Source organism: Gorilla gorilla, chromosome 1 (genome assembly GCF_029281585.2).
Source record: "Gorilla gorilla gorilla isolate KB3781 chromosome 1, NHGRI_mGorGor1-v2.1_pri, whole genome shotgun sequence".
Lineage (NCBI taxonomy): Eukaryota > Metazoa > Chordata > Mammalia > Primates > Hominidae > Gorilla > Gorilla gorilla.
Genome location: NC_073224.2, coordinates 85673471 through 85743760, shown reverse-complemented (window position 1 = coordinate 85743760; position 70290 = coordinate 85673471). Strand labels below are relative to the sequence as shown.

The 70290-nt window shown below is 37.8% G+C and overlaps 1 pseudogene; it reads left to right on the top strand.

Annotated features, from left to right (window-relative positions):
• Positions 1-45896: 45896 nt before the first annotated feature.
• Positions 45897-65219, top strand: LOC101128758 (alkylated DNA repair protein alkB homolog 8-like; annotated as a pseudogene).
• The last annotated feature ends 5071 nt before the right edge of the window (positions 65220-70290 follow it).

Sequence of the window (70290 nt, the reverse complement as noted above, 5' to 3'; positions counted from 1 at the left end):
ACAAACTCCTCTGAGCTAAAGGAGCACGTTCTAACCCAATGCAAAGAAGCTAAGAACCTAGATAAAAGGTTAGAGGAGCTGCTAACTAGAATAACCAGTTTACAGAGGAAAATAAATGACCTGGTGGAGTGAAAAACAGCACAAGAACTTTATGAAGCATACACAAGTATCAATAGCTGAATCGATGAAGCAGAAGAAACAATATCAGACTTTGAAGACTATCTTGCTGAAATCAGGCATGCAGACAATATTAGAGAAAAAAAGAATAAAAAGGAATGAGCAAAACCTCTGAGAAATAGGGGGACAGATCAACAAGACAGAAAATTAACAGGATATTGAGGACTTAAACTCAACTATGGATCAAGTGGACCCAATAGACATATACAGAACTCTCCAACCCAAATCAACAGAATATACATTCTTCTCAGTGTCACATGGCACTGATTCTAAAATAGACCACATAATTGGAGGTAAAACACTCCTCAGCAAATTCAAAAGAACTGAAATCATAATACAGTCTCTAAAAACACAGTGCAATCACATTAGAGCTCAGGATTAAGAAACTCACTCAAAAGCACATAATTACATGGAAATTGAACAACCTGCTCCTGAATGACTCCTGGGTAAATAATGAAATTAAGGCAGAAATCAAGAAGTCTTTTGAAACCAATAAGAACAAAGAGACTATGTACCAGAATCTGTGGGACACAGCTACAGCGGTGTTGAGAGGGAAATTTATGGCAGTAAATGCCCATGTCATAAAGCTAGAAACATCGGCCAGGAGCAGTGGCTGATGCCTGTAATCCCAGCACTTTGGAAGGCTGAGGTGGGTGGATCACGAGATCAAGATTTCAAGACCAGCATGGCCAAGATGGCGAAACCCAGTCTCTACTAAAAATACAAAAATTAGCCTGCCGTGGTGGCACATGCCTGTAATCCCAGCTACTCGGAAGGCTGAGGCAGAGAACTGCTTAAACCCAGGAGGCAGAGGTTGCAGTCAGCCGAGATCACACCACTGCACTCCAGCCTAGGCGACAGAACGAGACTCCATCAAAAAAAAAAATGCTAGAAATATCTCAAATCGGCACCCTAACATCACAATTAAAAGAGCTAGAGAAGCAGGAGCAAACAAATTCAAAAGCTAGCAGAAAACAAGAAATAACTAAAATCAGAGCAGAACTGAAGGAAGTAAAGACACAAAAAACTCTTCAAAAAATCAACAAATCCAAGAGCTGGTTTGTTGAAAAAATTAACAAAATAGATAGACCACTAGCTAGACTAATATAGAAAAAAAGAATGAAGAATTAAATAGACACAATAAAAAATGATAAGGGGGAAATCACCACTGACCCCCCAGCACTGCAAACTACCATCAGAGAACACTATTAACATCTATACACAAATAAATGGTAAAATCAAGAATAAATGGGTAAATTCCTGGACACATACACCCTCCAAAGACAAAGCCAGGAAGAAGTTGGATCCCTGAATAGACGAATAACAAGTTCTGAAATTGTGGCAGTAATTAATAGCCTATTGATAAAAAAAAAAAAAGCTCAGGACCAGGATTTCACAGCCAAATTCTACTAGACATACAAAAAGGAGCTGGTACCATTCCTTCTGAAACTATTCCAAACAATTGAAAAGGAGGGACTTCTCCCTAATTCATTTTATGAGTCCAGCATCATTCTGATTCCAAAACCTGGCAGAGACACAACAAAAAAGAAAACTTCAGGGCAATATCCCTGATGAACATTGATGCGAAAATCCTCAACAAAATACTGGCAAAACAAATCCAGCAGCACATTCAAAAACTTATCCACCACGATCAGATCAGCTTCAACCCCGGGATGCAAGCCTGGTTCAACATATACAAATCAACAAATGTAATCCATCACATAAACAGAACCAATGACAAAAACCACATGATCATCTCAATAGATGCCGAAAAGGCCTTCGATAAAATTCAACATTCCTTCATGTTAAAAACTCTCAGTAAACCTGGTATTGTTGGAACATATTTCAAAATAATAAGAGCTATTTATGACAAACACACAGCCAATATCATATCGAATGGGCAAAAGCTGGAAGCATTCCCTTTGAAAACCAGCACAAGACAAGGATGCCCTCTCTCACCACTCCTATGCATCATAGTATTGGAAGTTCTGTTCAGGGCAATCAGGCAAGGGAAAAAAGTAAAGAGTACTCACATAGGAAGAGAGGAAGTCAAATTGTCTCTGTTGGTGGACATGATTCTATATTTAGAAAACCCCATCACCTCAGCCCCAAAACTCCTTAAGCTGATAAGCAACTTCACAAAGTCTCGGGATATAAAATCAATGTGCAAAAATCACAAACATTTTCATGCACCAACAATAGACAAGCAGAGAGCCAAATCATGAATGAACACTCATTCGCAATTGCTACAAAGAGAATAAAATACCTAGGAATACAGCTAACAAGGGATGTCAAGGACCTCTTCAAGGAGAGCTACAAACCACTGCTCAAAGAAATCAGAGAGGACACAAACAAATGGAAAAACATTCAATCCTCATGGGTAAAAAGAATCAATATCATTAAAATGGCCATACTGCCCAAGTAATTTATAGATTCAGTGCTATTCTCATCAAACTACCATTGACATTATTCACAGAATTAGAAAAAACTACTTTAAATTCCATATGGAAGCAAAAAAGAGCCCATATAGCCAAGACAATCCTAAGCACAAAGAACAAAGCTGAAGACATCATGGTACCTGACTTCAAACTATACTACAAGGCTACAGTATCCAAAACAACATGATACTGGTACCAAAACAGGTATATAGACCAACGAAACAGAATGGAGATCTCAGAAATAACACCACACTTCTGCAATCATCTGATCTTCAACAATCCTGCCAAAAGCAAGCAATAGAGAAAAGATTCCCTATTTAATAAATGGTCTGGGAAAACTGGCTAGCCACATGCAGAAAACTGAAACTGGACCCCTCCTTACACATTACACAAAACTTAACTCAACATGGCTTAAAGACTTAAATGTAAGACCCCAAACCATACAAACCCTCGAAGAAAACCTAGGCAATAGCATTCAGGACATATGCATGGGCAAAGACCTCATTACAAAAACACCAAAAGCAATTGCAACAAAAGCAAAATTGACAAATAGGATCTAATTAAATTAAACAGCTTCTGCACAGCAAAAGAAACTATTATCAGGGTGAATAGGCAACCTACAGAATGGGAAAAAATTTTTGCAATCTACCCATCTGACAAAGATCTAATATCCAGAATCTACAAGAAACTTAAATTTACAAGAAAAAAAAAAGACCCCATCAAAAAGTGGGCAAAGCATATGAACAGACACTTCTCAAAAGAAAACATTTACATGGCCAACAAACATATGAAAAAAAGTTCAACATCACTGATCAGAGAAATGCAAATCAAAACCACAATGAGATACCATCTCGCACCAGTCAGAATGGTGATTATTAAAAAGTCAAAAAATAATAGATGCTGGCAAGGCTGTGGAGAAATAGGAAAGCTTTTACACTGTTGGTGGGAATGTAAATTAATTCAACCATTGTGGAATACAGTATGGTGATTCGTCAAGGATCTAGAAACAGAAATACCATCTGACCCAGCAATCCCATTACTGAGTATATACCCAAAGGATTATAAATCATTCTGCTTTAAAGACACCTGCACATGTATGTTTATTGCAGCACTACTTACAGTAGCAAAGTCATGGAACCAACCCAAATGCCCATCAATGTTAGACTGGATAAAGAAAATGTGGTATATATACACCATGGACTACTATGCAGCCATAAAAAGGAATGAAGATTATGTGCTTTGCAGGGACATGGATGAAGCTGGAAGCCATCATTCTCAGCAAACTAACACAGGAACAGAAAATGAAATACCACATGTTCTCACTCATAAATGGGAGTTGAACAATGAAAACACATGGACACAAGGAGGGGAACAACACACACCAGGGCCACTTGGGGGGTGGGTGGCAAGGGGAGGGAGAACATTAGGAGAAATAGCTAATGCATATGGGGCTTAAAACCTAGATGATGGGGTGATAGGTGCAGCAAACCAGCATGGCACACGTAGACCTTTGTAACAAACCTAAACTTTCTGCACTTGTATCCCAGAACTTAAAGTTAAAAAAAAGAAAAAAGTGGCTTAATTTATTGAACACTTAATATATACCAGGGGCTTTTCTAAAGGATTTACTTGAGCTATTTTACATAAATCTCTAAGCAACTGTATTACTATTATCCAATTTTCATGTAAAGAAACTAAGGCAAAGAGAAGGCAATGTTTGGCCAAGGTCATGTATGTGATAAAGTAGTCAGAGTGCTCATATAAAAAAAATCAATATGAGATTATAAACATTTCCTTAAAACCAGAAGGTGATATTATATTTTTAAAATTTGGGCCAAGTGCAGTGGCTCACGCCTGTAATCCCAACACTTTCCAAGACTGACATGGGAGGATTGCTTGAGCCCAAGAATTTCAGACCAGCAGGAGGGTTGTTGGAGCCCAAGAGTTAAAAGCTGCAGTGAGCTATGGTCCTGCCCCTGCACTCTAGCCTGGGCAACAGAGTGAGACCCTGTCTCTAATAAAATATAAATAAATAAAAATTTAAAAATTAACCTCTTCTGACTTGCAATTTTTCCTTTATAGAATCATTTTTATCCAATTACCTTCCTATTTGGCATAAGTAGCCTTTGAAAACCTGGTTGTATGCCAGTATGCAGAGAGCTTCCATTGTTATTTAGTGGCAACTCAGCAAAGTCTTCCAGCCTTTGAACACAGCATGGTTACATTATTATAAGTATCCTTACAAAAATTGTCTTCAAGTTATACATACTATTTCAGTTTATACTTTTAGGATGTTATTAAATACTAATCATCTTCCTAAATTTAAGAAACTCATTTTTCACAGTTTTTTTAATGCAATCTGAATTATGGTAAGTAAATTTTTTTACTAGTTTATATATTTTGTTCAGCTTTATTAAGGCATAATTAATAAATTAAAATTATATATGTTTACAGAATACAATATGTTTTGATATAGGTATACATTGTCAAATGATTAAATCAAACAAAATTAACATAGCCATTACCTCACATATCTTTTTTGTGTGTGTGGTGAGAACATTTGAGATCTAATCTCTTTGCAATTTTTAAGTATACATTACATTATTAACTATACTCTAATGTAACTCTAGACTTACATTAGATCTCTAGAATTTATTCATCCAGTCTAAAAGAAACTTTGTATCCTTTAACCAACATCTCCCCCAGTGCCTCCCACTACCCTTCAGCTGCTGGCAACCTAGGTCCACTCTCCTCTTCTATGAGTTTAACCTTTTAATATTCCACATATAAGTGAGATCATGCAATATTTGTCATTCTGTCCCTGACTGATTTCAAATAGCATGATGTCCTCCAAGTTCATCCATGTCATACATGACAGGATTTTATTCTTTTTTAAGGCTGAAAAGTATTTCAATTATTCCATTGATGGACACTTAGGTTAATTCCATATCTTGGCTATTGTGAATAATAGGTAAGCAATTATTATTTTAAAATTAAAAGATGCCCTAACTACTTGAACCCAAGGTGAATTTTTTCTTAAAATAAATAAAATTTCATATAGCGTATGTATATATACACATATACATATATAGTATATTTATACGGTGTGTGTGTGTGTGTGTGTGTGTGTGTGTGTGTGTGTGTGTGTGTGTAGACTACTGATTGAAGAAAAAAGCCCTAACATTATCCTCAAATAAGGCCTTTGTCTTTTACAGATTAATGGAAGCATTCGAAGTATGGCAATTCGACACTTTGGTCAATTAGTTAGGGATATGAGACAGTACACATGGATGGTGAATGATGTGGTTCTAGAAGGCTTGGTGCCCCTAATCCTATTTTTGGAGGATGATGATAAAAGAGTAGCTGAAGTAAGTCATTTGATCTTCTTTTTCATAAATGTACCAAGGATTATAATGTTTTATCTAACAACAGATGAATAGATCTTCACCAGCCTTTTTCTGTCTCACAGGCATGTAAATATACATTAAAAATCTGTACCTCACAATTAAAGTGGTCAACATCACGTTTGCTCAAAGATGAAAATTACAGTTTTGAGATGGTGGTGCTCAATATCTGTAACAATCTTGTAAGTGGCCCTTCCATTTTTACTACTATAAGAGTTGTAGACAAAACTTACAGGATATCCAAAGTGATAAAAACTGTAATGGGGATAAGAGTGGATCTTGGAGGAAAAAAATGGAAGAAAATATTTTAAATAAGTGATTATAGCTGGAGCTTGAGCCGAGAGGAATTAGAATTTTCCACTTCCTATTTCTCAACACTGATCATCCATCTTATCTTCTTCCTCCAGCCCACCCATTTTGAGCTATGGGTGGGTATTAAGGTAGGAAGAACATCCCAGATCACAAAAAAGAAAACTAGAATTACTTTGCCACTGCCTCTTGAGCTAGTCCTCTGAAACCCAGCATGAACAGCAATGATAGCCAAGTGGGGATGGATGAATGCTAATCAAAGAATGGAAAAAGAGAGTTGAGTTTGGGAACAAGAGTATAGTTCACACAAAAACATCCCCAATTTCTAATTTGGTCCTGATTTTGTATGTTGAAGCCTTTCTGGAGGGAGCAAATGTTCTATTTCAGCAATTGAGTGAGGTGCTTTTTTCCCTTTTTATTCTCAGATTATTTCTCATAGGAACTACATTACAGATTTGACATCTGATACCTTACGATTCCTGTGGAGCCCCAGAGCATATCTTAAGAGGGCATCGGTTATTTTGATAGGTAAATATAATTCAGTTCTCAATTCCTAACTTGTCTTAAATGGTATAGAATGGAGAAGAAGCTAAAAGTCTTTCTTACATTTTTTTTTATGTCTCTGTTTACGAGGGACAGCACCTGTGATGGTGATGAATACAGGTTGATACGTGTGATGAGAATAGAGTTCTATTTTATAATACACAGAGAATATAGCTGTATGGTTAATTATTATGCAAAATGTGTTCAGCAAAATGGATTTCAAAACTTAAGACAGTGACATACCATTGTTCATTATTCCCCTTCACCACTTAAAAATTACTACCCAAAGAATAAGAATAATTTAAAAATATATAAAAACATCATCTTCGACCAAACTTGGACATCTGTAACCACAAACTACAATAGATGAGGAAGAACTACCAAACCCACTAAAGTTTTAAAAAAGTGGAAACAGGCAGGGGCAACCCAGGAAGACTCTAAGACTAGACAAGTTTTTATATCAGACAAACCTGACCAAACAGTTTTTCTGTACTAGCTCTCACTGTGAAAATAAAAATTAATTATTCTTTATTTTGGAATTCCCAGCTTAGTAGTGAGTCTCCAACTTGACAGTAGGATCTTCCCTTGACCCCAATTAGCATCATGGAGTAACAGGAGCAGCAAAGAATGAGGAAATACATGGTCACATCATACATATAGAGAGGAGGCTCTCGGTCAGGGTAGGTGACAAAATGAATTATGAACAGCACTAAAGCCCATGATCTGTGTTAATCAGAGAGGAGGGGCAGAACACACACAGACACAGGCACGTGCGTGCACACACACACACCCTCACAAAGAAAAATCCTGTGTTATCATAACTTTCTGTCATTTTCTTTTCTTTTTTTTTTTTTTTTTTAAGACAGAATCTTGCTCTGTCGCCTAGGCTGGAGTGCAGTGGCACAATCTTGGCTCACTGCAACCTCCACCTCCCAGGTTCAAGCGACTCTCCTGCTTCAGCCACTAGAGTAGCTGGGATTATAGGCATGAGCCACCACGCCTGGCTAATTTTTGTATTTTTAGTACAGATGGAGTTTCACTATGTTTGCCAGGCTGGTCTTGAACTCCTGACCTAAAGTGATCTGCTTGCCTCAGCCTCCCAAAGTGCTAAAATTACAGGCATGAGCCACCATGCTCAGCCAATAGTAACTTTATTTCAAACCAGAAATAATCCCTGCTATCCTGAATTCTACCTTGGAAGTTCCCACAAATAAACCTCTGTATATAACTATTGCGAGATTGGTAAATAAGTAATTTTAAAAAAGAAACAGCATTATCTTTCTACAGAGGTACTTCAAGGGAAAAAAGAGACAAAAGAACGAAGAAAAACAAACCTTAGAAAATATGTCGATAGAGCAGATGAAAGTTATGATAAATATTTCCATGAATCCAAAACATTTTAAAATGAAGATCTAAAGTATAGACACAAGCATACAGGGAATCTGGGATGGGATAATGGGAGCATATGAAAAATAAGCTTTCAAAGTACAAGGGGGAAAAAGTAAGAAAAAACGTATATCACCAAAAATGAAAATTAAATTACAACCAGCAAAAGAGAAAATATTTGTTGAGAACTCAGTAAGGGACAAGGAGTACAGGGTTGAGAAATGTTAGCAAAATCAAACAAAAACCATCAATGAAAAATTCTTTTTAGTCTTTCTTCCAAAAAAAAAATGGAATACATGTGCAGAACATGCAGGTTTGTTACATAGCTATACATGTGCCATGGTGGTTCGCTGCCCCTATTGACTGGCCCTCTAAGTTCCCTCGCCTCAACCCCCACCTCCCAACAGGCTCTGGTGTATGTTGTTCCCCTCCCTTTGTCCATGTGTTCTTGTTGTTCAACTCCCACTTACGAGTGAGAACATGTGGTATTTCATTTTCTGTTCCTGTATTAGTTTGCTGAGAATGATGGCTTCCAGCTTCATCCATGACCCTGCAAAGAACATGATCTCATTCTTCTTTATGGCTGCATAATATTCCGTGGTGTATATATACCACATTTTCTTTATCCAGTCTATCATTGATGGGCATGTGGGTTGGTTCCACGTCTTTGCCATTTTAAATGGTGCTGCAATAAACATACATGTGCACTTGTCTTTATAGTAAAATGATTTGTATTCCTTTGGGTATATACATAGTAAAGGGATTGCTGGGTTAAATGGTATTTCTGGTCCTAGATCCTTGAGGAATTGTCATACTGTATTCCACAATGGTTGAACTAATTTACATTCCCACCAACAGTGTAAAAGTGTTCCTATTTCTCCACAGCCTTGCCACCATCTATTGTTTCTTGACTTTTTAATAATCGCCATTCTGACTGGTGTGAGATGGTATCTCACTGTAGTTTGATTTGCGTTTCTCTAATGATCAGTGACATTGAGCTTTTTTTCATATGCTTCTTGGCCATGTAAATGTCTTCTTTTCAGAAGTGTCTATTCATATCCTTTGCCCAATTTTTGAGGGGGTTGTTTTTTGTTGTTAAGTTACTTGTAGATTCTGGATATTAGACCTTTGTCAGATGGGTAGATTGCAAAATTTTTCTCCCATTCTGTAGGTTGCCTGTTCAGTCTTTGTCTTTTGCTGTGCAGAAGCTGTTTAATTTAATTAGACCCTATTTGTCAATTTTGGCCCTTGTTGCAATTGCTTTTGGTGTTTTTGTCATGAAATCTTTGCCCATGCCTATGTCCTGAATGGTATTGCCTAGGTTTTCTTCTAGGGTTTTTAGGGTTTAGGGTTTTACATTAAGTCTTTAAGCCTTGTTAGTTTTTGTATAAGGTGTAAGGAAAGCGTCTAGTTTCAGTTTCCTGCATATGGCTAGCCAGTTTTCGCAGCACCATTTACTGAATAGGAGATCCTTTCCCCATTGCTTGTTTTTAGCAGGTTTGTCGAAAATCAGATGATTGTAGATGTGTGGTGTTATTTCTGAGGTCTCTGTTCTGTTCCATTTGTCTATGTATCTGCTTTGGTACCAGTACCATGTTGTTTTGATTACTGTAGCCTTGTAGTATAGTTTGAAGCCAGGCACCACAATGCCTCCAGCTTTGTTCTTTCTGCTTAGGATTGTCTTGGCTATATGGGGTCTTCTTTCATTACATGTGAAATCCAAAACAGTTTTTCCTAATTCTGTGAAGAATGTCAATGGTAGTTTGATGGGAATAGTACTGAATCTATAAATTAACTTGGGCATTATGGCCATTTTCACAATATTGATTCTTCCTATCCATGAGGATGGAATGTCTTTCCATTTGTTTGTGTCCTCTCTGATTTCTTTGAGCAGCGGTTTGTAGTTCTCCTTAAAGAGGTCCTTCACATTTCTTGTTAGCTGTATTTCTAGATTTTATTTTCTTCGTAGCGATTATGAATGGGAGTTCACTCATGATTTGGCTCTCTGTGTGTCTATCATTGGTGTAAATGAATGCTCGTAATTTTTGCACATTGATTTTGTATCCTGAGACTTTGCTGAAATTTAAGGAGTTTTTGGGCTGAGGTGATGGAGTTTTCTAAATATAGAATCATGCAGTCTGCAGAGACAATTTGACTTCCTCCCTTCCTGTTTGAATACTCTTTATTTTTTTCTCTTGCCTGATTGCCCTGGCCAGAACTTTCAATACTATGTTGAATATGAGCAGTGTGAGAAGCCATCCTTGTTTTGTACCAGTTTTCAAAGGGAATGTTTCCAGCTTTTGCCCATTCAACATGACATTGATATGATATTGGCTGTGGGTTTGTCTTAAATAGCTTTATTATTGTGAGATATCTTCCTTCAATATCTAGTTTATTAAGAGGGTTTTGTTTTTTTTTTTTTTTGGAGTCTTGCTCGCTGCCCAGGCTGGAGTGCAGTGGTGCAATCTCGGCTCACTGCAACCTCCGCCTCCCAGGTTCCAGCGATTCTCCTGCCTCAGCCTCCTGAGTAGCTAGGGTTACAGCATGTGCCACCATGCCCAGCTAATTTTTGTATTTTTAGTAGAGACGAGGTTTCACCATGTTGGTCAGGCTGGTCTCAAACTCCTGACCCCATGATCCACCTGCCTCAGCCTCCTAAAGTGCTGGGATTGTTAAGAGTTTTTAACTTGAAGGGATGTTGAATTTTATCAAATGCCTTTTCTGCATCTATGGAGATAATCATGTGGTTTTTGTCTTTGGTTCTGTTTAATGTGATGGATTATGTTTATTGATTTGCATATGTTGAATCAGCCTTGCATCGCAGGGATGACGCTGAACCGATCGTGGTGGGTAAGTTTTTTTGATTTGCTGCTAGATTCGATTTGTCAGTATTTTATTGAGGATTTTTGCATCGATGTTCATCAGAAATATTGGCTTGGAGTTTTCCTTTTTTACTGTATCTCTTTCTGGTTTTGGTATCAGAATGATGCTGGCTTCATACAATGAGTCAGGGAGGAGTCCCTCCTTTTCAATTGTTTGGAATACTTTCAGAAGGAATGGTACCAATTCCTCTTTGTGTTTCTGGTAGAATTCAACTGTGAGTCCATCTGTTCCTGGGCTTTTTTTTGGTTGGTAGGCTATTAATTACTGCCTCAATTTCAGAACTTGTTATCGGTCTATTGAGGGATTCAACTTCTTTCTTGTTTAGACTTGGGAGTGTGTATGTGTCCAGGAATTTACCCATTTCTTCTAGATTTTCTAGTTTATTTGCATAGAGGTGTTTATAGTATTCTTTGATGGTAGTTTGTATTTCTGTGGGGCCAGCAGTGATATTTCCTTATCAGTTTTTTATTGTATCTATTTAATTCTTCTTTTTTTTCTATATTAGTTTAGCTAGTAGTCTATTTTGTTAGTCTTTTTGAAAAACCAGCTCCTGGATTTATTGTTTTTTTGGAGGGCTTTTCGTGTCTCTATCTAGTTCAGTTCTTTTCTGGTCTTAGTTACTTATTGTCGTATGCTAGCTTTTGGATTAGTTTGTTCTTGATGCTCTAGCTCTTTTAACTGTGATACTAGAGCGTCAGTTTGAGATCTTCCAAGCTTTCTGATGTGGGCATTTAGTGCTATAAATTTCCCTCTTAACACTGCTTTAGCTGTGTCCCAGAGATTCCGGTACATTGTCCCATGTTCTCATTAGTTTCAAAGAACTTCTTGATTTCTGCCCTAATTTCATTGTTTACCCAGGAGTCATTCAGGAGCAGGTTGTTCAATTTCCATGCAATTGTGCGTTTTTGAGTGAGTTTCTTAATCCTGAGTTCTAATTTGATTGCACTGTGTTCTGAAAGACTGTTTGTTATGATTTCAGTTCTTTTGCATTTGCTGAGGAATGTTTTATTTCCAACTATGTGGTCTAGTTTAGAATCAGTGCCATGTGGCACTGAGAAGAATGTATATTCTGTTGATTTGGGTTGGAGAGTTCTGCATATGTCTATTGGGCCCATTTGATCCAGAGCTGAGTTCAAGTCCTGAATATCTTTATTAATTTTCTGTCTAGTTCTGTCTAATACTGACAGTGAGGTGTTAAAATATCCCACTATTATTGTGTGGAAGTCTAAGTCTCTTTGTATTTCTTACAAACTTGTTTTATGAATCTGGGTGTGCCTGTATTGAGTGCATGTATATTTAGAATAGTTATCTCTTCTTGTTGAATTGTTCCCTTTTCTGTAATGTAATGTCCTTTTTCTTCTTTTTTGATCTTTCTTGGTTTTAAAGTCTGTTTTGTCAGAGACTAGGATTGCAACCCCTGTGGTTTTTTTGCTTTCTGTTTGCTTGGTAAATTTTCCTCCATCCCTTTATTTTGAGCCTATGTGTGTCTTTGCACATTAGATGGCTCTCCTGAATACAGCACACCAATGGATCTTGACTCTATCCAATTTGCCAGTCTGTGTCTTTTAACTGGGGCATTTAGACCATTTACATTTAAGGTTAATATTTTTTATGTGTGAATTTGATCCTGTCATCATGATGCTAGCTGGTTATTTTGCACACTAGTTGATGCAGTTTCTTCATAGTGTCATTGGTCATTACATTTTGGTGTGTTTTCCAGTGGCTGGTACTGGGTGCTTTTTTTCCATGTTTAGCACTTCTCTCAGGAGCTCTTGCAAGGCAGGCCTGGTAATAATGAAATCCCTCAACATTTGTCTTGAAATGATTTTATTTCTCATTTGCTTATGAAGCTTAATTTGGCTGGATATGAAATTCTGGGTTGAAAATTCTTTTCTTTAACAATGTTGAATTTGTCCCCCAATCTCTTCTGGCTTGTAGGGTTTCTATTGAGAGACGTACTTTTAGTCTTATGGGCTTCTCTTTGTAGGTGACCTGGCCATTCTCTCTGGCTGCCCTTAACAATTTTTCCTTCATTTCAGGCTTGGATAATTGGATGATTATGTGTCTCAGGGTTGATCTTCTCATGGAGTATCTTAGTGGTGTTCTCTGTATTTCCTGAATTTGCATGTTGGCCTGTCTTGCTAGGTTGGGAAAGTCCTCCCGGATAATATCCTGAAGTGTGTTTTCCAGCTTGTTTCCATTCTCCTCGTCTCCTTCTGGTACTCTAAGCAATCATAGATTTGATCTTTTTATGAAGCTCCATATTTTTTGGAGGCTTTCTTCATTCCTTTTCATTCTTTTACCTCTAGTCTTGTCTGCATGCCTTACTTCAGTAAGGTGGTCTTCAAACTCTGATATCCTTTCTTCTACTTGGTCAGTTCGGCTATTGATAGCTGTATATGTTTTACGAACTTCTCGTGCTGGGGTTTTCAGCTCCATCAGATCATTTATGTTTCTCTCTAAACTGGTTATTCAGTTAGCAGCTCCTATAACCTTTTATCAAAGTTCTTAGCTTCTTTGCATTGGGTTAGAACATGCTCCTTTAGTGCAGCATAGTTTTTTATTACCCATCTTCTGAAGGCTACTACTGTCGATTCATCCATCTGATCCTCTGTCCAGTTCTGTGTCCTTGATGGAAAGACATTGCAATTATTTGGAGAAGAGGCACTCTGGCCTTTTGGGTTTTCAGCATTTTTTCATTGATTCTTTCTCATCTTCGTGAGTTTGTCTAGAGTCGGTCTTTGAGGCTCTGACCCTTGGATGGGGTTTTTGTGGGGGCTTTTTTGTTGTTGTTTTTGTTGTTTCTTTCTGCTTGTTTTTCTTGCAATGGTAAAGTCCCTCTTTTGTAGGGCTGCTGCAGTTTGCTGGGGGTTCACTTCAGGCCCTACTCATCTGATTCACTCCCGTGCCTGGAGATGTCACTCAAGGAGGCTGGAGAACAGCAAAGATGGGTGCCTGCTCCTTCCTCTGGGATCTCTGAGCTCAAGGGGCACCAATCTGATGCTAGTAGGATCGCTCTTGTATAGGGTTTCTGACAAACCCTGTTGGAGGGTCTCACACAGTTGGGTACCACGGAGAACAATACCCATTTAACAAAGCACTTTGTCCCTTCGCAGAGGGGGTGTGCCACACCAGGCGGGAAACCTACTTGTCTGGGCTGCCTGGATTCCTCAGAACTACCAGGAAGAAAGGCTAAATCTGCTGGTCTGCAGAGATTGTGGCCTCCCTCTCCTTAGGGGCTCAGGTCCTGTGGGATCCAGGTTCTGTTCCTGAGCCCCTGGCTGGAGTTATTGGAGTTCCTGCAGGGAAGCCCCACCCAGTGAGGAAGGATGGGTAAGAGTCAGGCCTGTAGAGGCACTCTGCCACAGACTGCCACAGCCAGTGTGTTGGGCTGCGGAGGGACAAGTCTTGGGACCAAGCCCTCCAGCCTCCCTGGCTCCAGCAGGGGAAAAGCACAGCCTGGGGCTTTAGAAATGGGTGCCACCCTTCCCCTGCCCAGGGAGCTTAGAGTGTTAGGCAGTTGTGAGTCCCAGTGCTGGCTGCTGCCCCTCCCCCAAGGAGCTCAAATGGCTTAGAGTGCAGGCAGCGGCAGCTGGCGCTGGTCGCCCTTCACCCGAGGAGTTCAGTAATCTTAAGCCGATTCCAGATGAGAGGCTGTTAAGAGTCTGCACATTCTGAGGTGGGACACTAGGCCCCAGTGGCGTGGGTTCGTGAATGTGATCTTCCAATCCGTGGGTTGCACAGTTTCATCAAAAAAGCACAGTTTCCTGGATGGGTAGCATGCTCACTCACTGCCTGCCTTGGCTTTGGGGGAGGGGCTTCCCTGCCCTGTGTGGCTCTCAGGCCGGTCGCCACGCCACACTGTTCTTCCTTCTCTCTGTGGGTCACGCCAGCCTCCTAGGCAGTTCTGATGAGAAAACCTGAGTACTTTGGCTGCCAGTGAAGGATTCACATGCTTATTATGTTTTTGTTTGTTTGTTTGTTTTGTTTTGTTTTTTTCCTGATGGGAGCCTCTGAACGCTGCTGTTTCTATTCGGCCATCTATTCGGCTCCCCCACAAAATTCTTAAAATTAGGGAACAATAGTAGATATAGATGATAGAAAAAAGAAATGCAAATATGAGCAAGTGATATCCCTGAAGAAGAGAAATGAAAAACTACAACTGAGCAAAAGTCTTCAAATATATAATTTAAGAAATAAAGATGACTTGATTAAATATACTGAGATAAGGAATCATTTTTTCAAGAAATATTTTATACAGAATGCAACATTAAGGCATTTTGTAATAAAGTTATGGAACTTCACGGTTCCATAAGAATTCTTCAACAATTCTTTATGCATTCAGACAAAAAAAATTACCTAAAATTTTAAAAATAGAGAAACTGTCATTAAACTTCTTTACTTCAATATTCCATATTTTATAGTTTAATACTAAAAAAACTTTTATAGTATTCAACTATAAAATATAGAATATTGCTTACAAATTCCTAGGTGAAGAGAAAATTGTGACTGAAGAATTTTATATCCAGCACAATTTTATCCAGCTATACAGATAACAGAACATTATTTTCAAAAAGACAAGAACTCAGGATGAAATCATCATCATGAATTCTTCTTGAAGACATTATTAGAGGATGGAATTCATCTAACTAATGAATGAATGGATGAACTATTGCAAAAAGACATCTAGTATCTATTTAGCTGTAGGACTCTCATCTGCCAATCAAGTCTCTACTAGTTTTTATTTTTCTCTATGCCTTGGAAGGCTGACCTCTGCATTCTGTATCTCCCAAGCTCCCTTGCCAGCTTGCTTCCTGATGGGTACAACGCTTAATGTCCATTAATGCATTTAATGAGCAGAGGTATGCTTAATATTCAGAAATAATTATGACAGTGCTATTCACAAATGCTTGTCCCATCTAGAATCCTTACTGAGCATCTGTTTAAAAATACTGATCAACAGGCTCAGTCCAAGTGTCATAAATATACTATCAGATAATTTCATAGATCTTGATAAGTTGATTCTAAATGTTTGTGGAATAGCAAAAGGCCAAGATACTCCTGAAGGAAAAAAAATTGGGGCTACTAGTTTCACCAGATACCAAGATTTATTATAAAGCTACAGAATTTTAGATAGTCTGTTACTCATTCAAGGAAAGACAAACAGATCTGTGGAACAGAATAGAAAGCCTATAAACAGATCCACACGTATACCTATCAGAACTGGCAGTGTATATCAGACCGGCAAATGATGGGCTGCCTAACAAAAGGTGCAATGACAATTGGAAGTGCACAAACAAAAGGACTCCTGACACCCTACACAAAAATTAATTCTAGAAGAATCAAACAATGTAAACATAAAACACAAATATTTAAAAACTTTTAGAAGAAAATGTAAGATAATATCTTCATAACTGAAGATAAACAAAATATTTCTAAAGCAATAAGCTGAGAGAAATATTTGCACATGTGTAACTAAAATGTATTAATTTTGATATATTAATTATAATAACTTAGAAAAAGACAAAAAAATCCAATAGATCAAAAAATAAAAGGTACAAAAAATAATAAATATAAAGAGGAAGTTCAAAAAAGAGAAAACATAAAGACAAATAATCATGTAAAAAATGTTCAACAATATTAATAATCAGAAACATGCAAATTAGAACAATAACAACCCATTTCACACCAATAAAGTAGCAACGTTTTTTAAAATATAAAAAAATAAAAACTGATGTTAAAATTGAAAGCTTCTCTTCACCAAATTATGTTAAAAGGCAACCACCAAATGGAAGAAGATATTTACAACACATATATCTGGCAAAGAATCACATTAGAATATATAAAGAATTCATGTAAATTTATAAGAAAAAAACCACCTAATAGAAAAATGAGTAATAAATGACACTTTTCAGAAAAGGATAGACAAATGACCAATAAACATATAAAAAGATATTTGACTCCATTGTTCATTTGGAAAATGCAAATTCAAACCATAAGATACCATTATACATCCAACATAAAGTGTAGAATAAAGACTAACAATCTCAACTGTTGTCAAGGATATGGAGCAAACAGAACTCTCTTATATGCTGCTGGCGGAGAAAATTCTTAAACCACTTTGGAAAGCTGTTTAGCTATATCTGATAAAGCCGAACACATACATATCCTATGACTCAGGAATTCTATAAAATCTCACAGAAATACATACATGTGTTCACAAAAGATATGTACTAGAATATTCAAAGCAGCATTACTAGTTATAACCCAATCCTGCAAATCAACAGTTAGATGAATATATTGATGTAGATTCACACAATGAAATACTACATACCAATGAAAAAAAAATCAACTTCATTCACAATGTAGAGGAAGCTTACAATGTTGAAATAAAAGCCAGTCACAAAAAGTACATATTGTACAATTCCATTGATATAAAACACAAAAACAGCTAGAACTAAAGAGTTATTAAACTCAGGGTAGTGTTTACACTTGGGGAGAAAATAAAAGGGAGACTTGGAGGGAGTTTCTGGATTACTGGTAATGTCTTGTGTCTTGACCTTAGATGTGGTCACTGTGTGAACATTCCATGAGCTGTACTTTTATACGTGTACTTTTTCATACATGCGTTATACCTACATGTTTAAAATTAAAGTTTTATGTATATATACATACCAAGAGTTGAAAAGTGTGTGAAATAATGGAAATTTTTATTGCTTGTAGTGGGAACAGAAATTGATATAAACACTCAGAAAATAATTTGACATCATCTTATAAGCTAAAGTTGAGCATAATGTTCCTATAAATCTGTAATACCATTTTTAACTATGTACCTTAGACTCTCTCACATAGGTGCATCTGGAGACATGTAGAAGTTTATTGCCCTATTATTAGTAATATCAGATAAATTAGAAATAATCCAAATGTCTGTCACAAGTAGAATGGATAATTTATGTATTGTCACAAATGCAACAGCAAATAGCAAGGAAGTTTATTACAAAAAATAAAAATAAATAAATAAATAAATAAATAAACGCTATCTTTACACTCAACAGAATAGGTGAATACAAAAAAAAAACAACTTTGAGTAAAATGAATAAAAGCAAAAAACAAAACCCAAAGAATACATACTATTTATATATGGATGAAAGCAGACACTACTAAAACATTATTTGGGAATTCACATTAATTTTCTGGAAAACAGTAAGAAAAATCAAGGAAATGGTCAACATAAAATTCAACATACTAGTTTACCTAGAAGGAGGGGGAGGAAAAAAAAGTGTTTATGAAAGGACACACAAGAGGCTTCAAGAGCACCAGTATTTTTTAAGTCCATAGATAGGATATTATATCTATTCTTTTATATACTTTTAACTTAAAAATACATGCTTTAAATTATGCTAATCTCAAAGCAACTAGCTCATTAAAAAATACAGTGAAAGAAAATATCCCATTTATAGTAGGTAAAAAATAAAGAAGGAAATAAAAAATGAGGAAGAAAAGGAGGAAGGGAGGAATGAGGGAGGGAGAGAGGAAAAAGAGAGGGAGGGAGAAAAAGAAAGAAGGAAGGAAAGAAGACTTTTGGAAGAAAGTAAGAAGAGAGATGGGAGATAGGGAGAGGAAGAAAAAAAGAAGGAAGGATAGACAGAAGAAAGGAAGGGAGGTCTAAAAATAAATTTTAAAATATATGCAATGTTTCTATGAAGAAAATTGCAAACATTACTGAAGGACACAAAGACTGAAAATAGAAAGGTATAAACCCTATTTTAGGAAAAAAAAGAATAAAAATTTTAAAAGTGTCAATTTTTTTTCTAAATGAATCTATGCATGGAATGAAATGCCAATTAAAATATCAATAGGATTTTTTTCAACATTGGCGTGCTGATTCTAAAATTAAAGTAGAAAAGTTAGCATGCAAGAATAATGGAAACTCTAACTGAAAAGAATAATGACAGAGGACTAGCCCTATCATACATCAATATAGCTTTAGTAATTAAAATCACATGGAATGAATAGACAGATAAATAGGACATAATACCATCCAGAAATAACCCCCTAAACATGCAATATTTTAGAAAGTGAATCATTGACCTTAACTAACAGTGATGAAAATATGGAATGTTCGTTAAATGACGTTGGGACACCTGCTGAGCCATCTGGAATTTTTAGAATAATTTTACTCCCATTCATTTCTTACACGAAATAAAATCCAGATGGTCACAAGTTCAAATGTTAAAAAGGAAACTATAATAATAAATAAAATTAAATTAAATAATTTGGAAAAATTGGCTGAGTTGGGGAAGATCTTGCTAAGTAAGAGTCAAAAGAAGCCACAAAGAAAAGATTGATAACTATGTAGAAATGAAACGGTATTGCAAGGCAAAACTACTATAAACAAAGTAAAAAGCCAAATTTGGATGAAATATTTACATTTATCATGAATTCTCACTGTCTAAAGAATCTTTACTAACCCATGAGAAAAAGTAACAATAGAAAAATGGACGAAGTACACACCAAAAAAAAAATCATTTGGCTCTGAAGCATTAAAATTTTCACAAATTTTTCCAAAAGTGATGCAAACAATGTTTCTATCCATTGAGTTGACAAAGATGCAAAGTTTTGTACTACCCAGTTTTGGCCAGGTTGCAGGAAGTGAGCAATCACTTACATTACTGGTGAGACCATAAATCATTACTTTCTCTAAGAAGAACAATTTGGTAAAATCTATCAAAATGTGAAATGCATATTCTTTTGACTCAGTAATCTCCTCTCAAGAGAATATATCCTCAGATACACTCACACATGGGAGAAATGATGTGTGTACATAGATATTTATTGCATCATTGTACACTGCCATCTCACCTTAGCATGTGGCTTTTATCCTCGTGTTTTCTGATTACCTTCAGCATTTTAAAAGTGTTACAGCAAGAAACAAACAAAAAAGTAAAAGACAAAAGATGTGCTTTCCAACTGGGTCAGCCCAATTTTACAAGGCTGTCTTCAAAGTCCCCAACCTGTGACTTATCTTACAGTCATAATGACCAGAACTGTCATAGTGACACCATTAGTTCAAGAGATGCTTGGAAATACAGTTATTTAAATGGTCAAGAAGGGGATCATGATGTTAACACCTAGTAGTATGTCACAATTGTCAATATTTAAAAAGTGAGAGATCTCATATAAGTTTCTGGGATTCCAGTTATTCATGAAGGAAAAAAAAAGGAAGATGAAGCTATACTGAACCTGCATTTCTGCATGGTAGCAACCCGGATGTAGCTGACCATCAGCTTCACTTGTGGATGAAGCCTGTACTTCCTGTTCACCACACTCCCCACCACCACCAAATGCATTCTTCCACACAGTTGAGATCACATGCTTACCTACCTAGGCCTTGGCATTTTGGTTAATTTGACATAATTTCCAAAGCATCAAATTCTGTTTGAAAGTTCATTTGTGACTTTCAAAAAAACAGTTTCCGTAGAGCCATTTAATTTGTAGGTCTTTTTGCATAATGTTTCCACCTATTTTGTTCATTTGGTGGTAACATTGTATTTATGAAATAAGTATCTGCAGTTGTAAGAACAATCCAAATATAACTATGGTTTAAACAACATAATAATTTATTTCTCTCTCATGCAATAGTCCAAGCATACGTAAACTAGGGCCAGCTCTTTTGCTGCTCTAGCATTCTCATCACATAGTTTCCCACATCAGTTCCAAAATGTTTGCTCCAGCTCCTGCAACCACTTCTACATTCCAGTTGGTTGGAAAGAAACAAAAATATCAAGAGGTCACACACACTCCTTTGAAGAGCAAATATAACTTCTGCTAAATTATCATTAGCCCATATCATAGACATATCCTCCCTCTTAGCTGTGAAGAAGGCTTAAAAATCTAGTTGTTATCTGGGTGGCCAGCTAACTCTCAGTAATTTAGTAAAAGCACTAAAGAAAAAAAAGAAATTTGACATTAGGGGGAATTAATACTTGTTAGCATGAGAAATTTTCATTCATTTATCTACCTAATCTTAAAAGGAAATACATTGGAATACAAAATCAAGCAGATAGAAAAGCACACTAATAAAGGACATCCCACAAAACAAGCTTTTTTAAAAGCATTATTCTTAAATTGCTAAGCCCATGCTCCACCTGCCAATAAGAGTATCTTGAGCTTTACTGCCAGTTGATTGTATTATGAAAATGATCATGTGATTTTTGTGGTCACTATTTTTACTAAAGCAAAGAAAAAATATAAAATATTGGTTTGATAAGCAAAGAAAATCCTCCTTTGAGACAACATAGATGATCCATCCTGAAAAAAGGGGAAAACAAGAGACAACATAGATGAACCTAGAGGACATTATAATAAGTGAAATAAACCAAAGACAGAAACATACTGCATAATCTCACTTATATGTGAAATCTTTTTTAAAAAGTCAAATAGATAGAAATGTAAAGTATAATGGTGGTTACCAGGAGCAAGGGCACAAGAAATGGGAAGATGTAAATCAAAGGGTATATACATCAAAGGGTGCAAAGTTGCAGTTATGTAAGATAAATCTAGAGAGCTAATGTATAGCATGAAAACTGTACTTAATAATATTGTATTACATACTTATATACCATACATTTGCTAAGAGAGTACATCTTAGGTGTTTTTAGCTAAAAGAACACTTAAAATACAACACATTTGTGTGTGTTACACACAAAAAGGGTAACTATGTGAGATGATAGATACGTCAACTTGCTTGAGTGTTGTATTCATTTCACTAGGTATATGTATATCAAAATGTTATGTTATATACCTTAAATATACACAACAGAAAAACAAATTTTATTTTCTGATTACTCAAGTAAAAAATAGATAATCTTGCATTTAAACCTCAGAATGGACACCCTCTAGCCATGTGACCTATACCAAGTTACTTAATCTCTATGAACTTTAGTGTTACTATCTGTAAAATGAGGATAATAAGAATAGCTTCACAAAATGGGTGTGAGTAGTAATTGAAACAAAGCACTCAGGAGAGTATCTAGCATATGGCAGTTGTTCAATCCTTTGTAGCATTATTTTCCATCTGGTTGTTAAAATCATTTTATTTTTTAGTTTTTTTAATTATCACATAGAATGGCATGTATCAATTGAATATTTTGGCTGACTGAAGAATAACTATTTGAAGATTCTGAAAATTACATGATTATCCACTGAAATGAAGGGCTCTGTTATAATATATATCTCTGTCAGTTATAAAGCTGATATAAATTTTTTATTTAATAGATTTAGGGATACAAGTACAGTTGTGTTACATGGATATATTGCATAATGGTGGAAGGCTGGGCATTCAGTGTACCCATTACCCAAACAATGTACATTGTACTCAATAGGTATTATTTTATCCCTCATTCTCTTTCCACCCTCGCACCTTTTGGAGTCACCAGCATCTATTATTCCACTCTGTATGTCCATGTGTACCCATTGTTTAGCTCCCATTTATAAGTGAGAAAATGTGGTTTTTGACTTTATATTTCTGAGTCATTTCACTGAGGCTACTGGCCTCCAGTTGCATCCATGTTGTTGCAATATACATGATTCAATTCTTTTTTATCGCTGAGTATTCCATGATGTGTGTGTGTGTGTGTGTGTGTGTGTGTGTATTGGTCAAGATACATACACACACACACACACACACACACATATATATGTCACATTTTCTTTATCCAATCATCCCTGATGGTAACTTATGTTGATTGCATGACTTTGCTATTGTAAATAGTGCTGTGACAAACATAAGAATGCAAGTGTCTTTTTGATACAATTATTTGTTTTTCTTCAATTAGATACCTAGTAGTAAGATTGGTGGATTGAATGGTAGTTCTATTTTTAATTATTTGAGAAATCAACATAATGTTTTCCATGGAAGATGTACTAAATTACATTCCCACCAACAACGTATATGCATTCATTTTTCTCTGTAACTTCATCAACATTTGTTCTTTTGGACTTTTTAGTAATAGCCATTCTGACTAGTGCAAGATGGTATCTCATTGTAGTTTTAGTTTGTATTTCACTGATGATTAGTGACATTCAACATTTTTTCATTTTTTAATATTTTTATTTTTGTGGGTACATAGTAGGTGTATGTATTTATGGGTACATGGGATATTTTGATATAAGCATGCAATGTGAATTAAGCATGTCATGGAAAATGGGGTATTCATCCCATCAAACATTTATCCTTTGAATTACAAACAATCCAATCACACTATTTTAAAATGTGCAATTGTTATTATTGGCTACAGTCATTCTATTGTGTTATCAAATAGTAAGTCTTACTCATTCTTTGTAACTATTACTCTGTACCCATTAACCATCCCCACAACCCCCTCAACCGCCCATTACCCTTTCTAGCTTCTGGTAACCATCCTTCTACTCTCTATGTCTGTGAGTTCAATTATTTTGATTTTTAGATCCCACAAATAAGTGAGAACATGCAAAGATTGCCTTTCTGTTCCTAGCTTACTTCACTTAAAATAATGATCCTCAGACTCACTCATGTTGTTGCAAATGACTGGATCTCACTCTTTTTATGGCTGAATAGTATTCCATTGTGTATGTGTATGTACCACGTTTTCTTTATGCATTAATCTGTTGATGAACATTTAGGTTGCTTCCAAATTTTAGCTATTGTAAACAGTGCTGCAACAAAGAAATGCAGATATATCTTTGATACACTGATTTCCTTTCTTTTGGGTATACTCCCAGCAGTGGAATTGCTGGATTATATGGTAGTTCAATTTTTAGTTTTTTGAGGAACCTCCAAATCCTTCTCCATAGCAGCTGCACTAATTTATGTTCTCACCAACAGTGTAGAGGGTCCCCATTTAACCACATCCTCACCAGCATTTGTTATTGCCTGTCTTTTTGATATAAGCCATCTTAACCGGGGTGAGAGGATGTCATTGTAGTTTTGATTTGCACTTCTCTGATGATCAGTGATGTTGAACATCTTTTCATATACCTGTTTGCCATTTGTATGTCTTCTTTTTAGAAATGTCTATTCGAATCTTTTGCTCATCTTTTGATCTGATTATTAGATGTTTTTCCTATAGAGTTGTTTGAACTCCTTATATATTCTGGTTATTAACCTCTTGTCAGATAAGTAGTTTGCAAACATTTTCTCCCATTGTGTGGGTTGTCTCTTCACTTTGTTGATTGCTTCCTTTGCTGTCCAGATCTTTTTAACTTGAGGTGATTTCATTTGTCCATTTTTGCTTTGGTTGTTTGTGCTTGTGAGGTATTGGTCAAGAAATCTTTGCCCAGACCAATGTCCTGGAGGTTTTCCCCAATGTTTTCTTGTAATAGGTGTATATTTTGAGGTCCTAGATTTAAGCCTTTAATCCATTTTGGCTTGATTTTTGTATATGACAAGAGATGGGGGTCTAGATTCATTCTCCTGCATATGGATATCCAGTTTTTCCAGCACCATTTATTGAAGAGACTGCCTTTATGTTCTTGGCATCTGTCAAAAATGAGTTTACTGTGGGTGTGTGGATTTCTTTCTGGGTTCTCTATTCTGTTCCATTGGTCTGTTGTCTGTTTTTATGCCAGTACCATGCTGTTTTGGTTATTATAGCTCTGTAGTTTAATTTGAAATCAGGTAATGTGATTCCTCCAGTTTTGTTTTTTTGGTTTAGGATAGCTTTGGCTATTCTGGGTCTTTTGTGGTTTCATATACATTTTAGAATAGTATTTTCTATTTATATAAAGAATGTCATTGGTATTTATTTTGATAGGGATTGTATTTAATCTGTAGATTGCTTTGTGTAGTATGGACATTTTAACAAAATTGATTCTTCCAATCCATGAACTTGGAATGTTTTTTTCATTTCTTGGTGTCTTCTTCAATTTCTTTCATCAGTGTTTTATAATATTCATTATAAAAATCTTTCACTTATTTGGTTAAATTAATTACTAGGTCTTTAATTTTATATGTGGCTATTAGAAATGGGATTTAAATTTTTTTTCACATTGTTCACTTGGCATATAGAAATGCTAGTGATTTTTGTATGTTGATTTTTGTATTTTACAACTTTACTGGATTATCAGTTCTAATAGTTTTCTTGTGAAGTCTCGAGGTTTTTCCAAATATAAGATCATACTATCTGCAAACAAGGATAATTTGACTTCTTCTGTTCCAATTTAGATATCCTTTATATCTTTCTCTTATCTGATTGCTCTAGCTAGGACTTCTAGTACTACATTGAATAACAGTGATGACAGTGGACATTCTTGTCATGTTCCAGACTTTAGAGAAAAGGCTTTCAGTTTTTCCCCATTCAGTATGATACGAACTGTGGGTCTGTCATATATGGTTTTTATTATGTTGATGTATATTCCATCTATGCAGTTTTTTAAGGGTTTTTATCATGAAGGGATATTAAATTATCAAATGCTTCTTCAGCATCAGTTGAAATGATCATATGGTTTTATCCTTCATTCTGTTGATACAATGTATTACAGTGATTGATTTACCAATGTTGAGCCATCTTTGCATCCCAGCGATAAATCCTACTAAATCATGATGGATGATCTTTCTAATGCATTGTTGATTCCATTTGCTAGTATTTTGTTGAGGATTTTTGCATTAATATTCATCAGAGATATTGGCCCATAGTTTTCTTCTTCTGATGTGTATTTGTCTGGTTTTGATATCAGGGTAACACTAGCCTCATAGAATGATATTGGAAGTATTCCCTCCTCCTCTAATTTTCAGAACATTTTGATTAAGATTTGTATTCATTCTTCTTTAAATGTTTGGTAGAATTCAACAGTAAAGCCATCAGGTTCTGGGCTTTTCTTCACTGGGAGACTTTGTATTATAGCTTTGATCTCATTACTTGTTATTGGTCTTTTCAGATTTTGTATTTCTTCCTGGTTCAATCTTGGTAGGTTGCATGTATCTAGGAATTTGTCCATTTCTTCTATATTTTCCGATTTATTGGCCTATAGTTGCTCATACTAGCCACTAATGATCCTTTGAAATTCTTCAGTAGCAGTTTTAATGTCTCCTTTTTCATTTTTTATTTTATTTGGATCTTCTCTCTTTTTTTCTTAGTCTGGCTAAAGGTATGTCACTTTTGTTTAACTTTTCAAAAAAGCCAACTTTTTGTTTCACTTATCATTTGTATTGTCGTTTTCAGTTCAATTCCATTTATTTCTGCCCTGATCTTTTTTTTTTTTTTTTTTTTTGAGATGGAGTCTCGCTCTTTCACCCAGGCTGGACTGCAGTGGTGCTATCTCGGCTCACTGCAAGCTCCGCCTCCTGGATTCACGCCATTCTCCTGCCTCAGCCTCCGAGTAGCTGGGACTGCAGGCGCCCGCCACCACGCCCAGTTAATTTTTTCTATTTTTAGTGGAGACGGGGTTTCATCATGTTAGCCAGGATGGTCTCGATCTCCTGACCTCGTGATCCGCCCGCCTCGGCCTCCCAAAGTGCTGGGATTACAGGCATGCGCCACCGTGCCCGGCCTGCCCTGATCTTTATTATTTCTTTTCTTTTACTAATTTTGGGTTTGGTTTGCTCTTGCTTCTCTAGTTCTTTAAGATACATCATTAGAATGCTCATTTGAAGTTTTTCCTCTTTTTTGATACAGGCACTTCACAGCTACAAACTTCTCTCTTAGTACCGCTTTTGCTGTATCCCATAGGTTTTGGTATGTTGTGTTTCCATTATTTTGTTTCAAGAAATTTTTTAATTTCTTCCTAATTTATTGATTGACCCACTGGTCATTTGGAAGTATACTGTTAAATTTCCACTTATTTGTATAGTTTCCAAAATTCCTCTTGTTATTAATTTTTAGTTTTATTCCATTGTGGTCAGAGAAGATACTTGATATTGTTTCCCTTTATTTTGAATGTTTTAAGACTGTTCAGTGACCTAACATACGGTCTCTCTGTAAAAAATAATCCATGGGCTGAGGAAAAGAATGTGTATTCTGCAGCTCTTGAATGAAATGTTCCTTAAATATATATTAGATCCATTTCATGTATAGTGCAGATTAAGTCTGATGTTTCTTTGTTGATTTTCCGTCTAGAAGATCTTTGCAATGCTAAAAGTGGGGTGTTGAAGTCTCCAGTTATTACTATATTGAAGCCCATCTCTCTCTTTCACTCTAATAGTATTTCCTTTATATATCTGAGTGCTCCTGTGTTGGGTGCATACATATTTTAAATTGTTATATCCTCTTGCTGAATTGACCCTTTTATCATTATATAGTGACCTTCTTCGTCCTTCCTTATAGTTTTTGTCTTGAAATCTATCTTTTCTGATATAAGTATAGTGACTCTTCTGATTTTTTCATTTCCATGGGCATGAAATATCTTTTTCCACCAGTTTATTTTCACTCTATGTGTGTCTTTATAGGTGAAGTGTGTTTTCTGTAGGCTGAACAGATCAATTAATCTTACTTTTTCATCCATTCAGCAAGTCTATGTCTTTTGATTGGGGAATTTAATCCATTTACATTCAATGTTATTATTTATTAGAACTTACTCCTGTCATTTTATTATTTGTATTCTAGTTGTTTTATGGTTTCTTTCTCTAGTCAAGGTGATTTTCTCTGGCAATATAATTTAGTTTGTTTTTATATTTTGTGTATTGTACATTTTTTGGTTTGCGGCTACCACGGGGCTTGCAAATACAATCTTATAAACCATTATGTTAACCTGTTAACAACATTATTTGCATAAACAAACAAGATGCCTTAATTTCATCCCTCTGCTTTTTAACTTTTTGTTGCTTCTATTTATATCTTATTGTACTGTCTATGTCTTGAAAAGTTGTTGTAGTTATTATTATTGATTGGTTCATCATTTAGTCTTTCTGCTTAGGATAAGAATAGTTTATATACCACAGTCACAGTGTTATAATATTCTGTGTTTTTTCTGTGTACTTACTATTACCAGTGAGTTTTGTGCCTTCAGGTGACTATTTTATTGCTCATTAATATCCTTTTCTTTCTGATTGAGTTACTCCCTTTAGCATTTCTTGTAAGACAGGTCTGGTATTGATGAAATCCCTCAGCTTTTGTTTATCTGGAAAAGCCTTTATTTCTCCTTCATGTTTGAAGGATATTTTCATCAGATATACTATTCTAGTGTAACACAGTTTTCCTTCAGCACTTTGAATATGTCATGTCACTCTCTCATGGCCTGTAAGGGTTCCACTAAAAGTCTGCTGCCAGATGTATTGGAGTTCCATTGTATATTATGTGTTTCTTTTCTCTAGCTGCTTTTAGGATCCTTTCTTTCTTTATCCTTGACCTTTGGGAGTTTGATTGTTAAATGCCTTAGGTAGTCTTCTTTGGGTTAAATCTACTTGGTATTCCACAACCTTTTTGTACTTGGATATAGATATCTTTCCATAGATTTGGGAAGATTTCTGTTATTAGCCCTCTGAATAAACTTTCAACACCTGTCTCTTTCTCTGCATCCTCTTTAAGGCCAGTGACTCTTAGATTTGCCCTCTTGAGGCTATTCTAGATCTTGTAGCCATGCTTCATTTTTTTTTATTCTTTTTGCGCTCTGTTTTCAAATAGGCTGCCTTCAATCTCACTAATTCTTTTGCTTGATGAATTCTGCTATTAAAGTACTCTGATGCATTCTACAGTATGCTTATTGCATTTTTCAGCTCCAGAATTTCTGCTTGATTCTTTTTCATCATTTTAATCTCTTTGTTAAATTTATCTGACAGAATTCTGAATCCCTTCTTGGTGTTATATTGAATTTCTTTGAGTTTACTCAACACAGCTATTTCAAATTCTCTGTGTGAAAGGTCACATGTCTCTATTTCTCCATGATTGGTCCATGGTGCCTTATTTAGGTCATTCGGTGAGGTCATGTTTTCCTGAATGGTGTTGATGATAGCAGATGTTCTTCACTGTCTGGGCATTGAAGACTTAGGTATTTATTGTAGTCTTCACTGTCTGGGCTTATTTATAGCTGTCCTTCTTGGGAAGGCTTTGCAGAGATTTGAAAGGACTTAGGTGTTGTAACCTAAGTTGTATCTACTTTGTATCCCCAAGCCAAGTAACATTGTGGTTCTTGCAGACTCATAGAGATACTGCCTTGATCGTCTTGGACAAGATCTGTGAAAACTCTCTGGATTACCAAGAAGGGACTCTTGTTTCTTCCCTTACTTTTTGCCAAACAAACATATTCTCTCTGTCTCTCTGTTGTGAACCACCTAAAGCAGGGGATAGAGTTACATGAGCATCCCTGTGGCCACCACCACTATGACTGCACTGGGTCGACCTGAAGCCAGTACAGCACTGAGTCTCACCCAAGGCCTACTGTGACCACTCTCTGGCCTATGTTCTCTCAAGGCCTGTGGAGCTCTACAACTGGCATGTGGCAAAGCCAGCCAGGCCTGTGTTCCTCCCTTCAGAACAGTAAGGTCCCCCAGGACATGAGTGGAGGGTTTGTCCAGGAGCCAGGGACTAGGGTCAAAAACCTTGGAAGTCTACTTGGTGTTCCATTGTATTGCAGCTTAGTTGGCCCTCAAACTGTGAGATGCAATCCTTCCCACTCTCCTCTCCCCTCTCCAAAGGCAGAGGAGCCTCACCTTGTAGCCACGACCATCCCAGGTCATGAGGAGTACTGCCAGACTACCACTGATGTTCCCTTAAGGCCCAAGGACTCTGAAGTCATCTTGTGGTGAATGCTGCCTGGCCCATGATTCACCCTTCAGGACAGTGGGTTCCCCTTGGCCCAAGGCAGGTCTAAAAAATCCATCCAAAAGTCAAGTCCTGGAATCCAGGATCCCAAGAGCCCACTTGATGCTCTGCCCCCTGTAACTGTGCTGGGATCTAAGGTGCAAGAGAAAGTCCCTTTTACTTTTTCCTCTGCTTTCCTCAAGCAGAAGGAATTTTGTCCCATAGCCACCACAGCTGGTAATGTACTGAGTCTCAACTGAAGCCAGCAAGTCTCAGAGGTTCACCCAAGGCCCACAATGTAGTACCTGGGTATTGCTGCTGGTTATTCAAGGACCAAGGGCTCTTCAGTTATCAGGTAATGAATGCTGCCAGGACAGACCTTTTCCTTCAAGGCAGTGGGTTCCCTTTTGGCCCAGGGTATGTTTAGAAATGTCGTCTGGGAACTAGGACCTGGAACAGGGCCTCATGATTCTGACTGGTGACCTATCCTGCTGTGGCTGAGCTGGTATCCAACATGCAAGACAAAGCCCTCCCCACTTTTCCCTCTCCTCTCCTCAAGGGGAAGGAAAGTGTCTTTTTTGGAGCCACGTGCTGCGTAGTCTGGGGTTAGGGGAGGGCTGATGCCAGCACTGCCTTGGCTGATCATTACCCAACCCGTTGCCAAGTAAAAAACCACCTACACAGAAGAAACACCTTCATAAGAACCCAAAGTCAGGTGAGCATGCACAGTACCTGGTTTTAACTTCATATCTCTGAAAGAGGTACTGCAGACATAGAAAAAACAGTCCTGAATCACTGACTCCACTACCTCCAGCCCCAGCCCCAGTGGCAGCAGTATGGTGCTAAGAGGGTCTCTGGGTGCCGAGTGAGGGAGAACACAGCAGTTGTGAGGGAGAACACAGCAGTTGTGAAGCACTAAACTCAGTGCTGTCCTGTAAGAGCAGGAAGTAAAACCAGATAAAACTCAGCCAATGCCAACCCACAGAGGGAACATTTAAACCAACCCTAGTCAGAGAGGAGTCATTGATCTGGGTAATGATCAGTGGAGCTTTCTATTCCATCACCTTGCTCCACCCCCCATTTATTCGTTTTCCTTGGCCGCTTACATGTCTTCTTTTGAAAAAATGTCTGTTCATCTGTTCATGTTCTTTACCCACTTTTTAATGAGTTTTTTCTTTTTTCTTTCTTTTTTTTTTTTTTATTTGAGACATGGTCTCCTCTGTAGCCCAGGCTGGAGGGCAGTGTGAACACAGCTCACACAGCCTCGACCTCCCAGGTTCAAGTGGTCTTCTCACCTAAGCCCCCTAAGTAGCTGGGACTATAGGCCTGTACCACCATGCTAGACTAATTTTTGTATTGTTTTGTAAAAATGTGGCTTTGCCATGTTGCCTAGGCTGGTCTCAAACTCTTGGGCTCAAGCAATCTCCCTGCCTTGGTCTCCCAAAGTGCTAGGATTACAGGCATGAACCACCATGCCTGGGCTATTTTCTTTCTTATTGAGTTGTTTGAATTTTTTTGTAGATTCTGAATATTAATTCTTTGCCAAATGCATACTATGCAAATACTTTCTCTCATCCTATGGATTGTGTGTTTACTCAGCTGATTATTTCTTTCACTGTGCAGAAACTTTAGTTTAATAAGTTCCATTTGTCTGCTTTTGTTTTTGTTGTGTTTTCTTTTGAAGACTTACTAAATTTCTTTACCCAAGCCAATGTCCAGAAGAGTTTTTCCTAATTTTTCTTTTATAATTTTATGGTTTTGGGTCTTATTTAAGTCTTTAACCTCTCTTGAGTTAATTTTTGTATATGGTAAGAAACAGGGATTTTTAAAATTTGTGTCATCTAAAATTTCTTTCATCAGTGTTTTATAGTTCTTCTTATAGAGATCTTTCACCTCCTCGGTTAAATGTATTTCTAAGTATTTTATTTTTTTGTAGCTATTGTAGATGGGATTTAGTTCTTGATTTGGTTCTTGGCTTTATCCTTGTTGGTGTATGAAAATGCTACTGATTTCAGTATGTTGATTTTGTATCCTGAAACTTTACTAAAGTCATTAGGAGTCTTCTGGAGGAGTCTTTAGGGTTTTCTGCATGTAACATCATATCATCAGTGAAGAGGGATGATTTGACATCCTCTTTTCCAGTTTGATGCCCTTTATTTATTTCTCTTGTCTGATTGCTCTAGTTAGGTCTTCCAGTACTGCATTGAATAGAAGTGGTGAGAGTGGACATCCTTGTCTTGTTCCAGTTCTTAGGTGGAGTGGTTTCATCTTTTCCCCATTCAGTAAAATATCGGTTGTGGGTTTGTCACATATGGCTTTTATTATTTTGAGGTATATTCCTTATGTGCCTAGTTAAGGGTTTTTCTCATGAAGGGAAGCTGGATTTTATCAAATGCTTTTTCTACATTTATTGCGATGATTATTGTTTTTGGTTTTGTTTATGTGGTGAATCACATTTATTGATTTTTTTATGTTGAATCATCCTACATCCTTGGAATGAAACCCACTTGATTGTGGTATATTATCTTTTTCATGTTCTGTTGGATTTGATTTGCTAGTATTTTGTTGAAAATGTTTTCTTCAACAAAAGATGCCAGTGAGGCTATGGAGAAATAGAAATGCTTTTACACTGTTGGTGGGAATGTGAATTCGTTCAAACATTGTGTAAGACATTGTGATATTTCCTCAAAGACCTAAAACCAGAAATACCGTTTGACCCAACAATCTCACTACTGGGTATATACCCAAACGAGCATAAATCATTCTATTACAAAGATACATGCACAGGTATGATCATTGCAGCACTATACACAATAGCAAAGACATGGAATAAGCCTAAACATCCATCAATACTAGATTAGATAAAGAAAATGTGGTACATATATGCCATGGAATACTATGCATCCATAAAAAGGAATGAGATCGTGTCCTTTGCACAGACATGGATGAAGCTGGAAGCCATTGTCCTCAGCAAACAAATGCAGAAACAGAAAACCAAACATCACATATTCTCACTTATAAGTGGGAGCTGAACAATGAAAACACATGGAAAAAGGGAAGGGAACACCACAAACTGGGGCCTGGCAGAGAGGTAGGGAGGAGGGAGAGCAAGAGGATAAATAGCTAATGCATGTGAGGCTTAACACTTAGGTGATGGGTTGATAGGTGCAGCAAACCACCATAGCACACATTTACCTAATGTAACAAACCTGCACATCCTGCACATGTATCCCAGAACTTAAAATCAAATTAAATTTAAATTTAATTTAAAAAAATTTCTTCTATTTTCATCAGGGATAGTGGTCTGCCATTTTCTTTCTGTTTTGTACCCTTGCCATTCTTTGATATTGCAGTGATGGCTTCATAGAATGAGTTAGGGAGGGTCCCCTCCTCCATTTGTTTTGTGCCTTTGCCATGCTTTGATAGCAGGGTAATGATGGCTTCATAGGAATTGGAGCAATTTTAATAGAATTGGTATCAGTTATTCCTCGTATGTCTGGTAGAATTCAACTGTGGATCAGTCTGGTCTTGGACCTTTTTTTTTTTTATTAATTACTGATTCAATTTTACTACTTATTGATCTGTTCAGGACTTCTATTTATTCTTGGTTCAATCTTGGGAGATTGTATGTTTCCAATAATTTACACATTTCTTCTAGATTTCATAGTTTGTGTGCATAGAGATGCTTATAGTAGTCTCTGATGATCTTTTGTATTCCTGCGGAATCAGTTGTTTGTCATTGTTATCATTTCTGATTGTGCTTATTTGAATCTCTTATTTGAGTCTCAGAGTTGGGGACCAAGCTGGGTGAAGCCAGGCCAGGCAGGCCCATCTGTGGCCCCCCAGTGGCAGTCATAAGCACCAGCTCTTATGGGAATCCAGGGGGTAAAGCACCCAGTGATGTGCCTGTGTGTGGAGTAGAGAAACCTCCACTGCCCTAAGTTCTCTCCATGGGAAGGGAGAGGCAGCCTGAGCTCCTAATCTAGAATAGTGGGTACTCCAAATGCCGGGAGATATGTCCAGGTGTAGAGCGAAGAGACTATCAAGTTGGCTGCACCAAGTTCTCTACTCAGAAAGGGAAGGGTGGTTTAGGCTCCTAATCCAGGTAAGCGAGTGCATAAAAATGCCTAGAAATGTGCCCCAGAAAGGAGCAGAGAAATCACTACTGCCCACGGAATGGCAGGGGCAGCTCAGGCTCCTAATCCAGGGGAGTGGGTAAGCCAAATGCCTGGAAATGTGCCCTGGGCATGGAGCAAAGAAAGTGCCACAGCACCAAGATCTCTGCACAGAAAGCAAGGGGTGGTGCAGGTGAGTAGGTGCATCAAATGCCTGAAAATACGCCTTAGTGGGGAGTGGAGGGAGCACTGCCACACAAAATTCTTTGCATAGGAAGGGAAGGATGGCCCATGCTTCTAATTCAGGTGAGCAGGAATGGGATTCTCTCTCCCACTCCTTGGAACTAGTGGGGCTCATTCTCCTGACTGACCAAAGGAACAGGTTGAGGCACCTAGCAATGACCTATACAGAGCTGTCATCCCAGGTCTCAAAGGCATCATTGGCTGTAAAACTCACTGCAGCTTCAACAATTCTCCTTCTGCTCTAGTTCTGCAGCAAGAAAGATCCCAATTTCAATGCCTATCTCTGGAATGCACTCCACATTCCCTGCTTGCTGTGGGAACCCTTCACCCACTTCAAAGCAAGTGCTCTGAGGCCCAAGACAAATGCTCATGGTAGCCATCACTGCCAGATCACCAAACAATGATTGACTTTGTGTGAGCCCAGTTTGAAAATGTTGTCCTCCTCTAGGTCCCAATTACTCCCAGGCTTTCAAAAGGGATCTGTGATGGATTCATCCTAGGAGAAAGAGTAAACAGGAAATAGACCAGCCCTCACAATGAACAAAGCCTTGAACATCTAAATCCCTGGTTGGATGAAGAAGATATACCTTTAGCTTAACTGCCTGGTGGAAGCAAAAATAAATCCCCTCTGAGAGAAGATAAATTACCCACACAGTAATTTTCTACACACAATTTCATACACAGTAGCTGACATTTAATCAAAAACAACCAGATGTATAGACTTTTTTAATTACAAGAGAAAACAAATAGTAGATATAGAATGAATAATATATCATTGTTGCAGTTATTAGATATACCTTTAAAATAAATATGATTAATGTATTCAAAAGATTAAATAATGAAATGGAATGCAGAACTCAATGGATGAAATCAGCAGCATATTAGAAAAAGCTTAAAAGAAAATTGGATATGTCAGAATAAAATATTCAACCTAAAGATTAAAGTTTGAAGAAATAAAAATGAAAAATACAAAAAGAGTGTAAGATAATATCAGACATGGCTAAATGGTCTAACATATAGATTTCAAAAAGAGAGAGGAGAAAGAATGAGGCAGAAGAACTCCTGTAAGAGATGGTGGCCAAGAATTTTCCAAAACTAAAATAAGGCAAAACAAAAAATAAAATGGCTAAGTTTGGATAAAAGGAAATGAAACATTCAAAATCAGCAAATAAATAATTGCATATTTTAAACATTCCAAAAATTCAGAAAAAAGTTCTCAAATTAATCTGTTTAGCAAGTTTTCTAGATACAACATCAGTATACAAAGATCAATTGGATTTCTATACATAAACAATAAATAATTAGAAGCTTAATTTTTAGACCAATGAAGCGGAATACAGAACCCAGAAATAAAGTAAAATACAGCCAACTGATCTTCGACAAAGCAAACAAAAATATAAAGCGGGGATATGACACCCTATTCAACAAATTGTGCTGGGATAATTGGCAAGCCACATGTAGAAGAATGAAAAGTGGATTCTCATCTCTCACCTTATACAAAAATTAACTCAAGATGGATCAAAGACTTAACTCTAAGACCTGAAACCATAAAAATTCCAGAAAAATAGCATCAGAAAAACCTTTCTAGGCATTGGCTTAGGCAAAGACTTCATGACCAAGAACCCAAAAGCAAATGCAACAAAAATAAGATAAACAGATGGGACTTAATTTAACTAAAAAGCTTCTGCACAGCGAAAGAAATAATCAGCAGAGTAAAGCAACAACCACAGAGTGGGAGAAAATCTTCACAAACTATGAATCCAACATAATCTACAAGGAACTCAAATCAGCAAGAAAGAAACAATCCTATCAAAAAGTGGGCTAAGGACATGAATAGATAATTCTCAAAAGAAAATATACAAATGGCCAACAAACCTATGAAAATATGCTCCACACCACTAATTATCAGAAAAATGCAAATCAGAACTGCAATATACCACCTTACTCCTGCAAGAATGGCCATAATTTAAAAATCAAAAAATCATAGATGTTGATATGGATGTGGTGAAAAGGGAACACTTTTACACTGCTGGTGGGAATCTAAACTAGTACAGCCATTACGGAAAATGGTGTGGAGAGTCCTTAAACAACTAAAAGTAGATCTACCATTTGATCCAGCAATCCCACTATTGGGTATCTACCCAGAGGAAAACAAGTCATTATAAAAAAAGAAAAAAGACACTTGCACATGCATGTTTATGGCAGTACAATTTGCAATTGCAAAAATATAAAACTGGCCTAAATGTCCGTCAATCAACAAATGGATAAAGAAAATGGGGTGTATATATACTGTGAAATATTACTCAGCCATTAAAAAGGAATGAAATAATGGCATTTGCAGCAACCTGGATAACTGGAGATCATTTTTCTAAGTGAAGTAACTCAAGAATGGAAAACCAAACTTCCTGTGTTTTCACTTATAAGTGGGAGCTAGGCTATGAGGATGCAAAGGCATAAGAATGATACAATGGGCCAGGTACAGTGGCTCATGCCTGTAATCCCAGCACTTTGGGAGGCCGTGGTGGGCAGATCACAAGGTCAGGAGTTCAAGACCAGCCTGGCCAACATGGTGAAACCCCGTCTGTACTAAAAATACTAAAAAATTAGCCAGGCATGGTGGTGCATGCCTGTGATTCCAGCTACTTGGGAGGCTGAGGCAGTAGAATCGCTAGAATCTGGGAGGTGGAGGTTGCAGGAGCCAAGATCGCTCCACTGCACTCCAGTTTGGGCAACAGTGTGAGACTTCATAAAAAAAAAAAAAAAAAAAAAAAGATACAGTGGACTTTGGGGACTCAGGGGAAAAGGTGGGAAGGGATGAGGGATAAAAGACAACATATTGAGGGGCCAAGATGTCCAACTAGAAACAGTGGCAGTCGGAGGCTTCCATTGAAAAGAACCATAATAAGTGCATTAATCTTTCACTGGCAACCAAGGTAACCAGGTTCTCTCATCAGAACTGACCAGGCAGCTGGTGTGATCCATGGAGAGAAAGGAAGAGCAAGCAGTGTGGTGTGGTGGCCCATCTGGGAGCCACACGAGCAGAGGGGTCCCTACCCCCCAGCCAAGGGAGGTGATGAGTGAGCACCCTACCCAGCAGGGGGAACGGTGATTTTTCCACAGAACTATGAAACCCACAGATTGAAAGATCCCACTCATGAACCCACACCACTGGGGCCTAGGGCCTTAACCCCAGAGCCATGCAGATTCTCAATAGCCTCTCAGCTGGACTCTGCTTAAGCCTGCCGAGCCCCTGGGGAGGAGGGGTGACCAGCACCACAGCTGCAGCTGCCTGATGTCTAAGCCATTTGAGCTTCTTGGGAAAGGGGCAGCAGCCAGCACTGGGACTCACAACTGCCTAACATGTTAAGCTCCCTGGGCAGGGGAAGTGTGGCATCCATCTCTACAGCTCCAGGCTGTGCTTTTCCCCTGCTGGAACCAGTAGGGCTGGACACCTTGGTCCCAAAAGGTGTCCCCAACAGCCCAACATACCAGCTGTGGAAGACTGCAGCCAGAGGACCTCTTCAGGACTGACCCTGACTCATCCTTCCTCACTGGGTGGGGCTTCCTGCAGGAAATCCAACAACTCTAACCAGAGGCTCAGGGACAGAACCCAGATATCCCTGGGCCTGAGCCTCTAGTGGGAGGAATGGCTGCAGTCTCTGTGAATCAGCAGACATAGCCTTTCCTCCTGATAGTTCCAGGAGCCCAGATGAGTGGGTTTCCCCCTAGCAAAGCACACCCCTGCACCAAGGGTCAGTCAAAGTGCTTCATTAAATGGGTCCTGTTCCCCATGCCACCCAACTGGGTGAGACCCTCCAACAGGGGTTGTCAGAAACCCTACACAGGAGCGATCCAACTGGCACCAGGTCAGTGCCCCTGCCAGAAGATGGAGCAGGCACCCATCTTTGCTGTTCTCCAGTCTCCTTGAGTGACATCTCCAGACGCAGGAGTAAACCAGATGAATAGGGCATGAAGTGGACCCCCAGCAAATGGCAGCAGCCCTACAGAAAAGGGACCTGACCATTGAAAGAAAAACAAACAAAAAGCACCAACAACAGCACCAACAACAAAAAAGTCCTCACAAAAACTTCATCCAAGAGTCAGCAGCCTCAAACTCACAAAACTAGGCAAACTCACAAAGATGAGAAAGAATCAATGACAAAATGCTGAAAACCCAAAAAGCCAGAGTGCCTCTTCTCCAAATGTTTGCAATGTCTCTCCAGCAAGGGCACAGCACTGAATGGAGGATGAGATGGATGAATTGACAGAAGTAGGCTTCAGAAGATGAGTAATAAAAAACTACACTGATTAAAGAATTATGTTCTAACCCAATGCAAAGAAGCTAAAAACCTTGATAAAAGGTTAGAGGAGCTGCTAACTAGAATAACCAGTTTAGAGAGGAACAGAAATGACCTAATGGAGCCGAAAAACACAGCACAAGAACTTCATGAGGCATACACAAATATCAATAACTGAATCAACCAAGTGGAAGAAAGAATATCAGAGTTTGAAGACCACTTTATTGAAATAAGGCATGCAGGCAAGATTAGAGAAAAAAGAATGAAAAGGAACAAACAAAGCCTCCAGGAAACTGGGGACTTTGTGAAAAGATGGAACCAGTGATAGACTGGAATACCTGAAGGAGATGGGACGAAAGGAAACAAGCTGGAAAAAGCACTTCATGATATTATCCAGGGGAACTTCCCCAACCTAGCAATACAGGCCAACATGCAAATCCAGGAAAAGAGAGAGAACACCATTAAGATACTCCACAAGAAGACAAACCCCAAGATACATAATCATCCGATTCTCCAAGGTCAAAATAAGGGAAAAAATGTTAAGGGCAGCCAGAGAGAAAGGCCAGGTCACCTACAAAGGGAAGCCAATCAGACGAAGAGTGGACGACTCAGCAGAAACTCTGCAAACCAGAACAGATTGGGGGCCAAATTCAACATTCTTAAAGAAAAGAATTTCCAACCCAGAATTTCATATCCAGCCAAAATAAGCTTCATAAGTGAAGAAGAAATAAAATCATTTCCACACAAGCAAATGCTGAGGGATTTCATTACCACCAGGCCTGCCCGAAAGAAGCACTAAATATGGGGGGAAAAAGAAACACCAAAATATATTCTTTCAGGCAAGAGAAACAAATAAAGCATATTCAAATAGGAAGAGAGGAAGTCAAAGTGTCTCTGTTTGCAGATGACGCGGTTTTATATTTAGAAAGCAACATCACCTCAGCCCCAAAACTCCTTAAGCTGATAAGCAACTTTAGCAAAGTGTCAGGATACAAAATCAATGTGCAAATATTACAAGCATTTCTTTACACCAACAATAGACAAGCAGAGATCCAAATTATGAATAAATCCCCATTCACAATCACTACAAAGAGAATAAAATACCTTGGAATACAGCTAACAAGGGATGTAAAGGACCTCTTCAAGGAGAATTACAAACCACGGGTCAAGGAAATAAGAGAGGATGCAAAAAAAAAAAAGGAAAAACATTCCATCCTCATGGATAAGAAGAATCAATATTGTGAAAATGGCCATACTGCCCAGAGTAATTTATAGATTCAATGTTATTCCCATCATACTACTATTGACATTCTTCACAAAATTAGAAAAAAAACTAGTTTGATTTCATATAGGATCAAAAAAGATCCCATATGGCCAAGACAATCCTAAGCAGGAAGAACAAAGCTGGAGGCATCATGTTACCTGACTTTATACTACAAGGCTACAGTAACCACAACAACATGGTACTGGTACAAAAACAGACATATAGACCAATGGAACAGAAAAGAGACCTCAGAAATAACACTACACATCTACAACCATCTGACTTTTGACAAACCTGACGAAAACAAGCAATGGGGAAAGGATTTCCTATTTAATAAATGGTGCTGGGAAAACTGGCTAGCCATATGCAGAAAACTGAAACTGGACCCTTTCCTTACACCTTATACAAAAATTAACTCAACATGGCTTAAAGACTTAAATGTAAACCCCAAACCACAAAAACCCTAGAAGAAAACCTAGGCAATACCATTCAGGGCATATGCATGGGCAAAGACTTCATGACAAAAATGCCAAAAGCAATTGCAACAAAAGCCAAAATTGACAAATGGGATCTAATTAAAGAGCTTCTGCACAGCAAAAGAAACTATCATTAGGGTGAACAGGCAACCTACAGAATGGGAGAAAATTTTTGCAGTCTACCCATCTGAGAAAGGTCTAATATCCAGAATCGATAAGAAACTTAAATAAATTTACAAGAAAAAAACAAGTATCAATAGCTGAATCAACCAAGTGGAAGAAAGAATATCAGAGTCTGAAGTGGGCAAAGTAACAAAAGTGGGCAAAGGATATGAACAGACACTTCTCAAAAGAAGACTTTTACATGGCCAACAAACTTATGAAAAAAAGTTCAACATCACTGATTAGAGAAATGCAAATCAAAACCACAATGAGATACCATCTCACACCAGTGAGAATGGTGATTATTAAAAACTCAAGAAACAATAGATGCTGGCAAGGCTGTGGAGAAATAGAAATGCTTTTACACTGTTGGTGGGAATGTAAATTAGTTCAACCATTGTGGAAGACAGTATGGTGATTCCTCAAAGATCTAGAACCAGAAATACCACTTGACCCAGCAATCCCATTACTGGGTATATACCCAAAGGAATACAAATCATTCTCCTATGAAGACACATGCACACCTATTCTATTGCAGCACTATTTACAATAGCAAAGTCATGGAACCAACCCAAATGCTCATCAATGATAGACTGGATAAAGAAAATGTGGCACGTATATACCATGGAATACTATCCAGCCATAAAAAGAAATGAGATCATGTCCTTTGCAGGGACATGGACGAAGATGGAAGCCATCATCCTCAGCAAACTAACACGGGAACAGAAAGCCAAACACCACATGTTCTCACTCATAAGTGGGAGTTGAACAATAACACATGGACACAGGGAGGGGAACAACACACACCAGGGCCTGTCTGGGGGTGGGAGGTGAGGGGAAGAAACTTAGAGGATGGGTCAATAGGTGCAAAAATTTTATTTAAAATAAATGAAAGGTTATATATGAACTCACATATTTTAAAAAATGATGGAAAGAGAACGAAAATAAATTTCTCTCTACGATTAAAAAAAAAAGACTACCTATTGGGTACAGTGTACACTGCTCAGGTGACAGGTGCACCAAAATCTCAGAAATCACCACTAAAGGACTTAACCATGTAACCAAATACCACCTCTTCCCCCAAAGCCTATTGAAATAAAAAATAAAAGTTTAAAAAATACCAATACAATAGCACCAAAAATCATCAAATACCTTAAAATAAAACTAAGAAATGTTGCACAAAATGAATACACATAAAACTGGGAAACATACAGAAAATTTTTAAAAGAGTTCCATACAGGGATATATTATGCTCATTGATTGAAAGATTAAATATTATGATGATGTCAGTTCTCCCCAAATTGATCTGTATAGATTCAATGTATTCCCAAACAAAATCTCACTGGGTATTTTTGGTGTGTGTATGAAACGTGACAAGCTGATTATAAACTTTATATTAAAACTTAAGTGTTCAAGAATAGCCAAGATAATTTAAAGAGGAACTAGAGTTGAAGGACTTATACCATGCGATATCAAGATGCATTACACATTAAGGTCATGTTGTAGTGACACAATGATAGACAGAATAGAGTCAAGACATTGACCACACACAATTTACGATCTAGGTGACACTGCCAAACAGTAAGGTAAGAACGATTTTTCTCTTAACGGTGCAGGATCAACTATACAGGTATATAAAAATATCTTGACCCCAACTTCATGCTGTATAACTCCAGCTGGATGGTATATATAAGCATAAAAGGTAAAATAGTAAAGCTTCCAGAAGTAAATATAGGAGAATATCTTTATGGCTTAAGACAAGCAAACATTTCCTGAACAGGACCTCAAAATTAACTGACCATAAATGTAAAGATGATGAGTTGAACTACATTGAAATTAGGGGTTTCTGTTAATTAAAAAACAAATGCAAATGGAAAAATTTAGCCATGAGATAAGAGAAGATATTGTAAGATATGCATCATTTTAAAAAGATTACTACTTAGAACTTTAAAACGTCTACAAGTAACTGAGAAAAAGATAACTCAATATATACGCAGGCAAGAGACTTATCTGAATAAGCATTTCACAAAAGAAGACATCCAAATGGCCAGTAAATACACACATGATCTTATTAATTAACAAAAAAAAATGAGAATTAAAATTACAATGTGATATTATCACCAAACCCATGAGGATGACTGAAAGGAAACATTTTAACAGTATCAATTGTTCAGAGGACATAGAGTAATGAAAATGTTAGTGTACTGTTTGTGGGAGTGAAAATTGGTACAGCCACTTTGGATAACTGTTTAGCAGTAACTGCTGAAGTGGAACATAAGCATACCCGGTAAATCCACTAGTTATATACCAAACAGCAGTTATACAAATACCTGCCAAAATTCATGTACAAGAATGCCCACAACTTCATCATTCATAGTAGCTCCAAACTGGAAACAACACAAATGTCCATCAACAGCAGAATGGATTAAAAAAATGATGCATTCGTAAGATGTACTCATATATAGCAGATTCAGCAAACTCTTTCTGTTAAAGGCCCAATAGTAAATATTTTAGACTTTGAGTACCATATAGTCTCTGTTGCAACTCTGCTGTGGTATGATGAAAACAACCATAGATATGTAAACAAATGAGCCAATGTGAATGGCTGTATCTCAAGAAAACTTTATTTGCTAGCCTCTGCCGTGTAGCAATGGAAATGAACAAACTATTGCTACATGAAAGAACATGGTTGAATCTTAAAATGTAATATGAAGCAAAGGAAAGCAGACACAAAAGAATATATTCTGAAAGGTGGAGGAGGAGACTGGGAGAGCCTTGAAGGAGGCTTCTAGGATGCTGCTAAAACTCTATTTAATAACCTAAGTGGTAGCCCTGGTGTGTTCCTTTTGTGGTCATTCACTGAGCTGTCCAATATGATTCATGCACATTTATACTCTCATATATCTTTCAATAAACAATTTTATGAGACAATAATTAAAAGTACTAAAAGATGACTCAAGGATAATATAGAGATGCTTTGCTTTGAAAAAAGCAAAGAAGATAGCCAGATAACATCAGAAAATGTATTTTCATAATGCATGTTGCAGTAACTTTAATTTTTATTATGTGCATAGGATATTTGGCAAAATCAGGTGGTCATTTACTGCTTAGAGATGAAATCGAAGTCATGCTTGATGGTGAGTATTGAGGTTATAACAAAATCTTTATGCATAAATCTAAATACATTTACTATTTTTAATTCTAGTCACATATGAGTTCTGTTAGAGTGCCAGGCCAGATAGGAAGAGGGTGGTGGTAGCAGTAGTTGGATAATTACGGAAGAATCAATGAAAGGACTGGGTTAAGAGGTTTGTTTTTTCTCTTTCTATTCTATTTCCCCTTACTCTCTTTCCCTGTTTCAGTCTCTCCATGTATTCCACTAATTGTCCGAGAACTATCATCCTAGAGCCCTTGGGAACTTCAGAAAGTTGAAAACTCATTTACTCATTCATCTAACAAATATTTTTTAGCATCTCTTACGTTTACGTGACAGCACTATTTACTGCTAGGGACACAGTTGCAAATAAAGCAGTCTCTTCCCTCAGAGAATTCACATTTATTGGATAGCAATGTACAATACATTTGCAGAGGAGGGAATTAAAGAAGGGTAATATTAGTCTATCAAAATGTTTGGGTCTTAGGAATCTCCCTTAGCCTCTGTCTATTGTCCCATCAGGGTAAGAATTACAAATAGTGAGTTATAAAAACAAGTTGGCTGCCTTCCTTCCTTTTTATTTCTTAATAGACTATTTTTTAGAGCAGTTTCAGGTTCACAGCAATATTGAGCTGCAGGTACAGAGACTTCCCAAGTACCTTCTCTCCTCACCTATGCATAGCCTCCCCCATTATCGACATCCCCCACCAGAGTAGTACATTTATTATAATTCATGGACCTACATTTATACATCATTACCTTCCTTCCTTATTCATTCATCCATTCATTCATTCACTCACTCACTCATTCATTCAACACATATTTGACTACCTGCTAAATGTCAAACACTAGAATTTTCCATCTTTCTTACAGTCATTTTCTTCTTTCATTCCCCCCATCCTGCTCCTTCTCATCTCTGTCTTCTAAATCTCCCCCTTTGTTTCTATTTCTTTTATCAAGAAATAATATAGTAATTTCTCACAGTCCACTATCTGGATATAATGATATTAGCATTTTGGTATATGTATTATCCCGGATTTTTTTTTTTTTTTGAGACGGAGTCTCCCTCTGTCACCCAGCTGGACTGCAGTGGTGTGATCTCAGCTCACTGCAACCTCTGCCTCCTGGGTTCCAGTGATTCTCCTGCCTCAGCCTTCTGAGTAACTGGGACGACAGGCACATGCCACCATGCCTGGCTAATTTTTTGTATTTTTAGTAGAGATGGGTTTTCACCGTGTTAGCCAGGATGGTCTCGATCTCCTGACCCTGAGATCCACCTGCCTCGGTCTCCTGAAGTGCTGGGATTATAGGCATGAGCCACCACGCCTGGCCTATCCAGGATATTTCTAAAGAATGAAAGCTATTATATATTTTTTTAAACTATCATAACTGCTTTTTAACTTTTTTCACTTACCATTATAATATAAACATCTTTCTAAGCCAAGAAATATGGGCCTACATTATGTTAATATGTATGTAGCATTTCATTTTATGTTCCTAACTTTTAAGCAGTTCCCTGTTAATGAACATTTAGACTGATTTTAACTTTTTCATTATTATGACCAATATGAACCTCTTCCTAAATATATGAATACATGTTTATGTTATCTAGCAGAATGCTCAGCACATAAAAGGTCCTTGGTAATTTTTAGTGAATATTCCCATTTTTCTTTTAATGGGGTCTATGTGGGGTTTTAGTAGGGATAGATGATAAAACTTCCTGAATGCTATCAGCCAAAGTTACAAAATGCAGAGGGAATGCAGAGGAGAGATGGAGAGAAGGGGGCACTCTGTGAAAGGTGGCAGGGCTGTTTAGTATTAAAGCTTCATGGCCTCTAAGAAAGAGATAACTTGAACTGAAGTCTCTTCTGATATTACAGTTATTGGACGACTGCTCCGAGATGAAGACCCTATGATCAAACAGTTGGCTGAAATAACCTATGATATTTTTAAGAAAATAGCCCATAAACTGACCTCTGCACCTCTTAAACAAAACTTCCAAAAATTGCTTAAATTATTCTACATCAAAAAATTGAAGCCTCTTTACAATTATAACTCACCCAATGGCCAGATAGACAGTCCTACAGACAGTAAAGATATCAAGAATGATAAGGCCTTATAGAAGAGAATGATGATGACATTCATCATTCATAAACAATGGGAAGTCCAACAATGTCTTGGAGCTGACCTTAGAAGAAGAATGATTTTTCTTTCCCTCCTGACAACTTGAGTCTGTTTGTAGATGCTTTTCTGAAAAAATCTGGAAGCTTTTACTGTTACTTCTTAATTCTCTATTCAAATATAGAAATCTGAGAGAACTGGTGCCTCTGTATGTCTGACAGTGATCAGAAGCCCTATTTCATCAAAACCACTAAGACAATTGAAAATAACATAAGCAAAGTGTTTGATAAGAAGCTCTGGGAACTTGATTCAGTCCGTAAGCTCTACTGAGCACCTTCTAAGTGCCAGATACTGTGTTAGGCAGTGGGGACATTTGGATGATATAGACAAGGTTCCTGATCTCAGGATGGGCACAGTCTAGTGACACATAGTGTGGTCATTTCTATCATGCTGGGAGAAAGACTGCCTAGGGCAGTGTTAACAAAAAAGATATGGAACTTGAAGAAGGGAAAGGGGAGAAGGAAATGTATTCTGGGTACAGGTATCGAGCAATAAGAGTGTAGGGGAAAGTGGAGGAGTTTGTGGGTACAACTATGAGGAAGAAAGAAGAATGAAAAGAGCTGATACCCAAGGGAAGATTACTTTATGCTAATGGATTTGAGCTTTTTAAAAGAAAGATTGGATAGTCCATCACAGTCAATACTCGCATTGCCATCAGAATTATAAAACCTCATCAATGATCTTTCTCGACTTAAGGCTCAGGCTTATCCTTCACTCCTCCCACCTTACCTTCTCTGGATCCCCATATCCCCACCTGAGCATAAGCCATTCTAGCCACAGTAAATTACTTGTAATTAGATGAAAGCACTTTTTCTCTGTTAATTCAGATGTAGTGGCATCTGAATTTGTAATGTGGCAACTTGCAGTTCAAGTATGTTTTCCTTTCTTTGCTGGGTCACTTCTCTAGTATTGTATGGCAGCCACTCCAGCTTCCCCTACATTCTCCTTCAGCTTCTCTGACTTCTGGGCCAGGTGAGTTTAGTTTTATTGACAAGGGATTCAGCTTCTCCTGCAAAATACCCACGTCATCAACATCAATATTGGAAGCAGTAAGAGATGGACACAGTTCTGAGCTTGTGGGTTCTACCTTGTCCTTGCTCTTCCCATTTCACATACACCTTCCCTCCCAACAGCCTGCCCTGCATATTTCAAGTTCCAGGATCAGATGTGAAGATGAGAGATTTCAGAGACTAGACTACTTATACTGCTCCCACAATTTCATATGGTCAAATCCCCAGTTCTGCTTGTGTAGTTGAGTCCTGATGGATATATCTGGGATCGATTTTCTTTCCCTTTTTGATCAAGTTGGGTGGGTGTTGCTCCTATATTTTGCCTTAACACCCTGTGATTATATCTTTCATCGCTTTTATCACACTGTAGTAAAATTATCTATTTCCTTCTCCTTCTGCCTCATAAAACGGAAGTTTCATGAAAGCAACTGTCATATCTTACACTTGGTTGTGTGCTCTTGGGCTCAATGCCTGGTACCTATATATGCTCAGTGTAATACTTGCCAAATGAATGAAATGTTGACAAGACATATTACCTTCACACTTCAATAAAAGTTTTTACATATTTATGAAATGTGGAGTAATAAAAAAGACTAGAAATAAAGAATACATAATTTTAATTTATCCCTTAACCCATATTATTTTATATATCCAGGTGTCCCAGATCTCACCTTTCAAAATTAGGGCAAATTTTCATTCTCACCTAATGAACTAGCAGAATACCTAAAGAGGTAGGATGAATAATGACATCCCCAAAAATATCCAATTCCTAATCCCTGGAATCTGCAGATATTTTGCTTTACGCAGCAAAAGGAACTTAACAGGTGTGATTAAAAATCTTGAGATGGGGAGATAACTTTGGATTATCTAGGTGGGCCCAATGTAATCATAGCATCTTTATAAGAGGAATATGGGAGGTCAGTGAGAAAGGGGATTCTTGAAGATGCTACACTTCTCTTTGAAGATGGAGGTAGGGTCCATGAGCCAAAAAAATGCAAGGAATACAGGTCTAGGAGCTAAAAAAGGCAAGGAAATGGACTTCCATAGAATTTCCAGTGAGCAAGCGTCCTACAAACATCTTGACTTTGGCTCAGTGAAACCCACTTGGGACACCTGACATCCAGAATTGTATGATAATAAATTCATGTTGTTTTAAGGCCCTGTTTGTGATAATTTGCTAGAGCAGCAAAAGGAAATTAATATACCTGTATTTCTGCAAAACAAAGAAAACCAAATCAGCCAATACCCATCAATCAACCAGACAGCAACTGGTATAATGGGCCTTATACAAATGTTGATATTTCTTTAAAAGATCTGATAATCATATTAGACATGATCTTCATCATCTCCTGGTTCTCTCTCCTCTTTCTCCTTTCCATATTTTCTCTTCACCCCACATTTTCCTGATTTCTTCAGGATCTCTGAGTTGTTTTCACTTTACTTGGTAAAACACTCAACTCTCCAGAGGCTTCAACTCCTACTTAGATATCCAGGTCTTCCATATGCTCTGAAGACATAAGAGTATCCCTTCAATAGATTTCACCTTCTTTAGGAAATAGTTGTGGTTATGAACGCCTTTCTTCTTGGCACATCGCTGTTATTCCCATTTTTGAAAAGTATAATAATCCTTGAAAGCTTCTCCATTGTTTGCTGGAGTAAGAGAGAAATAGTCAACATGGCCTTTGAGGCCATGCAGGATCTGGCCCTGCATCACTTGCCAGCCTCATGGAACACTCTCCTGCTCACTCTTTATGCTCCAGAAACACTGGCTTCCTCACCTCCCCATTCTCCCCATGAATTAGAATCTTCACTCGTGTTCTTCCTGTGCCAGAAGCACTCTTCCTTTCCCCTCACACAGTCAGTTCCTACCCATCCTTCAAAACCCAATTCAGAATTTATTTCCACAGGAAGCGTCTTTGACCCCATATACCTTTGGAGCACTTACCACAATAACTAGGATAATTAACGATAGAATAAATTAATGGAAAGGTAATTTATCTGCAGTTAGTTGCCTCTACTCTGGCCCTGTTGCTAAAATGCCAGCTCCACAAGATCATGAATTGTATTTGCTTGATTCACCCCTGTATCCACACAGGCCATAGTAGTATTTAATACATATTCGTCACATGGATAAATGGATAAGTAAACAGACACAGGAGCAGACTTTCTGATACTAGGTGGCTAGATATGTTAACGGAAGAGACAGCCTAAGCTTTCTTGGGCATACTGTTGTGGCCCATGGTATAGGGAACTGGGACACATTTGTTGCAGACTTACTATATGATAAGCACTCTCTGTGTGTCTATTTCATTTCATCCTCACAATAATCCTGAAAAAAAGGTATTTTTGTTCCTATTGCATAGTTGAAACAATTTCATACACTCTGTTGGCTTTGATATTCATGCAAGGGGAGAAGATTTGAGAGATCCCGGTGAGTTCACTATTCCAGGAGGATAACTGACCTCCATTTTATACCACAAAATTATGGTGGCACCCTGTCAGAGAAGGAGGTATCCTCCCTCTTAGAGGCCTTCTCTAACTCACATGTTTCCACAGCACACTTGGCCTAGTGGCTACTGTACCCCAGACACTACAAAGTGCTTTGCTTGTAATATCTGACCTATTCTTCCCAACAATCTTAGCAGCTGGGTATTATTACTGCTCCCATTTTACTGAAAAGCAATCTGAATATCAGAGAGATTGGGTAAATCATCACATAACTTAAGGAGAGGAGTGCAGAATATTTGAACTCAAGGACTCCAGAACAGGATATTTAATCACTATATCACTGAAATTGCCCTTCTATGGATTTGTTTTTCCCACTGGGTATAAACTCGGTTTGCACATTGGAATCATTTAGACCGATTTAAAAATACATATCAATAAACAGGCTTTAATCCAGACCATTTATATCAGAATATTTGGGCTTGATACCTGGCCATCAGTGTTTTTGAAGAGTCCTGGTAGATCTAGAGAGAAGTCAGTATTGTGTGTCAGTGTATTAGTCAGTCCTTAAGATCGGGTTTAGACATTTCTATATCATCAGCATCTAGCACTGTGTTTGTCATGTGGGGAAAAACGTCATAAATTTATAATTTATTGGGTGTAGGAACCAATCATTTATTTGTTCACAAACAAACATTAGTTTAGTTAGGGTAAGGAGACATTAGGGTAAAGAGACATTGTACTAGGAAATAAGAATATAAAGCATTTCCAGATGCATGATTCTAATAAGACACTCTGTAATAGGTGAGGCAGAGGAGGGAGAGAGGCTGTTCCCCATTAAAAGAAGATATCTAAATTCTAAAGAGGATTGCTGTTTAGACTGACACATTCGAAATTCCAAGCATCGAACAAAGTAAAAACTAAAAGTTTAATAGACTTGCATCAATTTGTTTAGTTTCCAGTTTATTTTGTTTTTTTGCAACATCTAAATAACCACTGATGCCAAGTTGATAAATACTGAAGCATGTCCATGGTCCTGAGGTGGCACCTTGCAATAATGACTTGAGTAGAATAGGAAGGTACATGGATAGAGAATGGATATTCTGGCAGGGCAGTGTCCTGGTAGCACAATACAACATTTTCATAATACATGAGAAACATTGGCTTGATGCAGAGGCCAGTACTATGACGGTTCCCTCTTGAGAAAATATTTAAAAAATCCTAGACTTGAATTGTGGAGACATGGGTTTGAGTACTAGCTTCTCTGCTTACTAGCTGGAAGCCTTAGGTAATTCATTTTGTTTATTTTTTTATGATATGGAGTTAATATTCCCCCAGAGCATGCACAGGATTATTGTGAAGTTTTAATAGGATAATTATATAGAATTATATAGTTTTAAGTAATCCTTTGTGTAAGAGAATGAAGAACATAGCTCTTCCACACCACCATAATGTTTGAGGAAGATAACAGTCTCATCCAATTACTGCTCTCGGCTTCAATTCTGTGACCTCTGGGTAGCATGCTATTCCTTAGTCAGATGTGTCTTCTCATGATCTAGCGCACTATACAATGGCAAAACTCTTCCATTGGACTGACAAGCTGGTATTCTGATCCATTTTTTTTATGGTGCTGAAAATGATGATTCTATAGTAGGTTGAATTACTGTAATAATTTTAACAATAAAATTTGTGATAGATATTGGCTAGGTCCTTAGCAATTCCTTATTCTTTACTGATACATTAGAAGAGGAGATTTACCAGCCTGCCTTGCAGTTAGGTTGGCCAACTGACTCATTCTGGGCAGTCAAATGTGAGTGAGAGTGATAAGTGTCACTTCTACGTCTAGGTGGATAAGTACTAGATGCTCTCACTCCTCCCCTTCTGTATCAGAGGCCATTTGTTAAAGATGATGGCATCACAAAATTAAAGGATTTGGTATCCTTGAGAACAGCTTCTCAGGCAAAATGTCCAATCCACATCAGACTATTGTATAAGGACTGGAGATAATGTTGCACCCATTTTGAGAGAATACTATGTGCCACAGTACATAGCTCATAGCTTTATAGAGTTAAGAAAACCAACTGCTTCTATACATCAAGCAGAAGGCATTCCAAGTAGAAGATTAGGAGATAAAACCAGTGCTACTGTAATACAAAAACATAAATTACCGGCCGGGTGCCGTGGCTCACACCTGTAATCCCAGCACTTTGGGAGGCCGAGGTGGGCGGATCACGAGGTCAGGAGATCGAGACCACGGTGAAACCCCATCTCTACTAAAAATACAAAAAATTAGCCGGGCGCAGTGGCGGGCGCCTGTAGTCCCAGCTACTCGGGAGGCTGAGGCAGGAGAATGGCGTGAACCCGGGAGGCGGAGCTTGCAGTGAGCCGAGATTGCACTACTGCACTCCAGCCTGGGAGACACAGCGAGACTCCGTCTCAAAAAAAAAAAAAAAAAAAAAAAAAAAAAGCTAGCGCAAAAACTAGTATGTCGGTAAATAGGGATTTTCAGGTATAGAATGTGTCTTTACAAGATCCCTGGCTGTTGTTTCTTATGTGTAGATATGACTGGAAGCAAACAGATAGCAAGCATTCTCAATTTTGATTCCATACATTGGTCAAAGAAACGCCATACCTGACCTACAACAGTTGGCAATTGCTAAAATAATCTCAGAGAACCCAAATTCACACCAAAAGAAGTAAAATTTAACAGCTGAACAAACTCCTAGAAGTACATCCTTCATACTCCCCAACTTGAAAAGGAAAGATTCAGGTCCACAGAGGACAATAGACAAGGGTGGTTCTTCCAGAAAACAGAACCAGGGGTTGCCAGGTTGCCCAACTAAATATTCACTCTGCTGCTGGGGCCCAGAGTTACCATCCCTGCCTGGCAGGATTTGACGATATCTATGAACCGGTGATCACCGTCTTCCCGTCTTCCTCTTTTCTGAATGGTAGTTTTTCCTGCATTTATCCTGTTTCTTCTCCGCCATTATATATAGAATGCGTTAAAGGTAGATAGCATTTTTTCTTCCTGCCTAGATGTAGTAGCACCATCAGAAAGAGAAGGAACCATCTTCTGACTACCCTGAGGAGGATAAAGACAAAGGAGCTTGAGCCCCATTGGCACATTAAAGCCATGCATTAGCCCTGCATTCCTAACTCCAGAATTTCTTGTTATGCGAGAAAAATTACACTCCTTTTTTAAGCTGTTGGTTTTCATTTCTGTTACTTTCCGCCTAACGTAATTAGGCTGAAAACACCATACCATCTCTAACTGGTATGCTGTTGGTTTTCTGTACTCATAGCCAAATGCTTTACTATTAAAATACTATATTTCATCGGCTCAACATTAGGATGCACCCTCATCTTATGTACCAAAAAGAGAAGAAAACATTCTGCCAATTAAAACTATAATATAGCATTGATTATAAGATGTCGCTATTTCAGAGATGTTAAGATATGATTTGATTAAATAAATTAAGTAGAGTTAGAAGTTGAGCCCTTTGCTTAAAAATAAAATAAACATATATATTGGCATAGACAGAAAACTTTGGAAATATACACAAAAGCCATTAATAGTGATTGCCTTTGGGGAGTAAAAACGAAGGATATAGGATATAATACTTATTTTGACTTTTTGCTTTTTATTACATTATAAGCAACTTTTATGAGTAATCCAAGCCAGAAGTAAGCACTATGAAACGGGCATTCAATTTTGTCCACCACTGTAATCCTAAATTCAAGAACGATGCCTGTCATTTGGCACTCAAATATATGCTGATTCAATGAATGCTTTTAAACAAGTCACTGTCATTGAAAAGGAAATAAGAAGTCATCTGATTTCTCATCACTAATCGACAAGCGCTTTTGTAATAAGAGCTATGTCATATTTGTCACTGAATCTTCAGCACTTTGCACAAAACCCTGGAACTACATAAACATTTTCAAAATTTAAAAAGCATGTTATGGCCGGGTGCTGTGTCTCACGCCTGTAATCCCAGCACTTTGGGAGGCCGAGACAGGTGGATCACGAGGTCAGGAGATCGAGACCATCCTGGCTAACATGATGAAACCCCATCTTTACTAAAAATACAAAAAATTAGCTAGGTGTAGTGGCAGGCGCCTGTAGTCCCAGCTACTTGGGAGGCTGAGGCAGGAGAATGGCGTCAACCCGGGAGGCGGAGCTTGCAGTGAGCCCAGATCAGGCCACTGCACTCCAGCCTGGGAGATTGAGCGAGATTCCGTCTCAAAAAAAAATAAATAAATAAAAATAATAAAAGCATGTTATGCACAGGAATTTATATTACATATGTTGAGTGTGAAGTAGTGATTTGGAGTAGTCTCTTGACTTAATAAAAGTAGGCTATCAGGAAAAATTGGTTTGATGGCTATCTGCTGGAGGTTGCCAGCAGAAGAAAGGAGGGTGTAGTCAGGAAAGCCAGCTACACTGCCACTATGATATTGAAAGCAAGGTTGCATGAGGGCTTCTATGAAGACTGTGACAACAGGAATGACAGGTGGGACTTTGCATTTCCTTGGCATGTTGAACATTTCAAAATACAATATTATATCTATTACAAAAATCAATATCCCACTCTGTCCTCCAACACCCATAAGGATAGAGTAAGTTGCAAAAATTGAATCCTCAAATAATTAAATTACCGACATTCTCATTGGAGGGTTGTGATAAAATTAGCAATTTTGTCGTATGCTCTGTTTTCACTAGACTCTTCTGATTCCTCCTCAATGTGTAAACAAAAAACAGAATTCCAAGTCCCCCAGTTGTCTTAATGGACCCCCTCTTGGCCAAGGGAACCCTGAAGAAACCTGAAAGACTTGTCCAAGCCATGATGGAAAGTGGAAGGTCAGACATGCCTCATTGTTCACTCCTCTCTTTGGAGTTTAGATGCAACTGACTAGCAAACTCAAGACTGACAAAACAGACTCCATAGCAATAAGACAATTCCAACCTGACTCTGATATACATGACAGATAACAGGCTCTGAAGGAAAATAAGTATTCTACTCCAAAATATATTTATTTGACAAATTCTGAAATGGCCCTGAAAATCTGTCTCTTGTGGGGAAGATTTGCATTCTGTAGAGAGTCTCTTTCCCTTACTGTTTTTTTTTTTTTTGAGAGTCTGACACCTTTTACATTCTGATAAGAGACATTCACCATCTATTCCCTCTGAAGCTTGCTACTTGGAGACTTCATCTCTATGACAAGAACCTTGGTTACCACAAACCCTTTATCTAAACTCAAGCATTTCTTTATGCTGAGTTCAAGTCTTCATGTGGAGCTTAACTCTTCCACCCAATTGCCAATCAGAACAGCTCTGAATCCACCTATGACCTGGAAGCCCACCTCTCCCACCCATTCAAGATGTCCCACCTTTCCAGGCCAAACCAGTGTATACCTTACATATATTGATTTATGTCTTTGCCTTTAACTCCTGTCTCCCTAAAATGTATACACATGTTCTCAGGATCTCCTGAGGCTGTATCATTGGCCATGGTCCTTAACCTTGGCAAAATAAAATTCTAAATTGATTGAGTCCTGCCTCAGATACTTTTTGGTTTACAAATGGGACCTTCTCTGTACCTCTTCCTCTACCACCTTACAGTGACATCGAAATCAATCTAGTCAAACTGTGAATCTACATTTTGGAAAAAGAATGGTAAGAAATATTCCTCTTAGGCCAGGCACTGTGGCTCATACCTATAATCCCAGCCCTCTGGGAGGCTGAGGCAGGTGGATCGCTTGAGCCCAGTTCAAGACCAACCTGGGAAACATGGTGAAACTCCTTCTCTACAAAAAATACAAAAATTAGCGAAGCATGGTGGCATGTGCTTGTGGTCCCATCTACTCAGGAAGCTGAGGTGGGAGGATCACCTAAGCCCGTGGTGGTTGAGACTGCAGTGAGCCATGATTTCACCACTGCACTCCAGCCTGGGCAACAGAGTAAAACCTTGTGGGAAAGAAAGAAAGAAAAAGAAAAGAAAAGAAAAAGAAAATAAAAGAAAAAGAAAAAAGAAAGGGAGGAAAGGAAAGAAAAAAAAGAAAGGAGGGAAGGAGAGAAGGGAGGGAGGGAGGGAGGGACTCTTTTAGGAAGTTCTTAGTCAAAGAATGTAGAAACCGCAGTTCTATAATATTAATATATTGGTTTGAATTGAATTGCTACTTAGAAATATATTTATGAGGCCAAGAGTTACTAAGCTATTCCACAATGTCAGATAATTTAGTTCCTGGTATTTTGGGGTCCCATTTATTTACAGCTTGATTTCTGTTACTGTCTTTTTTCCCTTCCTTTTATTCTCTTCTTTTACCACTTATGTATATGAAAAATGTCTCAAGGTAAAATTTTCCTTCAGGACATCAGTTATAGAGGAAGACCTCCCATCAGGGAGTTATAATTGTAGTCAAGAGCAGTTTTCTAAAAAGAGAGGAAAAAAGCCCTTTTAATAGAGGGTAATGGGTGACTGGAAGAATAATTCTAAGCAATAGAAGTTGTCTGGGCTGGCAGTGGCTTTAAATAAGCAAGACGTTCATTGCTGTAAACAAGCTAGGGAAGGGGTTTCACAGTGTGCTTCAACAAGATACAGACGATATAAATCAATAGGGCCTGACAGCCACACAAATTAATGACATAAATCATGAGTATTTTAGTTCATTTCTTGATAATAAAATGTCCATCACTTTACAGATATATTTACTAAAACAATTCATAGAGTAACCTTTACCATGAAATATTCTCTAATTACTCCAGAAAAGTTTCCAGTAAATGGAACCTATGCATTCAGAGGAACTTACAGGTATTTCAAACATGGATTAACTCTACCAAATGAAGAAATATTTTTAAAATATTATTCTGTCAAAGCATTAACGTTGACTTCTAAAAATTCTTTGCAATGTTTTAATTTGTTTAGCCACAATTAGAAAGTACCAGACACCTGCCCACCTCTGCAGTTCCCAAGTTTCCCTGCTCCCTTCCCCAGATATGGTAGGTTTCTATGTCTAATTTGTACATAGTAGTTAACTTTTATTGAGCTCTTCCAAAGAGCTAAGCATTCTATATGTATCCTATAATTTAACTGCCCACAGCATTTAATTGCCACATCAAAATATAGGGAAGGAAAAGTCACAGAAGATAATGTTTTGTAGGGCAAATAAATCAGATGTTTCAGAGAATGTTTTTCTCTTAATAGGCTTATACAGGCCTATATTTATGCACCTCAGGCTTCAGAGATTTTATTTTATGGCTTGAAATTAAAAGACACTTTCACATTTATTATTTCACATGATAGTTTTTGTTCTAAAAGATATGTACAGAGTACCTTGTAAACTGACCTCGCAATTGCCACCAAAACTGTTAAATTTGTTTTTTATAACACTATAAAATTGGTTTTAAATTATTTGTCTTTATATTGCATGCTTTACTGTCTTTGCATCTAGTGATCTTCCCATCCTTACCATTTCAGCCTCCACTCCCGTAGCCACACCCTGGACCATGTAGAATTACTCCACTACTGATAGCTTAAATTCAAGCAATCCTGCTTAAATGACAGAAATTTATTTTCTCATAATTCTGAAGGTTAAACATCTAAGATCAATTTGCTGGCAGATCTGGTTTCTTTTTTTTTTTTTCTTTTGAGACAGAGTTGCTCACTCTGTCACCCAGGTTGGAGTGCATTGGCACCGTATCAGCTCACTGCAACCTCTGTCTCCTGGGTTCAAGCAATTCTCCTGCCTCAGCCTCCCAAGTAGCTGGGACTACAGGTGCCCACCACCGTGCCCGGGGTTTCATCATGTTGGCCAGACTGGTCTCAAACTCCTGACCTCAGGTTATCCGCCTGGCTCAGCCTCCCAAAGTGCTGGGATTTCAGGTGTGAGCCACCGCGCCTGGCCCCAGATCTGGTTTCTTGAGGCCTCTCTCCTTGGCTTATAGATGGCCAACTTCTCTGTGTCCTCTCACGATCTTTCCTCTGTCTTTGTGTTAATCTCTTCTTCTTATTAGGACACTGTCAGACCAAATTAGAACCCACCCTAATGAACTCATTTAATCTTAGTTGCCCCTCTAAAGACCCTATCTCCAAATACAGTCATCTTTTGCAGTACTACGGGTTAAGACTTCAACATAGGAGTTTGGTGGGGAGCACAGTTCAGCTCATGACACCTTCATGCCTACCACATCTCATCTTTCACTTTACTGTGAAGATTCAGACCTTTAAACCCTGTTGTCAAATCTTCATTGCTTTCTTTGCATGGCTTAGGACTCTTGTCTTTCACTTCAGCTGCCACCCTCAGAACAAAAGCTGCTACCCCACCATCCCCCTTCCTTTGAACCTATCTAGGAAAACTCTAACCTTAGATGAATTCACCTACTTTACTTCCTTCTCTGCTCCTAGATTACACTGCTCCCTGAGAAACATTACACATGCATGCAGAATGCTGCTATTGCCCATGAAGAAGTCCTGGTCTATTAGAAATCTGTGTTCCTCAACCCCAACCAGACCTTGATACCCCAGGCAAGCCTTATAGGTAGTTCCTGCCTTTATTTAACACTCCTGAAATCTACTACTTGACCACTTGCCCACTCATTCTCAGCAGATGACTTTGCTCCCTACATTATAGACAAAAATAGAAGCCATCATCCAGGAAATTCCTCAACTCCACCATGCCTCTTTCTTTGAACCCAACCCACCCATATTTGCCTCTACTCCCTTTCTTACTACCTATTCTATCAGACTGGAGATCTACTTGATTCCAAAATTCATGTGTTCTATTTATATTGGGGATGGGTACTGCAGAGGCAGCAGGAAATGAGGAGAAAGAAGAAGCTAGCAAGGTAATTCTTTCTGATACATAGTCAAGCATAAAAATTACATAAAATATTGTGTTATTCTAACTCAAAGTCTGATTGATATGGTTTTGCTGTGTCCTCACCCAAATCTCATCTTGAATTCCCACATGCTGTGGGAGGGACCCAGTGGGAGGTAATTGAATCATGGGGGCAGGACTTTCCCATGCTGTCCTCATTATAGTGAATAAATCTCATGAGATCTGATGGTTCTATAAGGGGGAGTTTCCCTGCACAAGCTCTCTTTTTGCCTAGTGTCATGATTAGGCTTCCCCAGCCACGTGTAAGTCCATTAAATGTCTTTCTTTTGTAAATTGCCCAGTCTCAGGTATGTCTTTATCAGCAACATGAAAACAGACTAATACACTTGTATTTATTAATTTTGCTTTATAAAATTTTAGTATAAAATTATATGCAATCAAGCTTTATTAAAATATGTAGGTTTCTTCTTTCCTAAGAGGCTATCAGAAGTTCTTATAAAAGTTACAAGTGAAATTAAAAAACTAAAGCTTATCTTAAGGAGTTGAGCAATGTGGGATGGCAGGGGGTTGGGGGAGGGGCATGAGTTATGCATCATATGCACTTGAAACAGATGTCTACTGGGTGGCTGCCCCAGAAGAATCATTTTTAGTTCCAAGGTCCAAGCCTATTAGACTACGTATCAATTGTGCAAAGCTTGGATGAAGATTCAAGGCCTTCCTGGCACATTCTTCAAGGCCCTTTCTTTTTCAGCTCTTTATCTAGTTCCTAAATTTTCTTAAATTTATAAAAATATTTCATTCTTATATTCAATAGTTCCTTGTACTCAATTTTTCTCAGTAGTGATCACATGTGAATCACATTTTATCTGCAGTATAGACAGCAGCTTAAGGATGTAGACATGAAATAATTTAACTGAACCATTTCATTAGAAATTTTTTTAACTCAGAAGTTTAGCTGCAAACGTGGAGGAGTTTTTAGATTACATATGTGGTGTTTTATCAATATCTTATATGTATTTGTAATGCAAAAATCTTCACAACCAAAAAGAGACATTGGTTTTTAAATAGTAATCATACGTTACTGCAGATCTATGTATCACTAACCTGTGAAAAATCTGGCATGCTTTCTGAGGTCAATGTCAATACCAAAAAAGAGCCCGCATCGCCAAGTCAATCCTAAGCCAAAAGAACAAAGCTGGAGGCATCACACTACCTGACTTCAAACTATACTACAAGGCTACAGTAACCAAAACAGCATGGTACTGGTACCAAAACAGACATATAGATCAATGGAACAGAACAGAGCCCTCAGAAATAACGCCGCATATCTACAACTATCTGATCTTTGACAAACCTGAGAAAAACAAGCAATGGGGAAAGGATCCCCTATTTAATAAATGGTGCTGGGAAAACTGGCTAGCCATATATAGAAAGCTGAAACTGGATCCCTTCCTTACACCTTATACAAAAATTAATTCAAGGTGGATTAAAGACTTAAACGTTAGACCTAAAACCATAAAAACCCTAGAAGAAAACCTAGGCATTACCATTCAGGACATAGGCACGGGCAAGGACTTCATGTCTAAAACACCAAAAGCAATGGCAACCAAAGCCAAAATTGACAAATGGGATCTAATTAAACTAAAGAGCTTCTGCACAGCAAAAGAAACTACCATCAGAGTGAACAGGCAACCCACAAAATGGGAGAAAATTTTCGCAACCTACTCATTTGACAAAGGGCTAATATCTAGAATCTACAATGAACTCAAACAAATTTACAAGAAAAAAACAAACAAACACATCAAAAAGTGGGCGAAGGACATGAGCAGACACTTCTCAAAAGACGACATTTATGCAGCCAAAAAACACATGAAAAAATGCTCACCATCACTGGCCATCAGAGAAATGCAAATCAAAACCACAATGAGATACCATCTCACACCAGTTAGAATGGTAATCATTAAAAAGTCAGGAAACAACAGGTGCTGGAGAGGATGTGGAGAAATAGGAACACTTTTACACTGTTGGTGGGACTGTAAACTAGTTCAACCATTGTGGAAGTCAGTGTGGCGATTCCTCGGGGATCTAGAGCTAGAAATACCATTTGACCCAGCCATCCCATTACTGGGTATATACCCAAAGGACTATAAATCATGCTGCTATAAAGACACAGGCACACGTATGTTTATTGCGGCACTATTCTCAATAGCAAAGACTTGGAACAAACACAAATGTCCAACAATGACAGACTGGATTAAGAAAATGTGGCACATATACACCATGGAATACTATGCAGCCATAAAAAATGATGAGTTCATGTCCTTTGTAGGGACATGGATGAAACTGAAAATCATCATTCTCAGTAAACTATCGCAAGAACAAAAAACCAAACACCGCATATTCTCACTCATAGGTGGGAATTGAACAATGAGAACACATGGACACAGGAAGGGGAATATCACACTCTGGGGACTGTTGTGGGGTGGGGGGAGTGGGGAGGGATAGCATTGGGAGATATACCTAATGCTAGATGACGAGTTAGTGGGTGCAGCGCACCAGCATGGCACATGTATACATATGTAACTAACCTGCACATTGTGCACATGTACCCTAAAACTTAAAGTATAATAATAAAAAAAATCCCTTAGATGTTCACATTTTTTATTGATTTTTTTTTCATCCTGAAAGTTCTTTCTATTCATTTCTCTTCAACTTGTACATATTCAGTGTTTATTTTCAAGGCTATAGCCCTGTCAAAGAGTATTAAAAACCCAGAAAAAATATCTCAAATAGCTCTTCCACATCTGTCACAGAGCAATCCCAGGACCCCACATGCAGATTCCTCAGGCTAATACCACTGCACTGTCCCTAGTGCCTTTCCATTTTAAATACCTTACATGTGATATCTTATTTTATTCTCACAACAATAGCCTGAGGCACATTGAAATTGATGAGGAACCTGAAGTCTAGGGATTCCAAGTGACTTGTTCATGATTAGCAAAATAGTTAGTGGGGAGAGTTAAGTCTTTCAACTCTAACTTCCAGTATTCAGTCAACTATATTAATATGTCTCTAATTTGAAATTTATTATAATTATTATTTTTCATTGGGGTGATATCTTTAACTGGCACATTGTTAAATAATAAACAGTAGCACAGTTCTAGACTCTAAACTCCCAATGGAATATCTGGATCAGGTCTACCATTTATTCTTATAAGTTAGAAAGTCAACAATTATGGTTGGAGAGAAGTTTTAGTTCAATATCCCAGAAATGAGTTAGGACCAGAGATGTGAGAACCAGAGAAGGCCAGAAAATGGAAATACCAACCAAGCATTATGTATACTTATCTGATTTTTTTTTAACTTTTCAGCTATCTGTAGTGGTAGTCTGACTAAAACAAAAAGACATTTCAAAAATTAAAATTCTTAGCCATAAGTCTACTTATTCTTTACAATCCAGTTTCATAAACGAATTCTTATCAGAGTCGTGGTCTCCCTCTATTTCTGAAATAAGGTATTTGATTCAGCTCCCTTATATACTTTTATGGCACTCAATTGCTGGGGGATATTGAGAGGTATCTGCCAGTCTACACACCCTAGGTCTAATCTCTGTAGCTCACTTACAGCTTCAAATATGTATCACTTAAAAATATTTTCATTATATAAATTCTTTTCAAATACACATTCAAAATATATATATATTCAAAGCATTATATAAACAAAGTTTGAGTAATGAAGATGGGATGTCACAGAAGCCAAAACCCAACTGTGGGGAGAGACTAAACATCCTTGGCATTAGTGCTACTCTGTATCTCATATATTAACTCTGCTCACCACAAACTCCCATCTCTTCTCTTCACCAATCTTTTAGTATTTCTACCCTAAATCAATTGAAATTTTTATTGAGCACTTTTTTGTGATTGGCACTAGGAATGCTCCATGCTTGGCATTAGGAATAGTACCATGAATCTAAGATGTATTCGCTTTCTTCAAAGAGTTTAAAAGGCAATTGAAAAAACAAGACATGCATAGAAAATTAAGTAATAACACAAGAGATCATAATAATGCAATGCAAAATAACAAGCAAGGTAGTATATAAAAAGTGGCCATAAGTTAGGGAGAGAGAGAAAAAAAAACTGGCATTTCTGAGAACCTATTTTATGACAAGTTCTGTACAAAGTGGCTTTATAGATTATTGCATTTCTAGATGGAAACAAGCTTCGTTAATCAGCATTATATAAATGATGTTGTTTCCCTGAGTTTTACCTATTTGAGATTTCTGGATCCTGAGTGTAATAGAAAGGATTCATTTAATGTAGGAATTTACTACTATAACACAATCCTATTAATATCTTCATTTTATGAAACAGAAAATTGAAGCTCAGAAAGATTAAATAATTTACCTAAGGTCAAACATCCAGTAGGTGGCAGAAGCAACTTTTAAATTCTAAACTTCATGCAAGTCACACAGGTTTTTAAGAGTATCTCAAACACACACTCTGGAATAAAAACCAGATGGCCTTCACTATAGCTAAGTTAATCATAAGTATAAGTAGCATTGCTCTAAAAGACATGAAGCAGGATGCTGATATAAATTTCCAGTTACTCCTTGTTGAGGAATTGACCAGTGTAGTCTGAACTCCTAGCCCATGTGATCAAGGGTACCAAATCTAGTATAATTTGGTCTAGTTTGCACACTGGGCTCTCTTCATTTGTAAACTCAGCAATTCTCATGGTGAGGGAAGTTGTTTGCTTTCTTTGAGTGGTGGTAGGTGGGGAGAGTGTTTCAGGGGAAGTGACTCCTTTCTAGGCTTCACCCTTCATTTTTGACCCAGTAGGCTCAGGATGAGGCCTGGTAATCTGTTTCATTTTGATTTGTAATCCATTCACGTTAGCTTGCCGTTCGCTCTTTAAGAACCATTGCTCTCAAGCATGTTTCAGGGCAATATAGATTTGGTTTAGCTTCAGTTTAAGTGACGAACAAAGTCCACTTTAAGTAATTCATCTCTTATTTTCTAGAGCTGCTGTGCTTACCTCTGCTAAAAGCTGCGAAACATACTGCTTTAACCTACAAAAGCTTCTCTGAAACAGAAGTGTATATTTTTGTGCCAATATTTTTCTTACCAGCTGTGCTTTCTTCCAGGGAGATCGTGCTTTGCCACTAAATGAGCCTGTGTGCAAAAATACTCTCTGCCAAGTAGAACCTTGCTGTTTCATATTCATCAGCTAATTTATTCCCGTGACCACCTTTTGCAGTATGCCTATTTTACAGATTTTTTTAAAAAGGAAATTTAAGAAAGGAAATAACTTTCTCAAGTTCATGCAGCTGATACACACTGGAGGTTGAGTTTCAAATTAGGTCTGCCTGATGCTAAATTATTTTCCTTTGACTTTTCTCTGTCTTCATTTTCTCTCCTGCCTTATCCGTTGCCCATGTGTTAAGTCCCATCGTGTTACCCACAAGCATACCTTAGTCTTATTCCTGGCTCTTAGTATTGAGGAAGTTGTCAATCTTGGCATTAGGTAGGTTTTAAACTGGATGTTCTGTTCATGTATGAATTTTATGAATAATTCATTGGTTTGGTGCCCACTAAAAGGACCAACAAGATTATTTTCTGGTAATTTCAAGTTTCATTGTGAGGATTACACATAAATTTTTTCTACTCCTTATTCATTCATCCAATTGTTTAATGCCTGTGTTTTATTGTCAAGGTCGATTTATTTGCCAGGAATATGAGGTCTCTGCTTGAAAAGAAAATAGTTTTGTTATCATTTTTTTTTTCCAGATCTGGTCATAATCTCTAGCAAAGATATACTGGTTAATGTTACCAATAGGGTAAAGGTCAATGAAAAGCAGTAAAACAGTATTTGTCAATGTTTTATGAATTTAAGTGGACTTAACTGTAGAGAAACTATTAAAAATCGTAGTCTTCTCCTCTGTACTAGGCTTCCTATTCTAAAATAGGGCTCATTTTTAAAACTTCTGACCATTCAGTAAATAATTTTGTGATCAACTATGTATGCATAGGGCATCGTGCTGAGGAAAATCCAAGTTAGACTACAAGACATGACTCCTACACTCTGTAAGAACTATCATCCATTTTCAGAAAGAAAAATTTATGCAATGATAATGATAACCAAGGAATTATAACTAGTGGATAAAGTGAAAGTTCAGATGTCAAAGTAAACAGAGACTTCTTTGAGTTGACGTAATTCCTAAGAATAAAAGAGAAAAAAATCATTTTACTATAAAATAGAGATTATATAACAACTTTAACTTTCATCACAAGAGAAAATACTAAGTTATGTGCTTGAACAAGTTTTTTGCTGTTGTTCTCTGGCAAAAAGATCAAAGAACATTTGAATCTCTTCCAGCACCTCAGAGGTCAAGCCAACAAAACTAGCTTACAAATATACTAGGTCTCCTATAAACAAATATGTGCTGCTTTTCTCCAACATGGCCGAGCCCAGGGGAGGTGGTGTGCAAGTATCCATGACGGCTGTCTGGCACTAGAGTGGAGAGGGTAGCGAAGAACAAAGCACATGCAGGGTGAGAATCTGAATCCGGCCTGAGCTGAAGAGGAGAGGCTTGTTGTTGCCAATGTTGGTTTAGGTAATGGTGTGAGTAGAAACCAACTGCTACTGGTTTTAGAGAAATGTGGACTGGTGGATGCTCTCTTAATGCCACCTTACAAGCCCTACTCATTTGAAAGATACAAAACTACAGAAGAATCTAAGAGAGCCTATGTTACTCTCAATGGGAAAGAAATAGTGGATGATTTAGGACAAAAGATGATTCTGTATTTGAATTTTGTGGAAAAAGCACAATAGAAGGAGTTGGGGCCTCAAGCCTTACCACTAGGCCTCATAGTAGTAGAAGAAATAATTTCTACTGAGGATGAGAAAATTCTTTTGGAAAGTGTTGATCAAACAAAAGATACAGACCATCAAAATTTTCAAAAATGCTTAAAACACAGAAGAGTAAAGCATTTTGGTTATGGGTTCCAATGTGAGAAAAACAATGTAGATAAAGATAAGCCTTTGCCTAGGGGTCTTCCTGATGTTTGTGATAGCTTTTTGGAGAAATGGTTTTGGAGAAATGGTTCAGGTTAAACATAAACCTGAACAATTGACCATAAATCAGTATGAACCTGGGCATGACTGTCATGGATTTTAAGTACCCAGATGGTATCACAGTGCCAGTTATTTTGCCTTGTTTGAGTTGGCTGGTGATGACAGGAGAATCTAGATACATTTGGGCCCATGGGTTACCCTTTGGCTTGTGACAGCCAGAGGAAAGAGACTCCTCCCTCCTTTCCAGAGAGTGATAAAGAAGCCTGACAACTAGAGCAAGAGTACATCCATCAAGTTTATCAATAGATTGCTGGGCACTTCAGCAGCATGAGATATACAGCTTGGCCACACATCATTGAGTTTTTGAAGGCTTTGCCAAGTGGCTTAATAGTGGCTGATACTGGATGTGGTAATGGAAAGCACCTTGGCATCAGTAAGGAGTTAGAAGTGATTGGTTATGATCAGAGTCAAAACCTTGTGGACATTTGTAGAGTGAGACAATTCCAGGCTTTTGTTTGTGATGCATTGGCAGTACCAGTCCACACTGGGTTTGGTATGCCCGACTCTCCATTGCTGTTATTCCCCATTTTGCAACAGCAGAACATAGAATGACAGCTCTTCAAGAACATGTTGGACTCCTGAAACCTGGTAGGAAGGCACTCATTTATGTCTGGGCAATGCAACAAGAATATATTATAATAAACAGAAGTCCAAGTAGCTTACAGGAAACAGAACTAGCCAAGGAAAGAGAGAGGAGATAAGCAGTGACACCTCAGTGCAGGGGATGGTTGTGAAGCAAATGCCTGATGTGGGCAGTCAAGACTCAGCATCTTCTGTCTCCTCCATTAATGACTCTTAGGAGGGAGGATATAATTCAAGGCAAGTTACTAACTCCAAGCTGCCTATTCATATTAACAGGACTTCTTTTTGTTCTCGGGATGTACTGGTTCCCTGGTACCTTAGGGGAAACCCTGATAAAGACAAACCTGTTGAGCAATTTGGTCCCATATGATCCTATGACCCAAGTTCCATGTTTCATCATTACTTATGTGTTCTGTGAGGGAGAATAGGAAGTTGCCTGCAGGACTGTGAGTGATTTCAGCATTCTGCAAGGCTACTACGATCAAGGAAATGTGTGTGTGATTCTTCAAAAGGTCTGATTATTTACCTGAACATATCATGTATAAAAAAGAAATGCTCATTTTGTTTCAAAAAACAGGAGAATAATTATCATTTTAATTAAAGAGAAAACTAAGAAACTACCAAAGGAGAGCTCTTGAGAAAAATTTGGAAGTAGAGATTCATTAGGAAACATTCAGTCAGCTACTGTTGGCTGACCTCATAGATGTAGTCTCCTACAACTTCCCTACAAGAGATGGCTTCTAAAAGCAATTCAAGTAATTTGTGCAGTGCTTGTAATTCTTGGGTAAGAGTCCACCATTTTGAAGATAACCTTTTGTTATAAAGTGTTACTGAATGTACTAAATCATGTAGGATCTTAGTGAAGTAACTCTATCACATTTTAATAAAGGAAATATTTCTGGTTAATAAAAAAAACAAATATATGCTAATCTTCAAATTAACTTGACTATTTATAAAAGCTATACTATTCATCACTATAACATTTTTTATTGTAATATGTAACATTTTCATAAACTGTAATGCAGACATGAATATCATGCTAACATCAGCCAATAGGGTGCCTGTTTTGCAGCTTCTCTCGCCTTCCTGTGTGTTCCTGGGTGGCATATCAGTCTCAGGTGCAGTATGTGGACTCTAAGAATGAAATGGTCAGATTCTCTGGTGTGAAACTCAAACTACTGTCCTTATTTCTCATTTTTTAATTGTAGTGTCTAAGTGGCTTCTGTGTTACTTATGGTCCAATAAATGATGTGTAACCTCCTCTTGATGGTATTCTGGAGTCAGGAGAGGTAGTGAAATGGAAGAATAACTCAGGTGTATCACCAGTTAAACCCAGGAGGTGGAGGTTGCAGTGAGCAGAGATAGTACCACTGCATTCCAGCCTGGGCAACAAGAGTGAAACTCCATCTCATAAATAAATAAATAAATAACTTGCTGAGGGGGTGCTAAATTTTAAATATATACCACTGTTGTCAGACACTTAGGAGTGGAACTGGAAAACTGGCAACGAAGGAGATCACTGGAATAAGTTACAGAGAACATGTGTCACTAATACTTAGAACATTATCTGGAATATAATAGACACTCATTTACTAGATTAACAAATGAAAAGTGTATATGAATGCAGCTTAATGTGCCAATGAAAGGCATCATGTGCATTCTCCTTAGTTATAAGTTCCAACCAGCTGGCTTTCATTTTACATATTTGCTATTTTGGCTATTTAATATGCCACGCAACTCAGCATGCTGGACAGTGCACGTGTGTGTGACTTGTAACTAGTCAGCTACAACTACAAGTTGAATTAGTTAATTAACCTCCTTCACATTTTTAGGTCTAAAAACAAAATAGGTGTGTTGATCTATAAGTGGGTCTTGATGGCAGAAATACTTCCCCGTAGTGGCATCTGGAAATATATAGGGGTAGTCTTTTCTTTTTCTATGCCTAGTAGTTTTCACTGGCATTTATTGACTTAGATACTAGGTAAGCTAAATACCCTGCAATCTTAAGGATGATCTCACACAATGAAAAATTGCCCTGCCCAGGCTGACTTGCCATAGTGGCTCAAGCCTGTAATATTAGCACTTTGGGAGGCTACAGCTGGAGGATCACTGAGCCCAGGAGTTTGAGACCACCCTGGGCAACATAGCAAGGCCCCCATCTCTACTCTACAAAAAAAGAAAAGAAAATTAGCCAGACATGGTGGCACTCACCTGCAGTGCCAGCTACTTGGGAGGCAGAAGCAGGAGGATCTCTTGAGCCCAGGAGTTCAAGGGTGCAGTGAGCCATGATCGCACCACGGCACTCCAGCCTGGGTGACAGAACAAGACTCCAACTCAAAAAAGAAAGAAAGAAAAACAAAAATTACCTGGCCCAAAATGTTATAGTGAGATCGTTCATAAATTTAATCCTTAAAGTTCTTTCAAGTTCTAAAATTACATGATTCTAAGTGGAAAGTACATTTTGAAAATTATTGTTTTACAATGCAGACATGAGTATCAGGCTAACATCTGCCAATAGGGTTTCTGTTTTCTTCCTCTTTCGCCTTCATGTGTGTTCCTGGCTGGCCCATTACTTTCAGGTGCAATATGTGGGCTCTATGAATGAAATGGTCAGATTCTCTGGTGTGAAACTCAAACTACTGTCCCCATTCCTCATGCATCCAAAACTAGCCTGGAAAGTCTTTTTGGCCGTTATACACCAACCCAGTTCCAGGTGACAGAATATGAGAAATGGAATGGAGCCTAAAAGGCTATCTCGTCCCCTCACCTCTACTGCCCCAAAATTACCAAAGCAACCAACACAAGGGTTCTTTCTCTAATGAGCGATAAAAGTGATCTTTCTTATTCCATAAGGCTCCTGCTCTGGAAGGCTCTGGTAATGGCGACCATTTTCCTGGTAACTTAGGGTTATTTATGACTCCAGCAGCTGCCACAGAAGGCTCTCAGATGGGAACTCAGAGTTGTAAGATAAGCTCTTCTTCATTTATTTTCCTTAATCATGGCTGTCTTGGTTTTCCTGCCCCTGGGGCAATAGTGGCAATGTGAGAAACAGAGACCTTGCCCCTTTGTAAAGGAACAAGTGGAGTGACCACTCTGGACCTATCATTGGACCTGACTTTAACTCAGTGTTTCTCAACAGTGCAACCAAATGTCAAAAATCACAGACAAACATTGCTTGCACTTGCTTGTTAGTTCCAGGATTAAATAGACAGTCTTTTATTACCTAAGTTCTAAAATGTTTTGGTTTTATTTTTTCCCTATCATAATTTTTTAAATTTAGTTTTCCTATTTTATTTATTCTAAGCTCTTTCATCTACTCACATATGATGACCCCCAAAGGTAAAGCACACTAACAGCTTCTTATATATACATTCATATTTTTCTCCCTGATCAAAATCCATTACAGATCATATGAGTATGTCTATGTGTGTTTGTGTTCACATTTATGCAGAATTTTTAAAAATCAGCATTCATTTTTGAAATAAGGATCATATTATAAGCACTTTTTTGCATGTTGCTTTTTTCCTTTCTAGTACTTTAATGGGGTATTTCTCCAAGCTATCTGTTAGCTCTAATTTACAGAATAATTTATTCACTTCTCTAACAAAAAGCATTCATTCTATCTCATTTTTGATCCTTTGAACAACACTGAAATAAACTTTTTTATACAATTTGTTCAAGCATGCTTATATTTGTATTTTTATAAGATATATTCCCAAAAGTAAAATCACCTGATCAAACAGCATATATCTTTTTTCTAAAGAAAAACTGAAGATACTTTATTTTTATCATTATTGAAGTTAACAATTGACAAGCCCATTAGAGAAAATATTTTACATAATTTTACATCACTGACTTAGAGCCCACACATACATGACAAAGATAGCTAAAAACATATGAAAAAATATATCTTTGGAAATAAACACAGCATTCCTCTGGCTATGAAACTTAAAAAGTTTGAGACACTTTTTAAACTTGTAGCAGAAGGTACAACAGACTGTCAGCTTCATTTAGCACTGCCTGCACTAATTGTTGTTCACTCGATTCTTTACGAGATATTAGCTTCAGAATATGGACCCTAAAGAATCCACATCTTTGGAATGTTCCATCGTAGCTTTGATGATCAAGTCTGAGTCTCCAAAAGCCACTCTCATTTTATAGAAATCTTTCAACTGTTATGCATCATCAGACGTGACAACAGGTGTCACAAGAGATATATGCCTTGCCTCCAGCAAATCAATTAGAAGAAAACAAAAATTTCTTTAAAATACAAAGAAAGTATAGAGCAAGACAACAGAATATGAAGTCTTCCACTCATCTCCTCCAACAGCAACAATAATCTAGCAACCATCCGGGGATGAAAGTTTCTTCTTAGCAGTTTTGTGATTCGGAGGGGACAACAGAGTAGAGAATGCCCACTCCCCCAACCAGAGCCTGGGCATTTGAGATTCTGAAGATTTAAAAAGGGGCTCTGCAGAAAGCTGTGGCAAGCAAAGGATAGGCTAGAGAGAGACAGGACTAATAAATGTGTC